The sequence below is a fragment of the Lathyrus oleraceus genome, chromosome 3 (assembly GCF_024323335.1).
Source record: "Lathyrus oleraceus cultivar Zhongwan6 chromosome 3, CAAS_Psat_ZW6_1.0, whole genome shotgun sequence".
Lineage (NCBI taxonomy): Eukaryota > Viridiplantae > Streptophyta > Magnoliopsida > Fabales > Fabaceae > Lathyrus > Lathyrus oleraceus.
The window spans coordinates 7,594,772-7,666,860 of NC_066581.1; the positions used below are offsets into that span (position 1 = coordinate 7,594,772).

General features: G+C 36.0%; 1 protein-coding gene across 3 annotated transcripts; it reads right to left on the reverse strand.

The window, feature by feature from the left end:
- Nucleotides 1–24,205: 24,205 nt before the first annotated feature.
- LOC127132075 (probable protein S-acyltransferase 12) lies at nucleotides 24,206–33,928 on the reverse strand. 3 transcript variants are annotated; one of them, XM_051060944.1, is made up of 8 exons: nucleotides 33,474–33,927; nucleotides 33,121–33,370; nucleotides 32,704–32,795; nucleotides 32,220–32,355; nucleotides 32,035–32,120; nucleotides 31,518–31,583; nucleotides 24,971–25,101; nucleotides 24,206–24,559 (listed from the first exon to the last, which is right to left on the reverse strand). In XM_051060944.1, the coding sequence occupies exons 1-7, from the start codon at nucleotides 33,657–33,659 to the stop codon at nucleotides 24,985–24,987; spliced, it is 933 nt and encodes a 310-aa protein (XP_050916901.1). In that variant the 5' UTR covers nucleotides 33,660–33,927; the 3' UTR covers nucleotides 24,206–24,559; nucleotides 24,971–24,984. The 3 variants fall into 3 exon arrangements, with proteins under 3 accessions (XP_050916901.1, XP_050916902.1, XP_050916900.1); XM_051060945.1 differs by lacking the exon at nucleotides 24,206–24,559 and having other exon boundaries at nucleotides 24,697–25,101; nucleotides 33,121–33,240; nucleotides 33,322–33,370; nucleotides 33,474–33,928; XM_051060943.1 differs by lacking the exon at nucleotides 24,206–24,559 and having other exon boundaries at nucleotides 24,697–25,101; nucleotides 33,474–33,926.
- Nucleotides 33,929–72,089: the final 38,161 nt, after the last annotated feature.

A 72,089-nucleotide genomic window follows, 5' to 3' on the forward strand; every position in this document is an offset into this window, starting at 1 on the left:
GAAAAGACGAACTGTCTTTGATCCAACTTGGAAGTCACTTGCGCATAGAAGAATCTCTAAGAGCGCAGGAGGATGACAAAGGAAAAGGCAAAGAAATTGTTGGACCCTCGGTTAATATGGTCGAAGAGGGTGGTAAGAACGGTAACAACAAAAACAAAGGAAAAAAGCGTGCTTTCAAGAACAATAAGGGCAGTTTCGGTGCTAACAAGAAACCGAAACTAGAATGCTGGAAGTGTGGCAAAACAGGCCACTTCAAGAAGGATTGTCGTTCCGGCAAAAAGCATGATAACGCGAATGCAAGTGGTTCAGGAAAGGGGTCTAAGGACCAATCCGAAAACCAAGGTCAGAAATCAATTCGTGATTTGAATAGTTTGATTAAACATTCGGTTTCACTAAATTCTGAAGCATTCTATGTGCAGGATGATGCTATCGCGTGGTGGATTGATTCTGGCGCTACAACACATGTTTGCAAGGATCGTTTCTGGTTCAAGACTCTTGTTCCAGTGGAAGATGGTTCTGTCCTCTACATGGGAGATGATCACTTCGCTCCCGTTGAAGGCAAAGGAAACGTGGTGCTAGAATTCAGTTCTGGAAAGACTATTACTTTGTTTAATGTTTTGTATGTTCCTAAACTACGTAAGAATTTAATTTCTGGTCCTGTATTAAATAAGCTTGGATACAAGCAAGTGTGTGAATCCGATAAATATGTTTTATCGAAGTCTGGTGTGTTTGTAGGATTTGGATATTATAATAATGGTATGTTTATGATGAATTTGAATGGAGTTCCTAATGATTTTGGCTCTGTATTTATGTCCTCTCCGAATGTTATCAATTCATCGTTATGGCATGCTCGTCTAGGACACGTACATTATAAAAGAACGCATGAAATGTCTAAAGATGATTTAATTCCTGTTTTTGATAAAAATGTAGAAAATTGTAAAACTTGCATGTTAATAAAGATCACTAGGCAACCTTTTAAAAGTATAACAAGGAAATCTGTCATTCTTGAGTTGATACATAGTGATTTATGTGATTTGCATGCTAATCCATCATTAGGACATAAAAAATATTGTCACTTTCATAGATGATGCATCTAGATTCTGCTATGTTTATTTGCTGCACGCTAAGGACGAATCCTTAGATAAATTCAAAATTTATAAAACTGAAGTTGAAGTGCAACAAAATGTGTTGATTAAAACATTACGTACAGATAGAGGTGGTGAATATTATGATCCTGTATTTTTCCAATCCGTAGGAATCATTCATGAGACTACGACACCATATACACCTCAACAAAATGGTGTGGCTGAAAGGAAAAATAGAGTGCTTAAGGAAATGGTGAATGCCATGTTATCTTACTCTGGTTTGAGTGAAGGGTTTTGGGGAGAAGCTATGTTAACGGCTTGCTATTTGTTAAATAGGGTTCCTAATAAAAGGAACAAGACTACCCCATATGAACTTTGGTATAAGAAACGACCCAACTTAACATTTCTACGTGTTTGGGGTTGTAGGGCCGTGGTTAGACTCCCGGACCCAAAAAGGAAAACTTTGGGTGAAAAGGGTGTAGCTTGCATCTTTGTTGGATATGCTGAGCACTCCAAGGCCTATAGGTTTTATGTTATAGAACCTAATGACTCGACTTCTATTAACACGATTATAGAATTGAGAGATGCCATATTTGATGAGAATTGTTTCTCTTCTATACCTAGACCAAAGGACTCTATACCTAATTCAGATGAATCTCTAAAGGATGATCATTCAAATGATGTGCCAAGTGAGACACTTGAACCCCGTAGGAGCAAAAGAGCTAGAAAATCTAGATCTTATGGATCTGATTTTCAACTATATTTAGTTGAGGGATCAAAGGATCAGATTGACACTCAATACTATTATTGCTATAATATAGAGGAGGATCCAAGAACGTATGATGAAGCTGTGAAATCTCGAGATTCTGCTTTTTGGAAAGAAGCAATTGACGAAGAGATTGGTTCTATCATGGAAAATAATACTTGGGTATTATCTGATTTACCACCAGGTTGCAAACCATTGGGTTGCAAATGGATCTTCAAAAGGAAGATGAAAGTCGATGGTACAATTGACAAGTTTAAAGCTAGATTAGTTATCCAAGGCTTCAGACAAAAGGAAGGGATTGATTATTTCGATACCTATGCTCCTGTTGCCCGTATCACTAATATTAGATTGTTGATTGCCTTGGCGGCTATTCATAATCTAGTGATTCATCAAATGGATGTCAAAACAGCATTTCTGAATGGTGATTTGGAGGAAGAAGTGTATATGAAGCAACCTGAAGGATTTGTAATGCCTGGTAATGAGCATAAAGTGTGTAAGCTAATTAAGTCATTGTATGGGCTGAAACAAGCTCCGAAGCAGTGGCATCAAAAGTTTGATGAGGTTGTCTTGTCTAATGGTTTCATTCTAAACCAAGCTGACAAATGTGTATATAGCAAATTTGATACTTCCGGTAAAGGAGTTTTCATTTGTTTATATGTTGATGACATGTTGATCTTTGGCACCGACCAAAATCAAGTTGATAAAACGAAGAATTTCTTGTCATCAAGGTTCTCCATGAAGGATATGGGAGAAGCGGACGTTATTCTTGGTATTAAGATTAAACGGGAGAATAAGGGGATTGTAATTACGCAATCTCATTACATTGAGAAAATACTCAAGAAGTTCAATTATGAAAGTTGTTCTCCAGTAAGTACTCCCATGGATCCGGGAAAAAAGCTTATGCCAAATACAGGTAAACCTGTGGATCAACTCGAGTATTCAAAAGCTATAGGCTCTTTGATGTATGCTATGATTAGCACTAGACCGGATATTGCTTATGCGGTTGGAAAGTTGAGCAGATTTACTAGTAATCCTAGTAGACATCATTGGCATGCGATAACTAGGGTATTCAAGTACTTGAAGGGTACAATAAATTATGGATTGTCATATATGGGATTTCCTTCGGTGTTAGAGGGTTATTCGGATGCTAGTTGGATAAATAATGCTGAAGATTCATCCTCTACAAGTGGATGGGTGTTCTTGCTTGGGGGAGGTGCCATCTCATGGGCTTCCAAGAAGCAAACATGTATAACTGGTTCCACAATGGAATCTGAGTTTGTAGCATTAGCTGCTGCTGGTAAAGAAGCGGAATGGCTAAGGAATTTGGTATATGAGATTCCGATATGGCCTAAACCGATATCACCAATTTCTATCCGTTGTGATAGTACTGCCACATTGGCTAAAGCTTATAGTCAAATACACAATGGAAAGTCTAGACATTTGGGTGTTAGACATAGTATGATTAGGGAATTAATCATGAATGGGGTGATATCTATTGAGTTTGTTCGGTCGCAACAAAACTTAGCTGACCACTTGACGAAGGGGTTAGCTAGAGACTTAGTGAAGAAGTCGGTAATTGGGATGGGATTAAAGTCCATTTAAATCTGTTAGCTATGGTATACCCAATTCCCTTCTAATACAATATTAGAAGCAGAATTCAATGTGGAAAGATCATAGTTAGAGATTGGAGCAATTGTGTTTATCTTCCCAAGGTATGTGCTCAGACCTGCAAGTGATGGTTAGGTTGAATTATATCTTCTTAATGGTTCTTTTGGAAAATTGCAAATGCAGGTGCAAGATTAAAAGAATCACCTATGTGAGCATGAAGTTTTGCCGCTTCAAGAAGCTTGGACTTGGCTTCCTATATGCTTATTAATGGATAAGGACACATGGCTTGTAAAGTGTCAAGTATGAATAGTAGAGTATTGTAAGAAACATATGTGTACTATATCTTCAGACACTCAAATGGATTGACGGGTTCAATCGCTATGACACCCCGATTTTCGAGTATTTGGAATGTGTATTTGTACTAAGATGAAAATTCAATCGCAAGACATTTTCATTTATGCATTTGTTTGATCGTTATACCTGTGTGTTATACCCTTGTATATATAATTGTATATACTGAGTAAATCAAGGATTACACTAAAATGGGGGGGATTTGTTGGTGATTTTAGTATCATCAATGTATTTTAGTAGTAATGTGATTTACTATAGGCCGATGCAATTATGCGTTAAAGCTTGGAAACGAGTTAGGGGTAGTGCGGAGTGCACGCTCGTCGAGTCAACGTATAATTGAATGCGAATAATTGAAACGGGGTTCCAACGTTCGAAATTTTCTTTTGAATTTCGAATCCTTTCTCAACCGACGTAACCGTTTCTGAACAGTTGCGTCTTTTCGGTTTCTGTTATTCATCTCCTATATAAGGAGTCATTTGGCCTCAGTTTGAAAAGTGATAACGAAATCAAACTTTCTCTCTACATTCCTGAACATCTCTCTTTGCCAGAAATAAATTGTTCTTCAAGAATTATCCCCACAAAGATTTCGTGAACCCAGGCAAGAATAGGGTCGAAATACTTTGTTCGGAAAGTGCACGAACACGATTCTTCGAAGTTATCCAGGATTATCATACCCAATTTCTAACATGATTATGGTACCAACAAATCAAAAAATTAACTTGCATAACTATTTTTTCATGTATGTAACTAATTATTCTGCATATAAGGAATAATGAAACAATAATATACCAACAAATAATTATTCTTCCATTTATAAATATGACAAAAAGGAATAATGAAAAAATAAATAAAAATAATAATGAATAGAAAAATATTGAATAATATTCCATTTATAAATAGAACAACAATGAATGATTGAGATAAATAGAAGACATATCATATCAGATTTGAATGGAAAAGTCAATAAAAAATTATGGATAAATTTTATAATAAAGTCATACTTAGCAGCATTTTCTTCTTAAATCAGTTGGCACCATATTTTCTAAAAACATATCATCTTCCATGTATATCATCTTATGGAATTTTAACTTTAGGATATTTTCTTTTTTGTCGTGTTTTTTAACTTAATGTTGCGATTTAATAAACAAAAATAAAAATAAAAATATATAATACTAATGTAACTAAATAATAAAAATTTCGAAAAGGTTAGTGATGATGAATCAGCGAAAGAAACATGAGAAATTCTTGAAAAATCGTTTGGACGCGAAGAGAATGTGAAAGATGTGAGGTTACAAACTCACAAAATAACGTATGAATTACTTCAGATGGAAGACAATGAAAGCATAATTGATTATTTCACTAGGGTTACAAAACTGGTGAATCAAATCAAGGTATGTAGAGAAGTATTGACATCAAGATAAGTTATTTCAAAGATCTTGAGGTCATTGGCTCCAAAGTTAGGCCACGTGGTAGTAGCCATAGAAAAGTCAAAAGATTTGTCAACATTGACAAAGGAAGAGCTTCAAAAAACGTTTGAATATCATGAACAAAGAATGGCTAAAAGAGTTGCAGGAAATTCGAAGAGTGGTGTGGTTTTTCAGGCGCAATCAGCAAGTGAAAAAAAAGGAAAAGGAAAGTGGCTCGACAACAAAGGTAAATGAGGCTACAACAATTCGACTGTTAGAAATCAGAAATAAGGAGGTTGGTTGAATCAAAGAAGACCCTTATACCAAAGTAACCAAAGAGGCAGTGTGTAGGTAGAGGAAGGGGTGGTGGTCGAAAACCTAACAAAAGTTACATTAAATGTTTCAATTGTCAGAAGTATGATCACTACTAAAGTGATTGTCCTAAAAAATAGAAGAATTATGAAACTGATGCAAAGCATGAAGAAGACGAGATGTTGTTGATGGTCACAACAAGAGATGAAGAAAAATTCCAGGACCAATGGTACTTGGACTCACGATGCTCATCACACATGATTGGTGGGAAATATTGGTTTGTTAACATGAAACCCTCAATGAAGAACATGGTAAAATTTGCAAATAAAATACTCTAGCATCTGAAGGTATTGGTGATGTTTTTTTATGAGAAAAGATGGAAAAACGTCAGTAATTTCCAATATATTGTACATACCAGGCATAAAAAGTAATTTATCTAGCATAGGGCAATTGGTCAAAAAGAACTACAAAGTGTCGATCAAAGACAAGATGATGAGATTTCTCGACTCAAGTGAAAGGTTAATCTTGAAGGTACCTATGTCTCATAATAGAACCTTCAGGATTGAACTTAATATGATGGAGCACAAGTGCCTTACAACTGCAGCTAGCAGGGATGAATGGATATGGCACTATAGACTTGGTCATCTCAATTTCAAAGACATCAGAGATCTGAAAAGAAGAAATATGATTTCAGGGTTACCAGAAATCGACATTTCAAATGAAGTGTGTGGAGAATGTGTGCAAGCGAAGCATCACAATAACAGCTTCAGCAAGGATGTAGGAAGTAAGTCGAAGCCAATTCTTGAAGTCATACTCTAATGTGTGTGGTCCTACCCAGGTGGATTCGATTGGAGGTAATAGATACTTTGTCACATTCATAGATGATTTCAGTCGAAAATTATGGACTTGCCTGATCAAGAAGAAAAGTGAAGTGATCGAGGTATTTGCCAAGTTTAAATATATGGTCGAAAGGCAAAGTGGTTGAAAGCTCAAGATTCTGAGGACTAATGATGGTGAAGAGTATTTGTCGAAAGACTTCGACAAGTTATGTGAGAAATAAGAGATTGTGCATGAGATGGTGCCACCCTACACTCCACAGCATAATAGAACGGCAACTAAGGTGTGATTGATTTCTGGAACTTTTCATATGTTGTTGTATTTTTTACAGGTTTTATGGTGAATAAGTGTATGTTATGAGATCATGTGAATCTTGAGGATTTTGCACAAACAAAAATCCAAGTTTTCTAGTGTGTGTACAGAAGTTGAGAAAAAATTGTTCTTTGAGATCGTGTTTTTTTGTTCTTCTGATTCAATTCAATTAACTTTTGTTCTTTGAGATCGTGTTTTTTTGTTCTTCTGATTCAATTCAATTAACTTTAGGATTTTTTTCTGCGGTGTTTCTTAACTTAATGTTGCGATTTAATAAACAAATATATATATATATATATATATATATATATATATATATATATATATATATATATATATATATATATATATATATATATATATATATATATATATATATATATATATATATATAAAATACTAATGTAACTGACTAACAAAAATAATTAGATAAACAAAATAATACTAATAATATATCACTAATAATGATAAAAAGTTAATAGTAATATTAATAAATATCCCTAATAGTGATCCAAAAGTTAATAAATGAAAATAGTAATAATAATGCTGGAAAAAAAGTTAGAATATAGAGAAAATAAATCATAAGAAAATACAATCAAAAGAAAAAGGTGGGATCGAAGTTATAATAGTTGTGGAATTAACGATACATAATGAGTAAATTTGAAAATATAATGAAAAATAAAGAAAATATAATTTAAAAAAATTAATGAACATATTTTGAAAAGAAAACCATCAGATGATCATCATTTGATTTAAGAAAACAAATTAAAATAAAAGAACAAATCTAAAAAAACTAATTTAAAAAAATTGGGACCCCTTGAAAAAAAGTTTGAAATTTTGTAACATTATGGGTTTGAGACTCCATAAAAAATTTCTTAGTAAGAGTATATGTGCAATTGATTTATGTAAATTATTAGTTCCTCTTATTCGCTCTTCTTTTTAAAAAGATCGATAATGATGAGAATGAAGGTTTTTAAGATTTTAGTGTTATTTATAGATAAAATTAGGTCAAAAAATTGAATGAGATTTGTCTACTTTTGGAATGATTTTATTTTATTGATTTTATCTATTTCTTAAAGGTTAAGCCAATGAATTTGGATGATTTATGACTTTGAGAAATGTAACAATAATTAAATAATTTATTTCAATAATTTGATAAATACATGAAAAATCAATATTTAAATAATTATTAAAAGTTAATTAATATACAAAAATAAAAAATAAAAAGGTGTAATTTTAAATTATAAAATAATATAAAAGAAGGTAAAAACATAAAAAGGAGAAGAAAAAAAACTCTAAAAATGAGAAAAATGAGATTCAACTCAAGACCTTCCCCTTTAACTATTTACACATGTTCTTCTATCAATTGTGTTATCTCATTCATCCAAAATAAAATGTCACTATAAAACATATGAATAATAGGTGAAATTTGGGGTACGACACCCTCCAACACTATACACTCTCCTATTTTAACTCTTCTCGCGAGCAGCATCTTACCAAGTCCAAATAATCAGACAAAGATCAGTAGTATTATTTTGAAAATAATAAATAAAAATAGTATATAATAATATTTTTATTATATTTTTTATATTGTTTTCAAAATATACTTTATACTATTAATTACGAAATATAATTTATTTTCAAAATAGAAACAATATTATTTCAAAATATATTTTCAAAATAAAATAAAAAATATATTATTTTCAAAATATAATTTATTTTTAAAAAAATAACACTATTATTTCAAAATATAATTTATACTATTATTTTATAAATAAAATAATGTTTTTATTATGTTTTTTATACTGTCTTTAAAATAAATTATATTATCTATTTTTAATCCAAATTTGTTTATACAGTAATATATTTCTTTCTTTTTTTGAAAACCTATTTCTCTCTATTTAAACGAAAAACAATTAAACACATACAAATTAAATATTAAACAGCATCCAATATCAACAAATATCGGTATAAAAGTTTAAAAAAATAGAGAAATGTATTTTGGAAGAACAAAATTTACAGCAAACTTTAGCTTCCAATCTCCTTGCCAAATTTGATATCTTTAGATGATGAAATTAGTATATAAAAACTATCAATAAATATTTAATACAAAATAAAAAATAAGTATAAATCAGTAAAATATTTACCTTTAAATATTTGAAGTTTTGAAGAGGATGGGAAGAAGAATGTTAGAGGAGGAAGAAAAATGAAAAAAATATCATATGGGAACAAAATGGGGAACTGGGAGAGAAATGTCTGAAGCAGTGATTTAATGGGAAAATCAGCGAGGGGACTCTTCGCGCTGCTTAACAGCCACATTTAGCTTGTGGCAGCTCCTCGCAAAATGCACCTAACCACAATTAAAGCTTCTAACCTTACTGGCATGCGAAAACGACTATGGAACATTGGCGAGGGGGCTCCCAACGCTACAGCAACAGTTACTTTTTGCTAGGGGAAGCCCCTCACAAAATGCAACTAATAATAGTTAAAGCTTCTGACTCTATTGGCGCAAACAAAGTTGATGGGACACTGCCTTTGACACTTGTGAGGGGGCTCCCTACGTTGTAACAATGGCTACTTTTTGCTAGGAGCAACTCCTTGTAAATTGCAATGGTCAATGGCATTTTTTTTAACGGTCAACATTCTTCTAGGGGTTGCCCCTCGCAATCCTAAATTTCAAAATTTCAAAATCCCTTCTTTTTTTATGCAAGGAGTATCCCCACACAGGTTTTTTTTTAATTTTGTTTTTTGTTTCGTCATTTGCGTGGGGTGTATCCTCACGAAACATGTGTATTTAGTGAGGGGTGATTCCCTTAGCAAATTCCCCTAGCTAAACAACTTTTTTCTTGTAGTGATGATATTTTTAAGTTTTATAACTTAATATTTTTTTAATTTAGACTTTAGGTTTAGCATGGTCCACTAATCAACTTCTTACATGAGTTAATCACATCAATTTGAAGCAGACGAAATGCACAATACTCAAACAACACAAGCCAAAAATTTAACATCCTCAAATCAAATCTAAATAAGTAAGAGAAAGTATAGAAGAGGAGATATCATCATACCTAAAGAAAACAATAATTAACCTACTCAACAAGCCACTAACTAGTGATACGTGTTAAATTGTAATTCCTTGTACCGAAGCAGGTGGCTCGACAAAAGTAAGGAAGTGTTGAATCACCTAGGTGTCGAAATGCCAAAGAGTATCTCGATAGTGATGTTAGAGTTAGCTTTATTTATTTGTTTAGCTAAGTTAGTTAGGTTAGTTTTGGGCCTTGCTTGAGAAGCAAGCAAGCCCAAAATCCATAAATAGGGAGTAACCCCTATTATTGCACACTTGAATTTTGTAGTTGCAAAAGGAATAAAGAATCACAGTTTGTGAGCAGAGAGAAACTCTGCAAAATCAATTCATCGTTTTCCCTCTCTCAATAAACCATAACCTTATTATTTCCCCAATTCAATTTTATTTTCTTATTTTCATTATCATTGTCCAGCGATACAATCTTACAATCAAGGTTGGTTGATTCACTTGAGTGAAGAGTGAAGAACAAGAGAGAGTTTGATTGGTTTATTGAATCGTGTTCATCAAGATTGACTCGAAATTACTCAAAGTTTTTGGTTTAATTCCAACATATGGTATCTAGAGCACTAGTTGAGCGATTCGTGGGAAGCAAAACACTATGGTGATGAATCATCTGAACAAGTATTTTTCAGCGAGTCTCCCAATTCTGAAGACTCGAAATTATAAAAATTGGTGCAAGCAGATAAAGGTTGTCTTTTGCTATCAAGATCTTTGGGATCTTGTGAAGGAGGGAATGACACCTCTTGCAGCAAATGCGACGGATAAAGAAAAGGCTTTACACAAAGAACTGAAGAAGAAAGATTATAAAACTCTCTTTATAATTCATCAATGTGTCGATTCTGAAATTTTCGAAAAGGTTAGTGATGTTGAATCACCGAAAGAAGCATGGGAAATTCTTCAAAAATTGTTTGGACGTGAAGAGAAGGTGAAAGAGGTGAGGTTACAAACTCACAAAATAACGTATGAATTACCTCAGATGGAAGACAACGAAAGCATAACTAATTTTTCACTAGGGTTACAAAACTGGTGACTCAAACCAAGGTATGTAGAGAAGTGTTGATATCAAGATAAGTTGTTTTAAAGATCTTGAGGTCATTGGCTCCAAAGTTCGACCACGTGGTAGTAGCCATAGAAAAGTCGAAAGATTTGTCAACATTGAAAAAGGAATAGCTTTAAAGGGCGCTTGAATCTCATGAACAAAGAATGGCTAAAAGAGTTACAGACAAGTCTAAGAGTGATGTGATTTTGTAGGTGCAATCAGCAAGAGAAAGGAAAGGAAAAGGAAAGTGGCTCGACAACAAAGAAAAATGAGGCTACAACAATTCGAATGTTCGAAATAAGCAAGAATGAGGTTGGTCGAATCAGAGAAGACCCTTATACCAAAGTAGCCAAAGAGGCGGTGATGTAGGTAGAGGAAGAGGTGGTGGTCGAAAACCTGACAAAAGTTACATTCAATGTTTCAATCGTCAGAAGTATGATCACTACTCAAGTGATGGTCACAATAAGAGATGAAGAAAAATTACAGGACCAATGGTACTTGGACTCAGGATGCTCATCACACATGACTGGTAGGAAATATTGGTTTGTTAACATGAAACCCTCAATGAAGAACATGGTAAAGTATGCAAATAAAATACTCTAGCAGCTGAAGGTATTGGTGATGTTTTGTTATGAGAAGAGATGGCAAAACGTCAATAATTTCCAATATATTGTACATACCAGGCATGAAAAGTAATTTATCCAGCATATGGTAGTTGGTCAAAAAGAACTATAAAGTGTTGATCGAAGACAAGATGATGAGAGTTCTCAACTCAGGTGGAAGGTTAATCTTGAAGGCACCTATGTCTCAAAATAGAACCTTCAGGATTGATCTTAATGTGATGGAGCACAAGTGCCTTGCAACTGCACCTAGCAGGGATGAATGGATATGGAACTATAGACTTGGTCATCTCAATTTCAAAGACATCAGAGATTTGAAAAGAAGAAACATGGTTTCAGGGTTACCAGAAATCGACATTCCAAATGAAGTGTGTGGAGAATGTGTGCAGGCGAAGTAACACAATAATAGCTTCAGTAAGGATGCATGAAGCAAGTTGAAGGCAATTCTTGAAGTCATACTCTGATGTGTGTGGTCCTATCCAGGTGGATTCAATTGGAGGTAATAGATACTTTGTCACATTCATAGATGATTTTAGTCGAAAACTATGGACTTACCTGATCATGAAGAAAAGTGAAGTGATCGAGGTATTTACCAAGTTTAAATATATGGTCGAAAGACAAAGTGGTCGAAGTCTCAAGATTCTGAGGACTGATGGTGGTGGAGAGTATTTTTCGAAAGACTTCGAAAGGTTGTGTGAGAAATAAGGGATTGTACATGAGGTGGTGCCACCTTACACTTCACAGCAGAATGGAGTGACAAAAAGGAATAATAGAACCATCATGAATATGGTAAGAAGTATGTTGAAAGGCAAGCATCTACCCAAAGAATTATGGAAAGAAGTTATGTCGACTGGAACATAAATATTGAACAGATGTTCGACGAAGAAGCTAGAAGGAGTTATGCTAGAAGAATGTTGGTCTGCTGTCAAACCTAGTTTGAGTCATCTGAAGGTATTTGGATCTATAGCATATAGACATGTTTCTGATTAGTTGAGAAGAAAACTTGATGACAAGTCGAGCCAGATGATCCTAATAGGGTATCATTCGACTAGACGTTACAAGTTGTTAGACCCATTGAATAAGCAGGTAGTGATCAACAGGGACGTGATCATAGATGAGCTTAAGGAATTGGATTGGACTGCAAATGTCAACAAGGATTCAGCGAGAATCTTATGTGAAGAACCAGTAATTGAAGTCGAAAGAGTAGTTTGACAAGAAGAAGTCAGAGGTCAAGCAAGCACAAGTATACCTCAAAGAACAAGACACATGCCCGCGAGGTTTCAAGAATGTGTGATTACATCATATGATGTGGTCGATGATGAAGGTGAGCGGGTACACTATGTTTTTTATGCAGATTTCGAACCAGCCAATGCAGCTGAGGCATTGGAGGATTTGAATTGGGTGAAAGTAATGAATGAGGAACTGAAGTCCATCGAAGACAACAACACATGTTCATTTATCGAATTGCCTCAAGACAAGAAGGCAATCGATGTGAAGTGGGTATACAAGGTGAAGTTGAATCCCAAAGGATAAGTAAGTCGACACAAGACAAGACTTGTCGCAAAAGGATTTCTTCAGAAGGAAGGAATCGACTTTGATGAAGTTTTTGCACCTGTCACTAGGATTGAAACAATCAGGTTGGTTTATGATGGTGAAAATTAAACCCAAAGTTTTTAGTTCAGATGTGGCGCATCAATGATAATGGCCAAAAGCTTTAAAAAAACAAGAGTCGTCATAACAAAAACTATAACAATCAAAACATCTAGATCGATTAATGATGGTGAAAATTGTGATATTAACTTAAATAACGGGAGGAATTGGTGAAGGAAAAGTTCTAAAATAATGAAGAACTAGAATTAAGGGACTCTAGGTGCAAATGTTAACAAAAACACCTTACAGACAAAGAATCATGATGCATGTTGGGTGCAAATCTGACTTGTTAAAGTTACATGTTGTCTATGAATTGGTTGAATGTTGGATTTATGAGATGGTTCATTTACCTAGCACCTTAAGCTTTTTGGTTCAGATGTGGCGCCTACCTCTCCTGTAGTCCTAGAGCATTGGTCATATTGGTGCTCACGACTCTTCCGGACTCCCCAACAATACAAGCAATCAGAATCAAAAAACGAAGAACATGCATGATGCTAAAAACAACAAAGAGAAGAAGAATTAAAAATATACTTACATCAAAGGGTCAGAAACTTGCAAATTGAAGGAAAACAAAGATCTCCAACAAAACCCTAACATGCATGAATCCGTCAAGGAGAATAAAACCTAGAAAAAATCTCATTATCATCAATACGGATGCAAAGTTATCCATAGAAGGGGAGTTGAACATTACCTTAAATAATGGGAGGAATAAGAATTAAAATAAAAAATAAAGCACATGTTAGATGGAAAAAACAACAAGGAGAAGACGAGTGAAAGTTATACTTATATTAAATGGACTGAAGCTGGTAAATAGAAGGAAAACAATGACATTTAATAAAACCCTAGCATGCATGAAGTTGAATCATAAGGGGATGGTAGAGCATGGAGCTTGAAGAAGATGAGGAAGAGGGCAACATGAATAACACTTTAAGGAAGTTGTGAATGCAAAATCTCAATTTCCTTCTCCTTTTTTTAATCATTGTTGTAATATCACTATTTGTAAAGACTCGCAATTAGTAAAAACAACTTGTATTTCAATTTTTTTTGTATTTTATGTTTATTATAAAATGTGATTAAATGTAAAAACTAAACTTTAATCTAATTTTATTTTTTATGTTTTGTAAAATGGTTTTAATTTTTTTGGTATTAAAATGATATCTAAAAAGCATATCAAAAAATATTTTGAATGTACTTAATTTCTTGATGAACAAAAGATGTCCTCTTGTTTAAATTTATTTGATAAGATAACAAATGCATTAAAACAACAAAAACTAACTTCAAACTTAACTAAAAGGAAAGGATAAAGGCAAAAATGGAAATGCCACCTAGATAAACCAAAGCCAAAAGTCAACTATGACTTTTGCTTTTCTTCAAAATGCAAATTAAAGAATGATGCAGGAAGCAGATGAAAATTATCAAAACAATGAGAAAATGATGAAAATATTAATACAGATATCAAGGTCAAACCTTTTAATTTTAACTTCATTGGATCATATGCAAATGAATTATGTTGACTAATGAAAAAGAAGGCATGCCTAAATGCAATGGTCATGTTGATGCAAATGAAAATGCAATGTAATTTTAAGGTAGGACAAATTTGGGGTATGACACTCCTAATATAGTTGTATATTTCTTTTACCACCTTCCTAAGAGATGCATTGTCATCATCAAAAAGGGGGAGAATGTGGAACCATGTTTGGCAGGTTAAGGAAGCTTTCATGGTGAATATGATTTTGATGATTACAACTAAATTCAAGCATAACATGCAGTTAAAGATGCAAGCAGACTAAGTAGGGTTTCATTGATGATCACTGCAAACATCCTCTGATGATGACACTTAACTAGAATATAAATCAAGCCTTATCTCAAAGTAGAATTCAAGCAAATCTCTATAAGATTGGATTATCTGACAAATCTTGAAGCTTCAAAGTGTGAAAGAGAGGAAGTATGAAAGCTCGTCCTGGCGCGTCTGAGTGAACAGTATTTTATAAAAGCAAAAGTTCATTTTTGTAAAGTTATACGGCTAAATCACAGACACACACTAAATAGAAATTCCTTTCTTCATATTTTCACGCCCAAAATCATGAGCACTCTATCTCACGCCTCACTCATTCTCTCTAAAAATATTTTTCAACTTTCTCTCACTTATATTTAGTTGTAGCACTTCTGAGAAAGTCCTTCTATTTAGTGAGGAATTCTTTGTAATTCTGGAATGGTGATCTTGTTCAAAACCCTGGTTCGGTTTTTAAGTTCAACCTGGTTTAAAAGCTCACCTTGGTTCAAGATAAGCCCGTGTAAAATCTATGTTTAGCTTGAAGACTTGCCGCTTCAAGTTGTTGTTTGGAAAGAAGAATGGTCGCTCCAATTTGTCGTTTGGAAGGAAGACTAATCGCTTCTCTCTATTGATCGTTGTTCGGTTAGAAGTTAACCAGAAATTTCATTTTTCTTGTATAAGGGGGTTCGAGACTCCAGCCTACTAAAATCTCTTAATTTTACTGGATACTTTCAAGAAAAAATCTTGGGGCGAGGATTAGGTCTTTTCTTTTTTACTGAACCTTTATAATTTATGGTGTTATCTTTATATCTCTTAACTATTTAATTTCCACATATTTACTTGCTGCTGCAAATTTCTCAAACATTTTTAAAATGTTTTTAAACTTTGAAAATGATCCTAAACATTTTTAAATCTACCGTTTTTTTGAAACACACAATTCACCCCCTCATTGTGTGTGGAGTCATATGTCCAACAAATTCGAAGATCGCATGAGTGAGTTGATAGGTTGCTTGTAAACTCAACGAGTCGGGTGGTCTTGGGTTCTTTCAAAAAATTATTTTAAATTACTTCACAAAGTGGGTCAAGGTAAAGACATTGGAAAAATATTACATGCCACAACATTTTGTAAATATTCTTTGTGTTTAGCGATCCCTTAAAAATTGTTGATTCCATGTCTTTATTTTTAATGATTGTTTTGCTTGTTTAACATACCATATGGATAATGATAAGAGATTTAGATCCTACAAGAATAGAAAAGCCTAGATTTTTCCAAGGCCAATTCCATGGAAGTTGATTTCAGTCAGACCAACCCTTTCGTCAGGGACGGTGGTCCCTCAACATGTCTTAATGTGGTGGCTTAAGAGGGAGTCACAGACCCAATTAAATTTTTCATTGATGTTAATACTTTTATGATTGTACCTTCTCTTAATACAATGTCCCCATCACTAACATGGAGTATCTCTCTTAAAAGAAAAAACCATTCATCAATATCTGGTTGAAGTCACCAAGAAAACGGGAAGTTGTTGCTTACTTATCTCAACCATTTCCCCCATCCTCAAGAAGCTTTTTGGCTAGATTGTAGATGGTGATATGTGTTATTTAGCCGTAATGGGTTTGTTATATCATCAGAAGGTCGTTGTTAAATGTATGCCTTACATTACATGACTAAAATGATGACTTTGGCCAACTCAATATTTATAGTGGATCAGAAGTTCATGATTAAAGAAAGGTGAGACATAGGTTGCTCCATAAATAAGATGGGTAGTTTATCCATTTGATATATATCCAATCAAATTATGACACATGTATTCTATTAATAAGATACATTAAAATTATTATCATTTTATTAATTCAAAAGTAAATTTTTATTTTTCCATCTATATTTATCTGCTTATAAGTGGTTCCACATCATAATGGATAACTTACCCATATTTTTGTGAATGTAACCTAGAAAAACCTTAAATAAAAGAAACTACAGGCAAGGGTTGACCTTTTGAGCGGGATTTAAAGGTTACTCAAAATTTAGAGGAGACTCTCCATCTTGCTTCTAACCAGCTTGCAAAAGAGTGGAACACGAAGTTTCCATTCTATCACTCACTCTGAAAGATTACATCATGATATGCTTACTAAAAGTCTCATCAACATATGTTAAAATTATCGCGGCGTAAAAAATACCACGGGTGTTTGCACGCTCAGAATAATAACAGAGTCGCCACCGAAGTTTATTTATTCCAAAAGGAAAAGAAAATATCGATAAAACTCTTAAAGAAAAATAAAATGGGCGTCGCATCCAAATTCAGGTTCGGAAGTCGGTTATGCGGGGGAAAGGTATTAACACCCCTCACATCTGTTGTACTCAACAGGAACCATTTGGTTAGATTTGCGAATATGAGTGTTAGCTTTCGTTATTTGTTTTCTTCTAGCTATTAAAAGTTGGAAAGGAAAAAGAAAAGGACTAAAAAGAGTTTTTTATTAGGGTGTTTGACGAGACATTGAATCTCGCTCCTACATATCCCCAAGTGCGACGGGGAAGTCAAGGATACGTAGTTCTAGGGAAAAAAGTATAATTTTATATTTTTTATTATAGTGTTTGATGAGACGTTGAATTTCGCTTCTACGTATCCTATGGTGCGATGAGGAATTCAAAGCTACGTAGTTCTTGGTAGAAAATGTTAGTTTGTTGGTCAATTTTAGCGAAGGGTACTTAGTTGCATTCGAGCGAAAAACTTGTTTTCTACCCAAACATGGAGAAGTGAACATTGGCGTCGCGTCAGAAGTGAACATCGCATTCGAGTGGAAAGTGTTCTTACTTCTTGTGCATGGTAGGAATGAAGTGTTTGTTTGCATCGTCTCGAAATGGATGAATCATCTTTTGGTTGTTAAAATGTTTTGACATCGCGCTAAGGCGGGAAGAGATAATTTTATTGGTTTAGATTATTTTTGGGTGGATGATGAGTATTCGAATGATCAAGCTATATGGCTTGTATTGAAATACTAGGGGAAGAAAGAGGCATACACCCAATTAACCATTTTTCATCCAGTTTTATTGTAAAAATTGTGAGACAAATAAAGCCATGATCCCTTAATGGAAGACAAGCCTCCAAATGGTCAAGCTATACGGTTTATATCCGAGTACTTGGGAAGAAAAAGGCATACACCCAATTAGTCATTTTCATCCATCAAAGAGTGAACTAAATTCGGTTAATTATTGTATTTTGAATAGAAGACAAGTATTCGAATGGTCAAGCTATACGGCTTGTATCCAAATACTCTGGGAAGAAAAGGCATACGCCTAATTAATCCTTTTTCATCTGATTTATTTGTGAAATAAGATTTTTGAATTTTTTGATTGTGAAAGAGGTTTGGTATGAATCGGGTCAAGATCCTTTAAAGATGATGAGCACTCAAATGGTCAAGCTATACGACTTGTATCTGAATACTCGAGGAAAAAAGGCATATGCCTAATTAGTCATTTTTCATCTGATTTGTTTGAGAAAAGATTATTGGTTTAAGTTTATTAAGTTTTGAACAGATGACGAACATTTGAATGGTTAAGTTATACGACTTGTATCCAAATGTTCAGGGAAAAGAGAGGCATATGTCAAACTAGTCATTTTTCATCTGATTTAATTGCAAAAGAAATATTTGATCGAATTATGAAAATAGGCTTGATGAAAGTCACGCAAAATAATCAAAAAAAAATTGAACTGAATACTCCCTTCATTTTCAATCGAGAGTGAACGATACTCGGGCTTCAAAAAAAATCGATTGTCTGAGTATTGTAGGAGATTCTCGAATATGAATTTCAGATCTATGAGAGGGGTGTACTCATTGAACTTAAATTCAATTAAGGTTTTCACACTATTGAAGTAGACATATGTTACATGTCAAATGATGTTAATTGTATAATGTGATTTGGAAAAAATATGAGATGAGAGATCCATATTTATACAAGTTCTAGGCAAATATGGACCTTAGTAATTCAATCATGTACCAGGAAAATTCCAGAGATGTACTTCTAGAGATGAGATACCCATATTTATACAAGTTCTAGGTCAATATGGAGAGAAGTTATGTTGTTCCCACTTCTTTTGCATCTCATTGTCACAAATGCAAGTCTTATATCTGAATCATTTTCGAACCTTCCGATTACAACACCAAACTTCAATTTGGATGCCTCCGTGTGAATCCATTAGAGCATATGATCATGAAACTTAAACTCGAGTCCATTTGTAAATTGGTTTCCAACATCTACCTCTTTGACATCATTATGTTTGGCATCCACAGACACAATAGGTTTAGGAAAACAACAGTGTGCATCATATTTAATGCAAATTATTGAAATACAAGACTAATATACATTTGAATAAACCGTGTGTTTTGAAAAGCACTATGGAGACACTATTATAGAGAGAGATTACAATTAATTACATGATATAGTCGATGTGGGATTATTCTATATACAAATATTCTTAACAATATATTTACAAATATCAATACTCCCCCCCCCCCCCCCCACACAATCTTGAGCATATAACTCAAATGCACCAAGCTTGTTACATATATAATTAGTTTTGGGGGCTTCGCATGAATTTTATAAACACGCCTGTCAATTGATCATTAGAGTTGACAACGCTTGTGACGATGTCACCTGACTCGATCTTCTCTCTGACAAAGTGACAGTCTATCTCAATATGTTTGGTCCTCTCATGGAAGACTGGATTTGAAGCAATGTGCCATGCAGCTTGATTATCACAAATAAGTGTCATTGGTATTGCTTCTTCAATTTGAAGTTTCTTGAGCAATTGTTTTAACAAAATAAGTTCACATGTTACCATTATCATGTCCCTATACTCTGCCTCGACGCTTGATCTTGCAACTACGTTTTGTTTCTTACTTTTCCAGGATATAAGGTTTCCTCCAACAAGTACACAATACCCAAAGGTGGACTGTCTATCAATGGGTGACCCTGCCTAATCAGCAATGGAGTATCCAACTATTTGAGTATGTCTTTTATCTTCATACACTAGACCTTTTTCCTGGAGCATATTTGATGCATCTTAGAATCCGGATAACATCATCCATGTGTTCCTGACAAGGGGAATTTAAGAACTAACTTACCACACTGACTGCAAAAGAAATGTCCGGACGAGTGACTATGAGATAATTCAACTTTCTAACCAATCTCGTATACCTTCCCGAGTCAGATAGAGGCTCCCCCCAATTGGGTAGTAGTTTGACACTTGGATCCATAGGAGTATAAGTTGGTTTAGTATTCAACAAACTTGTTTCTTCCAAAATATGCATAGCATATTTCTGCTGAGAAATTACCAAACCATCATTAGACAAGGCTACCTCAATACCCAAGAAATAGCGGAGTTTACCAAGATCTTTTGTCTAAAATTGATTCGAGAGATGTTGTTTTAACTAGAGTATTCTTTGTTGATCATTACTAATTATGGCAATATCATCTACATACACAATAAGATAAATACACCATTGGATTGAGCGACGATAAAAAAACAGAATGATCAGCTTCACTACGGACCATACCAAATTGCTGTACTATAGTGCTGAATTTGCCGAACCAAGCTCTCAGAGATTGCTTAAGACCATAAAGAGAGTGTCACCTACACACCATATTCGATGACTCCCCCCAGGCAACCTGAGTGGTTGCTCCATATATACTTCCTCTTTAAGATCACCATGTAAAAAAGCATTTTTTATGTCAAGTTGATGGAGAGGCCAATGTTGAATGGCTGCAATGGCTAGAAGAAGTCTAACAGATGCCATCTTGGCTACAGGCGATAAGGTATCACTATAATCCAACCCAAAAATTTGAGTGTATCCTTTGGCTACCAAGCGAGCTTTAAATCGATCAATTTTATCATCTGGACCAACCTTCAATGTATAAATCCAACAACAACCTACTAAAGATTTCCCAAGGGATATAGGAACCAGTTCTCAGGTACCATTATTTTGAAGAGCAAATATTTCATCAATCATTTCTTGCCTCTACTCAGGGTGAGATAATGTTTCACCTGGAGTTTTAGGAATAGAAACAGAAGACAAATAAGACAAGCAAGTATACTGCAAAGGGGAAATATGATGATAACATAAATCAATATAATGTGGAGAAGGATTTTGTGTTTGACGTATACCTTTTCGAATGGTAATCGGAAGATCGGAATCAGGTTGCAGGATCGGATTTGGTGTTGGCGAGAGCGTCGAAGGAGAGTCTGCATTGACCTTAGGGATAGGTACGACCTCAGGGTCAGGTACGACCTCAAGGATAGGTACGACAAACGTTGGTTGAAGACGCTGATATATTTGAAGTGGTCGAAAAGTGGAGGGGTCAGGATCCATATACTGATGGGGGATAATGGTAGACAAGACATTAATAAATGCTAGAAAAGATGTGAGAGTACTTTCCTAAAGGGATTCTGGAGTTACGTGGTTGGACTCGAAATATCAAACAGACTCGAAAAAGGTAACATCGACCGATATGAGGTATCGTTGTAGAGTATGTGAATAACAACGATAACCTTTTTGGGATTGATGATAACCAAGAAAGATACATTTTAATGATCGAGCAGATAATTTATCAAGACTAGGAGAGATATTGTGTACAAAACATGTGGACCCAAATACTCATGAGGAATTTGGTGAAGTGGGGAATGGGGAAAAAGGATTGAATGAGGATTTTATTGTTAAGGACAAATGAAGGAATGCGACTTATAAGGTAACATGTCGTTAGCACAACATCCCTCCAAAATCGAAGTGGAACATTACCATGGAGAAGTAGGGTCTGAGTGGTTTCTACGAGATCCCAACCGACACGACTCACAATGTAAATTAGATACCTTCGATAAATTTGGCATCAACTTATATAGTTTGGAAAGACTAGGATGACCTAACTGAGCATGCATAGTGAGTGGAGAATTTTTGGCTGAAAATATCTGAGATGACACTAAGAGGTAATAAAGGCCTTGAGACTCACATCCGACGCTAATCATTTGTCCCATACTCTGATCCTGCAGGGTAACATTATTGTGAGTGAAGGTGACACCACAATCAAGAAAACGAGTTAAATGACTTATTGAAAATAAATAAATGGAAAACTAGGTACATACAAGACAAAAGTAATAGAGAGAGAATGTAAAATTTAAACAGTACCAATCCCTTCGGATCGGGTTTGAGAACCATTGGCAGAAGTTATAGTAGGTAAGAAACTAGAGGTAGAGAGGGAACATAAAAGATTTTTATTACCGATAACATGATCAGACGCACCAGAATCAAGGTCCAAGAGAAGATGATTGAGAGGGGCAAACAGATGAATTACCATTGTTTGCTACCCAAGCAATAGAATTTGAGTTCTGATAATTTTGATACCACCTGAGAAAATCATTGTAGTTTGACGTAAAATTATGAGGAGTAGCCAAGAGTATTTGAAGAGGGAAAATATCACGTGAACCGGGTGAAAAAGACTGTTTGAATTGGATCACAATTTTTAACAAGTGGAAAATAAAACCAGATACCGGATCTGAAACAACTGCAAGATGGCGAGTGGTATGGTGAAAAAATTGTCGGGATCGACGGTAGAACGTGTTGTCACGTGCGGTTTAAGTGGTGGCGTGTGAGGCCCACGCGAGGAGACAAAGGTGGCGTGTGTGACCGCGTGTAGATTATGTCGATGAAAAAGTGGGGAATGGCCAAAACGGAGGAGGTCGTTGGGAACAGTAGCGACGGCGAAGGATGGCAGCAACAGTGCGGTGGTGACCGGAGAATTTTTTAAAACTGATGTCGGGATGAGTTACGACAGTGTATGGAAGGTAAATCGGAGTTATGGCACGGTTTACCAAAAAAAAATCAAAGGAATACAGTGGATCAACCGGGTAAAATACGGTGAAGGATTGTCTCTCAGTAGGCTCTAAATATCATGTTAAAATACAAGAAACTAAGAGACATTTGAATAAACGGTATGTTTTGAAAAGCACTACAAAGACATTATTATATATAGAAAGATTACAACTAATTATATGATATACTCGATGTGGGACTATTCTATATACAAATATTCTTAACATATTTACAAATATTAACACAAACAATAACAGAAAAAATTCAAAAACCAGAATGAAATGAACACTAAACTATTCCGAAAATGCATTTCCGTAGGAATTCATCTAAAATCCAGATATGCATTTTCGGACTAAACATACATTTTTCAGCTCAAAAACAAGATTAATGTAACCAATGAAAAATGAAATAAATGTTTGTTACCTTAAATTTCAGTTTCTTTTATTCCTTTTGATGTGATGAAACATAAGAATAAGAATGAAAACTTTTAATGCAAAATTTGATTGAGAATGAAAGAATTTTTGTAAGAGTTTTAAGAAAAATTAATGTTTGATCTTGAGGAAGAAGAACATGCAAGTTTTGTTTTATTAAAAAACACATTTGCCGAATTCAAAAATGCACATCCGAAATTATAGTAGCTGACATGCAAAGGTGACATATTTTCATATTCTCGCTTCACAAACTCTAAAATACACTTTCGGATTTGTCAAAGGTGTTAAAATAGAAATACATTAATAGGATGAATCCAGATATACGTCTCGAAACTAAATTTAAGAAAAAAATTGGGATAAGACTCAATTGGAGTGTGTTTTGATGAGACTTGAAATGCATCCGAAAATATATTTTCGAAATCAAAAAGATATTTTCAGATTTCCATATGGTATTTTTTCACCACTTAGGATAAGATGAGCAATTCCCTGATTTCAATACTAAGACATTTTTACTAGATAAAATTTTAGAAAGAAATAAAAAAGGACCCAGTTGAAACAAAGTTAAATTTGTAACCCAATTATATTTTTAAAAAATGGAATGATCCAAAAGTTGCATATAGATGATACTTATTATTGAACCTTCTTACTTAGTTCCGGCTATAAGATGAAATTAATCATATTTTTGAGTTCCATATCAGTAAAAAAGAAGGCATTTACAAATTAGATTGAATTTTTGTTGTCGTTGCCTTAGCACTTCAATTTAATGGGAAGGAGGTCTCCCAAACAATTTAATCTGTTTTTTTTTTCACCATTAAAATTTCTTATATGTATTAAAAGTTTTTTAAATTTTGAATATTTTATAAATCAGTATATAGCTAATACTGATGGAGACCAAAACTCTGTAAATCTAGACTAATATATAAATATCGGAGACACTTAACGAATTATTTATTCACTTAAATGTACTTCTCATCCCTTTTATGAATACATAAAAATGTTTGTAAAAAAGATTTTTACTGCAAAAAAAAAATGCCAGTAACAGTAGTTTGATAGATTTATTCATGTATATACGTTTAGCTTGAATAGGATCTTTCTAAAAAATGAAATCCAAGAAAACAAGTTTTCACCCAGCAACCAGCACAAATCAGATGCCAGTTTCAGAAATTTTTTTACACTGAATCAAATCTTAATAGCATGGCTTCTGCTATAGTAACCTGACTTGTAATCTAGCATCATGTATCTCGAACAAAAAACAAGACTCTCCGTTCATTAAAAATAAACGAATTACCAGGGAGAATCCAACCTCCTTTCCATTTTGTGCATCTTGTTGCTTGAATGAGAGGTAGTTGAGTGATAAGATCTGACCATCAATAAGAATGGAACACCAAAATTAACTTCTTGATTACTTGATGCCGGTTTACCCCACCTGTTATCATTAACAAATTCATCTAATATTTGGATAAATTCTAAAATTTAAGTTCCTAATCATTTCACTCAGTACGACATAGAAATCAAATGAATAATGCATTGACTGATAAAAGTGAAAATTCCAGTCGGATGAAATAACTCCAAATGCAAAAGCAGATATTATACATTGTATCCCCTTCTGATGGAAGAATCTTAAAAGTGACGTACAAGAATAATCAATACAAATTGAATATAAGATTACATACATACATAAATCTGCCATACCATTCTCAGTGCAAACACATAATATATGACCAACTACTACAATACAATATTTCCATGCCCTATGTTGAACCAGTGTGAACTAAGAAGAAAATGGTATATCTTTTCTCATAAAAAAATCTTTTAAGTTCAAACCCAAAACACTCACAAGCTCCCTGTTCTTCAAACATCAACATCTGAACGTGTTGGAAACTCGATGCCCCTTAGTGCAGGTATGTTGACTAAATCCTCTTCTGAAAACAATGGAAGCAACCATAGGGCCTTCTTTGTGCCAAAAACCTATAAAAGAGGTCAAATAGATTTCAAACAACCACATATGTGACCGCATTCACAAGCTATTAGTTTATTTGGAGATGATGTAGTTACAATTACTTTATTTTCTATAAACACTTCCAGCATTATTTCCATGTAGAAGACTTTATTTAGTGTTAAATTACATCAAACTTGATAGGTCCGTGATAGAGAATATGGGCCCTGGTGGCAAGCCCAAAGTGTGGATGGTCTATGTGAGAAAAAACAAGGGGAAAGGTGTGATTGAGGAGCTGGCAAAGAGAGTGCGTGGAAAGGGGGTGGCATGAGTGAATTTCTGTTAGTGAGTGAGAGCATCTTGTGGTGATCATCATTGTAGTCAGCGAAAGTGTATTTTCGCTTTAGGACCTCGGTTCTTGGAGCAGTTAGAATCATACTCTGCTGCTAGTTCCCATTTTCAATAACAATACACCTTTCCACCTTTCTTGCATATTTTGCTTTATCATCCTTTTATTTGTCTCCCCACACTCAGGTATGCATCAAACTGGTCCGACCTACCGGATTGCATTACGAAGAAAGACGACTCAATTGGAATCAGTGCACTAAGTAATAGCGAATGCCCCTGAAGAAGATGGACTCTAAAATTGCAATGTTGGAGAATGAAGTGTCATCGCTCAAGCTCGCATGTGTTGAACAAATTTGCTGAGATACATGCTCATATCAAAGAGGATCGGGACCATCTAGTGTTGCTTATCACCCAGAGTAGAGACGCGAAGGAGGGGGGAAATTCGGGGCAGTGATGAATCCTTAGGTGTTGAGGTCAAGAAATTACTCTAAAGGTCCAAGGGTGACATGATGGATGAATTTCATCAATCAGTCAAGTAGATCGAGTTGCCAATGTTTAAAGGCGATGATCCTGCGGGATGGATTGAACATGTAGATAATAGAGTTGTGGATTTTATTGTAAAGAAAGTAGATTAGATGGAGAATAAATCAATCCATGTAGGCGACCCTCACTTAGTGGGATAAGCCTTGATTGTTGTTGTTCATGCAGGGTGGATTATGCGTGCATAGATTTGCTTCTACGTCCATGATAAGAGCCCTGAAGTGAAGCTAAGGTTGGCTCAATTGAGCACGAAGGGTCCTACGATTCACTTTTTCAGAGCCTTAGCTAATGATGATGCCAAACTGACGTGGGGAAAGTTGAAGGATGCTCTACTGGAACGTTATGGGGAATTGCATAAGGGAACCTCTCAGAGCAACTTTCCGTTCTGCAGCAACAGGATTTCATGGAGGAGTATATTCGTGAATTTGAGAAGTTGGTGGCACAGTGGATAGACTTCCATATGCTCAATTCACTAGCTATTTCATTTGTGGCTTGAAGGAGGGAACTAGGGGTCAAGTGCGCAGCTTGAAGGCGCTGCATCCAATTTCACGCACCAAAGTGATGAATCTGGACAGAGCAAAGGAGACCAAAGTGAAAGAGAAGAAGAGTGGATGGATCGGGTCACATGGAAGCAGGTTGAACACCACCTTCAGGTCCAATCCTTCATCTGGCTCCAGGTCGAGTAACCCATGTCAAGCCCAAGGGAATGATTGGTAAAAGGGAGCAAAGAGAATCCAAGCATATTGGAAATGGGCCTCCAACAAGAAGTGAACACAAAACAGATAGGAAGGGAAACACTGCATGGGATAGAGTTGTGAAGCATCTCTCCTATCACGAGAACAACATTAAACGAAAACAGAAGGGGCTTTGTTTCAAATGTGGTGGTCTGTTCCACCCACGTCACCAATGTCTGGGAGAAAAAATTGTGAGTCATGATGCTGAAGATGACGACACTGCTGACGGTGAGGCGCTGGTGTTGGCCGTCAAGACTGAGGGAAACGATTCCAAAGAAGGAGAGATGAGTGTAATGACTATTGTTAAGAAGTGTGGTTTGGCCTAACTCAACCCTACAAAATCGGTTGGTAGAGTGAGGACTGCCCCCACTTATAAATACATGTTCAGGCCATATATTGTCTAATGTGGGACTCTTAACACACACCCTCACGCCCAGAACTGGACATTTGGAGCGTGAAAATAAATGGTGGGTGGTCCGATAGCGGAAACCATAATAGGTGGCCCACCGGATCTTAAACGAGACTCTTTATACCTTGCTAAGAAGTGTGGTTGGGCCTAACTCAACCCTACAAAACCGGTTGGTAGAGTGAGGACTGCCCCCACTTATAAACACATGTTCAGGCGATATATTGTCTGATGTGGGACTCTTAACAACTATGATGGGTATCTACAACTCGTTAGAGGAGGAGATGAACAAACCTCGCACCATGAAGTTGAGAGGCAAGGTGTGCGGGGTTCCTGTGCTGCTTTTGGTGGACAGGAGGGCGACACACAATTTCATTTCTAGGAGGTGGAAGCAAGGTAGTCAGACTCGAGATCCTACGCAAGATCGGGTTAGGGTAATTAGACCGTGAATCGGGGGATCGTAACACGGATCGTAAGATCCTACCAAATTTAAAAATTCATACATATTTTGCATATAGATTAATAATATGCATATGACACACAACATAATATAAAAATAAAATTCAAATAACACCAAAATTACTTTAAAAAGCTGAAAATTCATATGATAATATTCATTGAAACCAATTCAAGACAATTCAAAACAACACAACATTCAAAACAGTAACAAATAACAATTGAAAACTTTTAAGAAAAACTTAATGAAAATTCACTCATTTTTCAAACAATTCATGTTGGAGTTGGTCATAATCACTCAATGAAATATTGAGTGAGATAGTGACTATTTAACGGGAGAGGTGAAAGAGTTTAAGGTGAATGAATTGGAATGAATAAATGTATTTTGGGAAGTTACACTAATCATGATGTATTTTGGGAAGTTGAATAAATCTTTAATTATTGGGTGGTTGAGTATTGATTACCCCTAGTTATTATCATTTATCCTAGTTATTAGGCAGAAAAGAATCGTTTCAGATTTAAAAAAAATAATTTTTTTAAAGAATTTTTCAACAGAAACGGCGATTCTACCGATATCACGGCGATTCTGACCGTGCCTACCAAAAACCGATTCTGATCATTCACTTGTACGGTGGGGAGTTACAAGATCGTAAAATCGTACGATCCTACGAGTAGGATCGCGATTTTGACTACCATGGGTGGAAGCTATACCGACTCTAAGGCTTTGTTTGGAAGGTTGAAAGGAAAGGAAAGGAAGGACTTTGGGGGAGAGAATTCATAGAAAAAATTGTGTTTTTGTATAGAATGATAAATGAATGGTGAATGTTTATCATTACTACATTTTTACTTTTCAGAATATTATAACACAATATATTTGAAGAATTTATGTAAGCCCTCCAAAACCAATGTTTATCATTACTACATTTTTACTTTTCAGAATATTATAACACAATATATTTGTAGAATTTATGTAAGCCCTCCAAAACCCTCCTCCAATATAAATTTTGAGTTCCTCCAAACTAGAGGGATTTTGTATTATAAATAAAAACAAACTCTCCAAAATCCTCCCAATCAAAATTCTTCAATTTTTTCCACTCTATCCTTCCTTTTTTTCAAAACGCTCTCCTCCCTTCCCCTCCAAACTCCCAAACGAAACCTATGAGTTAAGGACTAGGAGGTGGAAGCTCAAGGCATGTGTAAGAAGCTAATGTTAGAGATTGGTGGGCTGAATTTAGAACTTAATGCTAACTATTTGTATTGGACGGTGTGAATGGAATTCTAAGTATGTTGTGGTTGGAATCAATTGGGGGCACGTGGATAGATTGGGTGAAGAAGAGGATGAATTTCAAAGTAGAGGACAGGTGGATTGAATGGAGGGGGGAAAGGCATGCAAAGGCGAACTGCAAGGCCCTCCAAAGTCTGTTTAACAATTTGAAACAGAGGGCGGTTGTTTCTTAATCACTGAAGGAGATTTGAAACTAGAGGTAAGTGGGAATCAAGGCAAAAATCCCAAGACTAAAAGACAACAACATCAGATTCAGAATTTGGCTGGGAGGTACTTTCAGGTTTTCACTTAACCAAAGGGATTTACCTCCTAGGATGAACAGGGAGCATACCATACACTTGCTGGCAGGACAAGGACCAGTCAATGTCAAACCGTACTGCTATCCCCACCACCAGAAAAATTAGAGAAACAGGTGGAAAAAATGTTGTAAACAGAAGTGATCAGACCCAACCAAAGTGCTTTTTCCAGTCCAGTTATTTTGGTGAAAAAGAAAGGATGGGACGTAGCGGAATGGAAGTGTGTCGATTACCATGCACTAAATAAGGTGAGTGTCCCTAATAAATTCCCTATCCATGCAATTGATGAGCTGATTGGCGAGTTGAGTGGAGCGCAATATTTCTCTAAACATGACCTTAAATCTGGAAACCACCAAGTGCGAGTGCAACAGAAAGATGTGCACGAAACAGTATTCTGCACTCACTGAGGAACATTATGAATTTTTAGTCATTCCATTCGGCTTGATGAATGCTCCGTCCATATTTCAAGCATTGCTGAATGAGATTTTTAAACCACGGCTGCGGAAGTGCGGCCACCAGAAGTATGTGGCCACGGCTCCGGGAGGGTTTTGCAGCACCTTCCCATCTTCAGTCAGACCTGGAAGGATCTCTCGATGGACTTCATCACAGGGCTTCCTAAATCCCAGGGGTTGAGGCAATATTTGTGGTGGTGGATCGGTTGACAAAGTACAGCCATTTTGTTCTCTTGAAACATCTGACATCTGTATACCGCTCGCAGCCTGGCTAAAACTTTTGCTAAGGAAACCATTCGCTTACATACATGGAGTGCCCACGTCCATTGTGAGTGATAGGGATCCCATCTTTGTGGGTAATTTTTTAAAGGAGCTCTTCAAATTGTAAGGTACGCAGCTACAGGTGAGCATAGCTTCCCATCCTCAAACTAACAACCAAACCGAGGTGGTAAACCAATGTTTAGAGACATTCCTGCATTGCTTTATCGAAGATCAGCCTAAGACATGGGCTCTCTAGTTACCATGGGCCGAGTATTGGTACAACATCACTTTTCACGCTTCAATTGGCTCGACTCCTTTTGAAGCGGTGTACGGAAGACCACCCCCCACTATCATTCGTTTTCTGCCTGTAGAGACTAAAATGGAAGCTGTTCAGTGTGATTTGACGGACAAGGATGAGGCACTGCGGCAGCTAACGTACCACATACAACGTGCTCAGGGTCGTATGAAGGATCAGACTGATCATAAAAGAAAGGAAATTAATTTTTAGGTAGGAGATTGGGTGTTTTTGAAGTTGAGGCCACATGTACAGCAGTCTGTTGCGGTACGGATCCTAAATTGGCTCCTCACTATTATGGACCCTTTTAAGTGCTTGAGAAGGTTGGGGCTTTCGCTTACAAACTCCCTGCTTCTGGAATCCGCAAGGATTCACCCCACCTTTCATGTCTCTTTGCTGAAGAAAGCTGTGGGAAATTATAGGGTGGAGAAGGAGCGTCCTAAAGGGCTGGCCAGCAATGTGGCTAATTCTTGGAAACCTGTGAAGGTGTTGGCTACTCAAACCATTAGTAAAGGAGGGGAATCTATGAGCCATCTGCTGATCCAATGGAAAGGAAGATCATTGAGGATGCTACTTGGGAAGACGGGCTCACAATTCGCAGTCAATTCCCTAATCTCAGACTTGAGGACAAGTTTCTTTCTCTAGGAGGGGGCAATGATAGGTCCATGATAGAGAATATGGGCCCTGGTGGCAAGCCGAAAGCGTGGAGGACCTATGTAAGGAAAAACAAGGGGAAATGCGTGACTGACGAGCTGGCAGAGAGAGAGTGGAGTGAATTTCTGTTATAAGGAAGTTACTAGTTAGAGTTAGTGAATGAGGACTATCTACTTGGTGTCTTTCTCTCTCCAAATGGAGCTCTCCATTTCTTTTGAGAAATGGACAGGATTCTAACCCATATGGAATAGCATTTTTATACTTTACATTATGTCATTCATTCTCGACCTCCCTCTCACTTTTTCTTTTCTCATGGCCTTAGAATCCTCTGAAATGCAAGTTAATCATGTAACTTATAAGCACGGAAAATCTGAAAAAATAGGAATTGAACATTATATTATTACTGATGTTCCCTATAACTTCATTCATGGAAAGAAACCAAAGTAGCTCTTGAAACAATGTTACATTACTCCTCACTTAACTAATTTTTGCTTAGTGTTCATACACTTTCTCTTTACGAGTAGTGTTCATACACTTAAACCAGAGATATTTAAAGAACATATTTTCTATTTTACTTTATTAAGTATTAACTCACATATATAATAAATAGTTAAATATTGTGAAACAATTTTACTTTGTTGTTTCACCGTCATTTTGTATATAGTCTTTGGCTACTTGTCATTTTGTATATAGTCTTTGGCTACTTGATATTCGATATTACCTGCTCAAAATTTGTCTTCCTTCCCAAGTCGTACCTCCACATGATTCCTTTTTTCTTTTCATGAACCTAAAACATCATTTTTCCAAATGATCTTTTTAGATAAAAGAAAGCACTGAGCTGCAGGAAGAATAATCAAGATCGTACAAGGCTGATATCTTATTTTTTTGAAAATAATGCCAAATTGTTTTAAAATTACCTGGTAGTTAGTGTACCAGGCTTTTGTAAAGGTCAATATCAATGAGACAACAATGAACGGATAGTTGAACAAATAACTAAGTGAAACAAAAAATAGCCCCCAAATACTTAACCCGGCCATGTCGTCATCAAAGATGACAAAACAGTTTTGATGATTCTATTGTAAAAGCTTAAAATAAGCATTGCATGATTTCTATGTCAATAGAACAAGAATATGTTGGGTCTCAGGCATAGTTTGACGATATTGGTACATAAACAATAGCATGAGCCCTAACCAATTTCAAAGAGGTAAATAAAAAAAAACAAAAACGGTATTGATTACCTCTACTGAAGTTGTGTTGCTTAACAGAAGAGATAAATGCATAACTACGAAACAGAGAAGACTCAGCGCAAAGGCTAAATTGAGAACTGCATCAAGGCAATCAATCTGTAAGGAGCAATAATAGTCACGACAATGCAATAAAAAGCTAGTCTGAGTAACTTGGTTTATACAAGAATTATACTTACTAGAAGTCAAGAAAATTGCAGAAAAGGCCCCGGGAGACAATTTACGAGTCTTGGTTAAGTTGGTTCCCCCAAAGAATCTAATAAAATCAGGTATCAGAGCTAAGCAAACCAGTGTTGTCTCGAGGAATGTATACAGCTACAAATGGTGGGGACAAAAAAAGTTAGGAATAGCATTACTAGAAGTAGCAAGTCAAGTCATTCAACTTCTTCTAACAAAATTGCTTATACTTTCTGATCGTGTTATCATTGTATACTGATATAGCAGTTATATTAATGTGAAAATCCACAAATCTCTTGATAAAGTTTCAGTGTTACATGCCAAGAACTTTCCGATAAACAAATGTTTACCTAGTCATTTCAATGAATAGATTCACAAAAGCAAGGCTTTAAGGAATTGAAAATTGAATTTTTACTTGAACAAAAGAAACAAATGCCTACTATAATCACATTAGCAATTAATGGATAGAAAGTAAGAAAGATTTACCAAAAAGAGAAGAAAATACTTGTAATTCCGTGCCCCGACACAATTAACCACCCAAATACAATGATGATCCATCTTAAGAACACACCTTTGACCTAAGAAAATTAGCAACACAGTTCATATGACATGATCATAATAGTAAACTAAGAGAAAAGAGGATATACACCGTCATTGTAAAATAATTTTATAATGACAATGTATTACGTCAAATCATGTTTATATTTTAAAATTATTTTGGTCACATAACATATTGTTGGTTTTTATTGGACGTTTTACACTATCATGGCATCTTCATTTAACTGATAAACTAATTAATGCTATATTAGTAACAAACTAAGGTGAAGCAAGATTGATTGAAAAAAAAGAAGAGCAAAACCTAATTGATTTAAGCAACAAAGGAAATGAAAAAAAAAAAGTTACAAATGGAGCAGTGATGACAACGTGGTGGCCTGGCGCTTTGGCACCGAGTACAGTAACCGGCGGAGGATGTTGCTGTTGTTATCACCGCCGCCTCATCGAACTCGCGGGAAGGTGGTGGACCTGCAACATGTAAATTGCGGTGATCATCTAGCTCCACCTGTAAAAACTGTTGATGCGGTCTCCAATTTTGAGGAACAGAACCTGGATCCTTGAGAACCGCCATAGAATAGGACCAAGTTAATAGCACAAGCTGCAAGAAAATAATCAAATAATCAAATTAATCACTTAATTAATCGAATTGGAGAAATTAATTAGAATTGATTATTGATGTGAGGGTGAGTGAGTGAGTTTACGAGAGTGTGAAAGATGAGGAGAACGAAGAAGGCTAAGAAGGAGAAAGATGGAAACAAGAGCGGGCCCCACGTGACGAAAACGACGGCGTAGTAGGTGAGAGAAACGATAGCGGCGAACAAGAGGATCATGAGGTAGCCAAGGACTCTGAGAAAGGAGCAAAACTTGAAGAGGTTAATGTTAAGCATTGTTGGGAATGGTGGGAGAATTCGTCTACTGGTTCTTCGTGTTGGGAAGAGGCGTTTCCATGTATCTGAAGAAGCCAGGATGGATTGATAGATTGGTATGCCTCTTTGGTTCTGCCACTTTGGGTTTGGGGTTTCACTTCCACTTTCCTTTCTCCCAACTCGAGAAACTTTGCTTTTAGAAGACGGTTTACATGTGGGTCACTCGGATCCAAAGCACATGTTCCTCCAAAACACAACTACACAAGGCAATTTGAGGTGTATTGCCTTATGTTTTAAAAACTTTAACTTATAATTTCAATAGTTTTAATGGAATTTTTTTTAGTTAAATATATTAGCGGAATTTTTTTTTTAGTTAAATATATTAGCAGTCCTCATAAACATCACATCATTTCATTTTAATTCTTCTAAAAATATCTTTTAAAGAATTATACTTTTAATATTTTATATCTATATTTTTTTTGTCTCTCCTGCTACCGGTTATTAACAGAGTTGATATGCTACATGAAACTTTTTATTATGATTGGACATAAACGTGGCCAAAAAAAATTGATGCGGATCTCACGTGACAATTTCTTCCATTTTTTATTTTTTATTAATAAAAATTATAGCGACGGAATGTCAGTCGCTAAGATGAACATCATAAATAAATCCAGAATTTATAATTAATCTGTAGCTAATTCCTAACTAATTTCTAGCTAATTTAAACACAATATTCTTATAATCTAAAATTTGTTATTTTTCATGATGTCATGGTTGTTGTTCAACCTTGCAAATCTCAAATATGTTGTTGGTTCATCTTTAACCCTCCTCCGTATACCATCCTCAACTTTGCAAATCTCAAATATGTCGATGGTTCATCCTTAACCCTCCTCTGTATACCATCCTCAACTTTTCTTTTATATATATATATATATATATATATATATATATATATATATATATATATATATATATATATATATATATATATATATATATATATATATATATATATATATAATGTTGCTTTTGTTAGTGTTTATGATTCTAATTTGTTGATAGGGTTTTTCATGGTTTTCTCAAGTTTTGTGTAGAAATATTGATTGAGGTTTTCACTCATCAATTGTCGATTGTCTGATTAAACTTTATATACATACATTGTATTAGAAGTAGTAACAATTAACAATTGACCATACTTGCTTTTGTAGGTTTATTAACTTTGTTCAACATGTGTGGTGTAAATATTATGTTTCGCGTCTGTGTCATTAGGTCATAGGCAAGTACAATAATATTATGTTGTTTTTTCATAAAATTAAATGACTTTGTTGCATGAATAGTAAGATTAATAAACAAAGAAAATTAAATTTTTGGCCTGAAATACAATGAGTTGGAATAAATAACACATTCTTATTATTGATAATGTTTATTCTACTACTCTATTAGAGTAGTGTAGTAATGTTGGTCACAAAAGATAATGACATTTATTTATTTTACCGTGTTATGTCAGTTTTCATAATTTATTGGACTATGGAGGAATACATGATTACATAATGAACTTGGAAAATGTTCCATCAAAGATCCCTCCACAGCTTGAACTTCTCAAAACTCGTGTTATTTGCAATATGGATGCTCCTTAGCATGTATTTATCTTTTCCTATTATTATTATTATTCCACTCTCTTTTCTTCCTTTCATAATTTTGGACATTTAGTTTGCAAAACTTCTAACTTCTTAAGTACTTTGAAACCATAAAAATAGGATTTGAAATTTCACTTTTAGAAGATTTAGTATTTGTAAAATTTTACTATTAAAATTTATATTAGTTATACAAATGTTGATATATTGACATTGAGTTTGACATGATTCGTATTGATCCAGCAATTGCTAATGCTTTTCGAAGAATTCTCATAGCAGAGGTGATATATTTCTCCTTCCCCCATTATTTTCAGTAATGTGTTGTCATATTTGGTTTTGAATATACAGTGGAATCTGAGTTTAAATGCTTTAACATAATATTAAACACTAGTTTGTTTCTATATTTTGTTGATTTTTATTTTGTATTGAATATTTGATTCCATAGTAGATGGAAGAACATTTGACTCTTAGGTAATGGCTTCCAATGACATTACAAAGAACACATGCACAACAACCATGACATTACATAGAGTATATGCACAACAACCATGACATCATGAAAAAAAAAGTTTAAGTCATAATGGTGTGTTTAAATTAGCAAGGGATTAGCAAGGAATTGGCTACATATTAGCTACCATTTTTGAGTTTATGCATGATGTTCATATTAGCGATGGATTAAGCGACGGTCTTTCTGTCACTATAATTTTTATTAATATAAAAAATTTAAAAATGGAAGAAATTGCCACATGGCATCCATGTCAGCATTTTTTGCCACCATGGCTTTGCCACGTGTATGACCACTCATCAAAAAAGTTTTATGCGGTATGCCACGTCAGTTTCTATTAACCACCATTAGCAGGAGGGACGAAAAATGTGGATGAAAAATATTATGAGGACCATTCTTTGAAGGAAATTTTTAGAAGGACTAAAAGTAAAAATAGTCATATTTAGAGGGATTAAAAACATATTTAACCTTTTTTTTAATGAGAGAGGACTTTATTCATATCAATAAAATGTTAGAACATGGGTTGGTATATCAATAAAATTGTGAAAACTAACAAAAAGATAGGGTCATTCATGTCAAGATATGATGAATCACATTAATTTGTCTCCTAACGAATTTAACATGTAATTTCATAGGGTGCTAACAAATGTATGTATTTAATGATAATATCACTGAAAACTATGGAATTCAGTTGTTGACAGTTCACATTATTTGATACTTATTTGAAATCGAGCTCAAAGTTCACTTCAATTAAGGTCAATGTCATGTATCCATTTGACGACTGATTAATGGCATAAGGCCTCCCTCGGATCAACATTGGTGATAGGAGAAAATCACTCGTTTCGAGCTAATACAAATTTTTCATTCTTTATCTTGGATACATGTCCAATCCTACCTTATTACGAGTCATTGGGAAAGATGTGTTGGTGTTACATTTGAAACATCCTACAAAAGGTTTTGTCCAAGTGATAAGTGTAGGGGCTTGAGCTTTGATTGTAAGAATTAGTTGGAAGTGTTATGCATTTCTGCATCACAACAAAAGGTAATATGCATGATCATAAATAGTTTATGTTAATTTTTTATGTGATACCATATGTAGTTGTTCATACGCTTTCAAGCACTTCATTATATGGATGTGTTTACCGTTATTTTTGGTAAATCAAATCACAAGTTTTTTTTTTCCTTATAGAATTAAACTCGAAAAAAATCTTATGACATCTTGTGCAAAATGTTTGCAAAAATGTGTTTGTGCTTTGAATATTAATGTTTGAATATCGAGAATTTGAATATAAACTCTAACTGAAATGATGCATAATTGCTTTGAAAATAAGGAATATACAAAGAACATAAAAAATCATTCAAGTAAATGCCTCGAATTTAAAGAATTTAAAGAAAGGACGCAGGTCATGCATCTTCTCACAAACTTCATTCTCTCAGCGACTTGGATACTTAAGTTTTATAGATAATACTTAATGAATTATGTGATCCTTGTATACATGACTTAACATGTCTTATATACTATTACAATGTTAATCGTCGATAAGGGTTATCTTCACAAAATTCGACATGTACGCCCTTATGTGGCCTTCAGCCTTCTAGTCTGCTTCCACGTGTATCCGATATTTGAACTGTTTTGAACAACTCTTGTTGATTCAAATTGTCTTTTAAATCTTCTAACTGCTTATGTTGAAAGTTTCTTATGTCGAACGTTTGAGCATAGGTCGAAATGCTTAGCTAATTGTACTTAGCATGTGAATTTACCTCACTTCTACTTTTATCAAATATGTTAAAGCATCATAACCATTTTTGAGATTCTGAACATGTTTTTGAAGAGAGAGTGGTCATAATCTTGTGGATCTACTTCTAGGACTCTTCCAAACCAGGCTTGGCATGCTTCTAGGTTATCTAAACCTTAGACTAAAAAAAGACTAAGTCCTAAAACATCTGATAAGTGAGTCGAACTTTCCCCTTTAGTCGAAGTTATAAGCACATCGAATCGATAACTAGGTTATTTTATACTTAGTAATCTCATATAAATACTAAACCAAAATTCTCAGGCTAACAGATCCCCCCCCCCAAAATGCCACTTTCGATTATATGCACAAGATGGAAGAAAGGTGACATTTTTAGTAACCGTTTGACACTCTTCAAGGTGGTTTGCGTATGTCATAGTCATCATGACCACTTTACTAAAATGTCATGTCACTAAACGTGCATGCACCCAGTCATCATTACTCTAGTTTCCTAGGACAGTGTGGGCACTAGATTAAATCACAATAAAGAAATCATTTAATTGATTTTTAAATTATAAAAATCAAGCGTCATTTGTCCAGATTCGGGAGAGACACTAAAACATTTTCTTCCACTATATATACACCTCAATTCTCTCACTTTTCCTTTTCCACGACTTCTTCTTCAGAACCCTAAAAGTTTTAACTTCTTCAAACTTTCATTTTTGTCCCTTCGTCAACCTTCAAAAACCATGGCTTATTCTTCTGCTTCAACTCAACAACTTCCAATCTCGCTTTCCTCTGAAGTTTCTACTCCTATTTTTCTTGGTAATTGGACATGTATCCCTGAACCATTAATGGAGGAAGAAAATCCATGATCTGGGATTCTGACGTATTTATCCCTTTCTCTACTTAAGGTATTATTTGTGCATTCTTAGGTCCATTTCCAGAATCTTCTGAAAAACCTGAACAACTAAAGAAGTTTTTTTCTTGCCATCGTCGTTGCAAACCCTGAGCTTTTAAAGAAAAAACTTATGAGTTAGGGTTCATGAGTTCACCCCAATGTATTTTTTGTTCCCCCACCACTACTAAAAATGAAGATTACATCCATTTGTTAAATAAAGTAGAAAATAAAAAGGAACAATTCTAGAAAGATCAAGGAATCTATTATCTGATTCAATTGTCTAGAGTTTGCCTCAAATACAACACCAACGTGCTTATTTCAGCCCTTTTCTTTTGGGAAGGCTCGACTAACACTTTTTACCTTCGTGATAAAATGGTGACTCATACCCTCTTAGACGTAGTTGTCATTATTGGTCTTTGACCCACTAGGGAAACCTTCGATCCTACCCTCGTGACTAGAACCAAAACAAATTCTCTTTTACTCATCCAAGCTATAGTAACTTCATCGAAGATCACTATGAGGATAATCATGGGGAAGTTGCTTACCATGAGCATATTGCTTTCCTCACTTTTTGGCTATCCCGTTTTGTCTTTTTTTCTAGATTTATGTTGGTGGCCAAGAAGTTCATACCTTTAGCAACCCAAATCCTTGAAGGGTTGAATATTTGTTTTAGCATGTTGATTTTAGGCTCCCTGTATAAAGCTCAATGCAAACTCTCATGAAACATCTACCAACATGTGTAAATGATCCAATAAGTTTCATATGGTTTATATAAGGCAATGATCATTCAAATTTCAATTCACCTTTTCTATTCAAATTTTCAATATAATTCAAATTTGTTTTAACATTTTGATCTGCATAAACCTTCAAGCTTTTTTTGCATAATTGCCATACCTTTTGCAAAAAGCTTCTGAGCATTTAAGTGTGTTTTATTTGAATTGTACATCAGAAGAGAAGATTAATTTATGTATTGGAATTGATTCAAATATATCAATAATTTCAAATATGTTTCAGGTTTTATTTTGATCACCAAGTGTGTGGTGACAATTGATTGTAATAGAAAGTTGTGTGCTTTCTAAGGTGTTGTGAAAAAAAATGGTGTACTTTCTTGCTTGTGTTAGAAGACTGTAAGAGTGATTTTAGTTGAGACTTGTACAAAGGTCTAATATAGTGAAAAAAATTCAAGGTGTGAAGGGCCTAGATGTACCATTGATTATAAGGGGAACTAGGATATATCCTTGCGTCATTTACATTCTTGCTTTTTATTCTTTCTTTGTACTTTACATTCAAAGTTCAATAACTTAATTCCAGAAAAATAAAAAGAGAAGAACATTTGCATAATATCAAGAAAAATATATAAAACCTAATTCCCCCTATTAGGTTACACTTTATAGTTACAAATGGAATAATAGCAAGTTAAGGTAACTTGCTCCTCGATATGGGTAGAAATGGATTTCGCAAAACCATTCTTAACAAATGGTGGCAAAACCAATAAATCTCCATATTTCGATGGTGAGTATTATGACTTCTAAAATGTCTATATGCAAATGTACTTAGAAGCACAAGGAGATGAAATATGGGATGTTATCAATAATTGACCCTTCATTCCTACAACTATCATAAATAAAGTAGAACAATTGAAGGTAAAAGGTTATTGAAACAATGATGACAGGAAAAAAATGGTGTTTGTTAGGAAGGCAAAAAAACATTCTTGTATCTGCCTTGGGAATTGATGAATTTTATTTTAATATCAAATAGAAAAATAGCCAAGGATATTTGGGATACATTGGAAATAACACATGAAGGTGCATAGGAAGTGAAAATATCCAAACTAAACACTCTATCTTAAGAATATGAGATGTTTATAATGCAACCTATAGAAAAGATCCTTAATTTGTAAAAGAGATTTACACATTTGATAAACCATTTGATGGCACTCGAAAAAACATTCACAAATGATGAATTAAATCTCAAAGTTCTTAGATCATTAACAAGAACATGGCAACCAAAGGTAACGACTATATCGGATACGAAGAGTCTTTTAAAAAATCTGATGGCATTGTTCAGAAAGCTTTAAGAGCATGATTTAGTACTTGAAAGGCTAGAAAAGAACAAAAATCAAGAAAAGAAACACAAAAACATCGTTTAAAGAGTGGAGTTAGAGGAAACAATGCAAGATGGTGATTCTAATAAAGAGAAAAATACCTTACTTGTAAAAAAGTTTGGAAATTTCCTTCAAAAAGATAAGACTATGAGATTTGGAAAAGGAAAAAATGTTTCTAAGAATGGGACGCCTCAACATCAAACTTGAATTTGACTTGTTTTGAATGTGGGAAGTAAGGTCGCATGAAAGCGGATTTCCCATTTTTTGCAAATAAAAGTAGTTTCAAAGGAAAGAAATATTTCAAATCAAAGAAGGCCTACATTTATTGGGATGACAACAAAGTAAGTTCACTTTTCGAGCAAACTTTGCATTGATGGCCTCACATTAATCAGATGATGAACATGGGGTTAGTGATTTTGAAATAAATGATAAACATTCATATGATGAATTATAAAATACCTTCCGTTAATTACATGAGGACTGTTTGACACTTTATAGAACATGTTCAAAACAAAATAAAATAATGTTGTCTTTAGAAAGTAAGGCTAATGACACTAAAGTGGAATTAGACAAAGTCAAAAATCCAGCACACAATAAATGTCAATCACGTGAATCTAAATTTTTTGAATTAAAACAAGTCATAGAGAAATATGAGAAAGGTCAACTTGGTTTGAAAAATGCTCGAAGTAGACAAAGATGCTCAAATGATAAATATGGGATTGGAATCTGTAAATTGATAAACCAAGTACATGCAAAACTATATGTGTTAAAGCTAGCAATAAATTCAACAATGTGGAACCAAAGAAAGTGCACATTGTAATTCAAACTAAAAAAGTTTATGTTAGAAATAATCAACACGTCTATAAAAATAATCGTGTCTTCAAACCTGCATGTTTTTATTGCAATACAAAAGGACATAACCCTAATGCTTACTGTTAGGTCTGTGTTTTTATGATTGAAAACAATTTTGTTAAAACATGTATCACAGTAAGATGTTGAGCAAAATGTCTTGACATGTTGATCAGACATCTTTGCAGGTTTTGTTTTTACTTCTTGGAAGACTTATTTTATTATGAGATCTCTGAAGATTTTCTGAATATTCGGCTCTCATATCTGACTATCAAAGAAGGATTATTTTAGGAACTCTTGTTTCATTTCTAGCAGTGCACTTGTTTGATAAAAAAGGATGTTGAGACATCTTAGGAAACAAGTGATCTTGTTCCTGATTTTATGCAGAAAATTCTGCAGACTTTGTGCAACAGTCCAGATTGGATCTGGTACGGTTCTAAGCCTAAGCCCACGCTTACCAAAGGTTATTTAAAGAGAACATTGCTAAGCTAATTTAGAAAAAGAGAGAGCTACACTTGTGCAATGTAAAATTATGGTTTTTAGTGGTCTTTGTTATTTCTTGTGAGCCACGCTTATATCACTTTGATATTAAAGTTGGATTGTGTTTTAGTTGTAATTGTTAAATCACTCATAAGCTTTTAAGCAAAAGTGTATTATATGTTTTGGAAGAGTGTCTTCTATTATTTGATTAAAGTCATTATCATTGTGTGTGACTGAAGGGAAGTGAGAGGGGTCTCATATCTCTAAGAGTCTTAAATAGAACTTCCAAGGGTAGTGATTAAGTAAGAAGTTTGTAAAACCAGAGGTTATTTAAAACTTAAAAATAGTACTATTATAATGGATTTCCTTCTTGGCTTGGATGCCCCTAGATATATGTGATGTTTCACCGAATTGGGTTAACAATTGACATGTGTTATTTACTTCCTGCTTTTTACACTGTAATTGTTTCTGGTGTGACATGTCCTAATCCTGGTGTCGTGACATCGTATACGACATCAGTTATCTGAATATCAGAATTTCAATTGGTATCAGAGCAGGCATCCTGCTCTGTTTCTGGATGAGATCCGAGGAATATACTTTCTGGTACCATCGACAAGGAAGGAGGATTTATTAACAAAACATCCATATTATGTGGCACTAACTATGACTATTGGAAGACACATATGGTGGCATTCTTAAAATCTATGGATAGCAAGACTTGGTAAGTTGTAATCAAGGGTTGGGAACATCATGTTGTGAAGGACAAAGATGGGAAGGCTACTACTGACTTGAACCCTGAAGAGGATTGGTCTAAGGAAGAAGATGAATTGGCTATTGAAAACTCCAAAGCTTTAAATGCTCTATTCAATGGAGCTGGCAAAAACATATTCAAGTTAGTAAACACATGTACTGTGACCAAAGATGCATGGGAAATTCTAATAATCACTCATGAAGGCACATCTAAAGTGAATATGTCTAGACTTCAGCTTCTCACTACCATATTTGAGAATCTAAAGATGAAAGATGATGAGAGTATTCATGATTTTCACATGAATGTTCTTGAAATATCAAATTCATCTAGTGACTTGGGATAGAAGATGTCAGAAGAAAAGCTGGTTAAAAAAATTCTCAGGTCGCTACCTAAGAAATTTGACATGAAGGTCACAACCATTGAAGAAGCCCAATACATCAGAAACATGAGAGTAGATGAACTTGTTGGGCCATTCCAAACTTTTGAATTGTTATTATGATAGATCTGAAAAGAAGAACAAAAGCATATCTTTTGTATCCAACACTGAAAATGAAGAGGACCAATGTGACTTAGATACTTATGAGGGAATGTTTAATGCTATTGTACTGCTTGGGAGACAATTCAACAAGGTGCTTAAGAGAATGGACGGGAAGTCAAGACCAATGATTTTCAAAGAAGAACAAGAACAAAAGAGAAATCCAATCAAGGTAAAGGCATTCAGTGTCATGGGCGTGAATGATTTGGACACATTAGAGCAGAATGCCCTACATATCTCAAGGAACAAAAAAAGGTTGTTTGTCTCTTGGTCTAATGATGATAACTCTGAAAGTGAACCCGAGAATGAATCTGCTAAATATGTAACTACTTTAACTGGAAGTTATGATTCTGATGAATATTCATATGATGAAGAAGTATCTTATGATGAACTGGCTGCCTCTTACAAAGAAATATGCATCAAAAGTGAAGAAGTTTGTTAGCTGGGAGAAAAACAGAAGAAAATTATATCTCAATTGCAGGATGAAAAAGAAAAATATTTGTCTACTATCTTTGGTCTTCAAGATGAGGTGACCCTGTTGACTTCTAAACTCAAGAACATGACAAAGTCTATAAGAATGTTGAATAATGGTTCTGATGTGCTAGATGAAGTTCTTCAAGTTAGGAAAGTGGCTGGAGACTTGAGAGGGATAGTCTTTAATTATCAATCTTTAAACAAACCAGAAGAAACCCCTGTGACAAACTTTGTTCCTCCAAAAAGGAAGCCTGAGCCAATGATGTCTAATCATATGTCTTAACACCATGCCAAACATCATAATACTCAAACTGGAGGCAAGATATTGCGTTGGACATGTCATTATTATGGAAATTTTGGTCATATAAAGCTCTTCTGCTTCAAACTATATGGCTATCCAAGAGTCCAAACACAACCTAGGGCTAATCAAGTGGTGATTAAAATTATAAAGGAGTGGATACCCAAGCTTTCCACCACTAGTCTTATAGCTCACACCTTGATCCGCTGTCGCGCGCGGGTCAAAACGAGTGTTTTTCAAAAACGTAGTACGACGACAATTTTAACTCGGATATCGTTCTCACAAGGATTCTTGATTATTATTATCCAAAGGTAAATCGAATTAAGGGGGGTTGTTTGGTTTGGTGTTCGATTAAAAAAAAGTGATTATTAAAAGCAATTCTTGAAATAAGCTGTTATGAAATAAGTGATTATGAAATAATTCAATCTACCGATTCAGTTCCTACTATCATTGATTAATATAATTTTAATACCCTAAGCGAATTGTCTATTCCTATTTGGATACAAACTCAATGACAAGCGCGGTGGAGTTTGTGAGATGTATGATCCTATTGTCTGAATTAAGCAAACGGGATAAGTTTTCATGGATTAAGCAAACATGATTGATCAGACACAAAAACGAATTAAGCAAACGTGACATGCCTATGTTAGGATCATACAATCAACCAAATTGAATCAATATATTTCATGCAATCGAATTAAGCATACAAGAACATAAAATATCATTGAAAGGAATTAAACTAAAATTAACATTATAATAATCTCAAGTTTTGGAACCTGAATTATGGCAGATCAAATCAGAGGGATTAGTTCTTCATGGAATTCGCACAAGCTCTCAATTTTTCATGAATAGTGATGTCGTGTACTGTTTTCGGCTGCCTAGGTTATAGGAAAAGTAGAATAAACCTAATTTGGTCAAAACATAACCCAGGCCCAAACTAAATAACCCAACACAAAATATAAATCTAGTGTTGAAGGCTTCAACGGATTTTTCAACCATGCTACAGTCCTAATTAGCTTCTTACTTCTTCATGAAAGTCGTAGCTCTTTCTCTTAGCTTTCCAACGACTGGTAGCATGCCTTGATCCGATACTCTTAGCTCCAAATATGAATTTATTCGTGCAGACTGCTAATGCTGAAAATAAACTGCGAAAAACAAATAAGTGTAAAAATAAGATAAATTATAAAAACACATTAAAAGGGAAAAATAACCAAACTAAAACATGGAAATGCATAAGTATAAATATAGAAGAATGTGCATCAAAATGCACTGATCAAATTCCCCCACATTTGAACTTTTGCACTCCGAGGAAAATTTAAAATAAAACAAAGAAAACTCAAACACATCATTAGTTACTCATCCTAGGCTACAAGTCTTCTTCGGTTAAGTTTGCATCGGTAGGTACTAATTGGCGCATCCGCGAAAAACAACCGGCGGGCTAAAACAAAACAACACAGAGCCGCCACTGTGCGTTATTTATCCCAAAAGAGGGAAAGGAAACGCTCGAAGTAAACCTGGGAAAAGCATGGTCTCGCGACCAAAGAGAAAGGGTAAGGGAGTCGGTTACGCAAGGGGAAGGTATTAGCACCCCTCACGTCCGTCGTACTCGACAGGATCCACGCTTAAAAGAAAGAAAAGGTTGCTAAAACAAACATCACACACACAAGAAACACAGGTGGGAAAAGGGGGAAGAGGGCTCGCTAGGACATCGCGTCCTATGCCTACGTATCTCGTCTGGAACGAGAATCAGAGCGACCGTAGTTCGGCTCACGCACGCCAAACAAACAAACACAAACACAGGCAAACTGGGAGCCTGAATGCCAATCACTGGACTTACATCAGCATCCGAACCAAAACACATACAAAAAGGCAAACGTGGAGCCCGAAAGCCAATCACTGGACTTACATCGGCATCCGAACCAAACACACGCTCACTGGAACCCGAATGCCACTCGATGGACTTACATCAGCTTCCAAGCACACAACAACCAAACAAGTTAATAGGGAGTCGGGAACTCGAGCCTATAACTGTCAAGCACACACAAAAAGAAAGAAAAGTGCCCGGAGAGACCTCGCACGGTCTCCTGCCTACGTACCTCATCTGGTATGAGGATCAGGGCGACGTAGTTCCCCTGAAAGGGAAAGAAATTCTAGCCAGAAACCAAGGGGAGACATACTACTAGGGAGCTGTACTCGAGCCTAGTGTTATCATGCATCATTGCCCTATGTTATGGTTTCTATCTACTTGCACCACAGCAAGTTAATCCTAACCAGGAAAAACAAGCATGCAATCATCAATCAAAATAAAACAAACATTTCACATAGCACACACTATATCCAGTCAAGTGAGGCTCAAACAAGGGTGGACTGCCGAGGCAAGTCAACTGTACAAGGTAGTGTTCGCTCTTAACCTTGCCATTGAGAGGCTAAGGTGAAGTAGATGAAAGGTGAGTGAAGATTAGACTTCACAGCTCTTATCCCTGTCCAGGGAGAGCTTCAGACAAAGGAGCGTGGGTCCAGAATGGAGGGACCCTTCTACGCTCAAGACTCTGACACACCTGTACAAAGTACAAGATCTTGGGTTTGTGTCCCAATGCATCAACACAGTGGTGTGAGCAGAGGGACGACTCAACAGAATAGCGGGGGATAGATTGCATATCCTTTGGGTTCCGCCAATTGCCTCATAGAGGTCTTTACCTGCTTGGCACAAAAGTAAACAATCACAAACATCGCCTCTTAAGGAGGACTTCAGACAGGTGCCTGGCCAAGTAACAGGCCAGGTCTTTCAGACTACATGAAGTAGAGAGAGTCTACCTCAACTGGTTTAAAAACCAAGCAACAGCAAGCAAGTTCTCAAGGAACTGTAAGCAACTAAATGTACCTGAAATCAATCAAGTATCATCAGTACTCAGACAAACCAACAGTAAACAGCAAATGTTAATCTGTATAGTCAAACACAAATTAATGCACACAAGTGCAAGCTATGAGCTCAAACTCAAGCATCAAACCCTACAAAACAAAGCCAATGTTAGTTTACAACATCAAACAAAACTCAATTTAATCAGCTTGCAATTTTCTCCTTAAGCCTTTTGCATTTCAACCTGAAAATCCAAACCAAACATGAGAAACTAGACCACTAGGCCAAGCCTAGAGTCCAAAGGGGATGAAAAATCCCAAACAGCAAGTGAAAATTATCCAGAATCACAATCAAACAATTTAGAAGCAAATGCAATTGGTCCCATGCTCATATCAATCACCATTATCATTTTATGCACAAAATAGCATCCAACATGCAATTTGCAACTTCAAAAGACCAAACAGAACTATCTCAATCAAAAGCATACCAAAACAATTCAATTAATTCCACAAAAATTCCAACCTAAAAAGGACACATTCAATGAATAGCATATCAATTTTCAGCTCATTTGGATCAATGAAAGTATGGAAATTAAATTCATAAAGTTCAGACAAATTCAAGCAAGCCAACACAAGGCATCAAAACAAACATCAACTTCCAAAAATCATAAAACAGTGTCACAACAAGATAAATGAATGGGATCAAAACCACAATGACCTATAATGTGTCTACAATCCACATGTCAAATTTCACACTCATACAATCAATGACCAGAATTTCACAAAGCAAATGGTAACATGTGTCACATGGAATCAACAAAATGAGCCAACAGAATAGAAAATCACAATCAATTAGGAAATGCAAGCAAAAATTCCAGAAAAAATCTTATGTGATCTCAACATACATATGTTCATTCATGCAAAATTTCAGCTCAATTCAACATCCCTAAGCATTTTAAATAAAATCATGAAGTTCATCAAGCTTGGTGTGACACAAATTGTCACACCTCAATTCAAAAATTCATATCTCCTCAACCAAGTATCCAAAAATTACAAACTCTACATGAAAATCACCATCAAAGTGTCCAGAACAAGCACAAAAAATTTCATGAATTTCTTTGAAAGCATCATCATTTTATGAAAGATATGGCAAGACATGTACACATGTGACACTACCAAACAAACCCTAGACATTTTAATTTTCTACACATGCAAAAAATTTACAAAAATCATGATTAAATTCTACACATCACAAGGAATATCATGCAAAAAATCTCACAAATTTTGGATAAAAAATGAGCTCTCTATGAATCTTTGAAGTTATGGCATCAAAATGTAAAATAAAAATGAAAAAGAAATAGAAATAATACAAATAATATGATCCAATGGCATTTTTGTAATACTTATGAACTTGGCCAAAACGGCGCCGTTCCAAACAGAAGCCATGGCGCGCTCTGATTGGCCAGAGCTGGCGCCAAACACGAATTTGAATCCAGGCCAGGAAATAATGGATCTAACACGTGTTTCTCATCATCTTCTTCAAACACAAATTCCAGAAATTCAAGAACAACAATTCTCAACCAAAATCATCGTACCATACATCAAAATGACCGGTGAATCATGTACATCACGAATATGTATTCCATTTAACCTAACTCTAAGCATGGCAACAGGATCGATCCAAAAAAGAAATGAACACAAAACTTCAATTCACGATTACACATTCAATACTCAATCAATCCACAAACCAAAAGCATCATGATGTTCTATGATCAAAGATCTTTCTAAACCCTAGCTTAATTCGAGCAATGGTGAAATTCGAAAACTGACCTAGTGATGAAGGCAGCAATTGATTTGGACGTTTCAAGGTGTAAAAGCTCCAAACAGATTGAGATTATGGATGAGGAAGTTGAATGCAATGCCTAGCTCGATCCAAAACAGCTCCAATTGGAAGAATCTTCACTTTGCCATTGTTGAGCAAGCTTTGTACAGTCACGATTCTTGGAGTTTTTGGCACCAATTTGTCAAAACAGTTCCTCCTCAAGAGTTGTGGAGAGTGAATCCAAGAAGAATCGTGCCAATTGATGAAAAAAAAGTGATGAAGCTTTGAGAGAATTGTGAAGTTTTGGAGGGAAAAACAGTTATGGATCTTGAGAAGTGTGATGTAATTAACATTTTCTGTTATGCTTAACAATATATACCAATGCTAATCCACTTTGCTAATCTCAATTACCAAAAATCAAGTGATTAGCATAATTGCATTTTATGTGAAAGTCCAAAAATGACCTTGCCAAATTATGCACCATGACAGCTCATGACAGTTCACACAACTTCTAAATGGTATTTGGAGTGTGTTAGAAGTGGTCTCATGTTCAAATTCCAAGTATTTCTCAAAATCACATGTTCACACCAAAAATGCACTTAAATCCACTTGAAATTTGACTTTTTGCTATGAGTATTTTTGATGAATTTGGACCATACACCATGAAAGTACATGTGAAATGGGGTTTGCTCACAAAAAGATCACTCAAATTGGACATTCCATGTGAAAGTTATGCCACTTTGATCATAGGCATTTTTTGGAAAATGAATGGACCATAACTTGTCAACCATACATGGGAATTTCAAGTTCTTGGACTTTTTGGAAAGGTGAAATCAAGATCTACAACTTTCATGTTGGACAAATTTTCATTTGAAGCTTTTTTGGACATGTAATTTTGTGGTGAAAAACTTTCCATTTTTGGAAACCTCCATTACAAGTCACTTTCTATTTTTGGCAATTTTTTGTCTGACTTTATTTTTTTCCTTCTTGATGTTTTAAATGTCAAATGAAGCTTGTTTCAACATGAATGAAATGTATCCAACTCTCTCCCACCTCCAAATCCATAAAATCAAGCACAGTTGACCACAGTAGACTTTTTCAACTGATAGATGAATTTGGCAATGCACTGATCCACTTGAGCCCCAATTCTCTGATGAAATGGCTCAAGGATGAAACCCTAGCCTCCATAAGCTCAATATAATCATGAAATGATCCCCATATCCATTATAGACCCCATCTCCTTGTCATGCCCTGATTGGCCCAATGCAACTGATTAGGGTTGACCAGTGGTCAAAACCCTAATCTCAAGGTAGTTGATCAAACTCTTGAACTTCTGGTGATATCCAGACCATGATAATGATGATGCATCATTGCAACCAAGATCAAGACCAATCTCCTTGAGAAATCATGAAACCCTAATTCATAGCCCAATCCTCAGATGGCCAATGATCACTCAATAAAACCCTAGGCTTGCATCTCCACCTCCTATCTTCTGACCAAGACTTAGGAGGATGATTGGCACAATGTAACCACATGATATGCAATTATGCAATGCCTAATGACCTAAAAATGATATGCAATATGTTAAGCTAGTCTCAAGAAAGGAGGGCAAATTTTGAGGTGTTACACTAATCTTGCACACTAAGGATATCGTAGGAACACTAATCCATAATTGTGCAGTCATAAACCTCCTGAGTACACAAATCAACTCGAATCATGTTATTATGTTAAAGCCTAACTTACTCATCCTTCTTTTTGCTCTTTTTCATTCAGGCGCAATCACATTAAGCCCGTTATCTCCACACACCCATAGCAAGATTACCTGTTAGTGACTCTGATCCTTTTTGCACAGGATTCTAGTACTTACGTGGCATAACCCTTTGCTTACTCAGTTGTAGTTGCGGGGGATCGGACCGTAATCCGCCCTACCAAGTTTAGCACCAGAAACCGCTGAACCAACTGACAACGAGTCTTATTTTCAAATTTTTTTTGAAGGTTCTACATCCGTTGGGTTAAGTGACCGGGTGAGGGTCACCAAACTTAGAAGGTGCATTCCCTTTTCTTTCTCTTTTTTTTTCTTTTTCGAAATACTCACTTATATTCATCGGCTTCCCTGCGTAGAGTGTGTGAGGTGGTCCTGACTGCTGAAATAAACTACTCAAGAGCTGTCAGAGAATGAGAATTTAAGGCTAAAACATAATAAGAATTCGAATAAATTTCCATATGCAGGAGACTTACAGTGTTAAGACGATACCGATCTTGTGAATTTTTCCCAAGTCTCCGTAAACTAATCTCAAATTAGTCAGTCTATAGCCTAAAACTTTCAAGAGGATGCATTTTTTTATTTTTTTATGACTGAAAATAAACAAAACACTAACAAAAACAAGGAAAACAAACGATTTCCCTCCCCCACACTTAAAATAAGCATTGCCCTTAATGAAAATACATTACTAATAAAGTAGAGAGAAGGAAAGAAAGACTCCCTGATCAAGTTGCAGGGTAGTTAGGTGCTTCCAAAGAAAGCTCCTCTATGCTGACATCTTCAGTCATTGAACTTTCATGGAATAGCTTCAAGCGCTGCCCATTGACTTGGAAAGTCTTGTTTGTACCTGCACTTTTTATTTCTACTGCACCATAAGGGAAAACATTAGTAATAACAAAAGGGCCAATCCATTTGGATCTAAGTTTCCCAGCCATAAGCTTAAGGTGGGAGTTAAACAGTAAAACCTGTTGGCCCACAGAAAATTCCTTCCTAGAAATCATTTTATCATGGAAGTGCTTAGTTTTCTCTTTATAAATCCTAGAGCTTTCATAAGCCTCTAGTCTAAGCTCTTCCAGCTGTTGTAATTGGAGTTTTCTTTCAATACCTACTTGTTGCATCTCCAAATTACAACTTTTCACCGCCAATAAGCATAGTGTTCTATCTCAACAGGAAGATGACATGCCTTACCAAAAACAAGTCGATAAGGAGACATCCCAATGGGTGTCTTAAAAGCTATTCTTTGGGCCCAAAGTGCGTCTTCTAGACGACGACTCCAGTCCTTCCTATTTGGCTGCACCATTTTCTCTAAAACCTGTTTGATCTCCTTGTTTGAGATCTCAACTTGCCCATTAGTTTGTGGGTGATATGCAGTAGAGACTCTGTGCAGAACTCCATACTTCCGGAGCAAAGCTTCCATGGTGCGGTTACAGAAATGAGTGCCTTGGTCACTTATGATAGCTCGTGGTATTCCAAACCTGCAAAAGATATTAGACCTGACAAAATCTACAACAACTCTATAATCATTAGTCCTAGTGGGGATAGCTTCCACCCACTTTGAAACATAATCAACAACAAGCAAAATGTAAAGGAAACCAAATGATACAGGAAAGGGACCCATAAAGTCGATTCCCCATACATCAAATACCTCACAGAAAAGCATAGGCTGCTGAGGCATTTCACTCTTGCGAGTGATGTTTGTACCTGCTATCCGACACTCTTTACAAGTGCGGTAAGTCTCATAAGCATCCTTAAAAACAGTTGGCCAATAGAAACCTAAATCAAGGACTTTTCTTGTAGTCCTTTGTGGACCAAAGTGTCCGCCGACTTGAGATGCATGAGAAATTTTCAAAATGGATTCAATCTCATAGTCGGGGACACATCTCCTAATTACCTGATCACTACCAAACTTCCAAAGATATGGATCATCCCAAACATAATATTTGGCATCACTCTTGAGTTTGTGAATCTGTGATCTAGATGCACTTGAAGGAAAAACACCAGCAACAAGAAAATTAACAATGTCAGCAAACCAAGGTGTAATCCCATGCAAAAGAAAAAGCTGCTCATCAGGAAAGTCATCCTGAATAGGAAAAGGATATGCATCTCTCTATATCTTGCTCAAGTGGTCAGCCACTAAGTTCTCAGCTCCACTTTTGTCTTTAATCTCTACATTAAATTCTTGGAGCAACAACATCCACCGAATCAATCTCGGTTTTACATCCGGCTTCTTCAACAAGTACTTTAATGCTGCATGGTCAGTAAAAATACCAACCTTAGAACCTAGCAAATATGATCTGAATTTATCAAGAGCAAAAACAATAGCTAGCAGTTCTTTTTCAGTGGTTGTGTAATTTGACTGTGCAGAATCTAAAGTTCTAGAAGCATAGTAAACAACATGGGCAGCCCTGTCAACCCTTTGTGCAAGGACAACCCCAACAGCATAATTAGACGCATCATACATAATCTCAAAAGGGAGGGTCCAGTCGGGTGGCTGGATTATGGGAGCGGAGGTCAATGCTTTCTTCAAGAAGTCAAACGCTTGTTTGCATTTGTCATCAAAGTTGAAAGTGACATCATTCTTCAACAAGTTTGACAGCGGAAGAGCTATCTTGCTGAAATCCTTGATGAAACGCCTGTAAAAACTTACATGACCAAGAAAAGAACGAATCTCGCGAACGCAAGAAGGGTAAAGCATTGTAGAAATCACATCTATTTTAGCAGGGTCAACAAAATTTCCTTTTTCTGAAATTATGTGACCCAATACAATTCCCTGATTAACGATAAAGTGGCATTTTTCATAATTGAAATTCTGGTATCAGATATGAGATGTCGAAGGTAATGTCACGACACTAATATCTGAACAATACAAACAGGATAAAAGATAAAGAACAATAATGCAAGAGACACAAGCAATTGTTAACCCAATTCGGTGCAAGCTCACCTACGTCTGGGGGCTACCAAGCCAGGAAGGAAATCTACTAAACAGAATCAGTTCAAAGACTCTTAGTAAACAACTTCAAGTTACAGTCTTTGCACCTAATCTCTACCCGTGTGACTTCTACCTAAGAACTCTTATATATGAGATCCTACTCACCCCCCCCCCCCCCCCCCCCCCCGCGCAATCACAGTAGTGATATAAAACAAGAATTACAATGAAAAGAAGACACTCTTCAAAGACATATACTTGATCTTGCTTAAAAGCTTCAATCAAGTAAACACACACTCATGCTTCAAAGCTTAAAGTGGACGAATTACAACTCAAAAATCAGTCAAATTCAATCATCTATGGATGAATGAATGGCTTACAATTCACACGACACACAAGACTAAAACCCTGATTCTCTCTCAATATTTCTTTCGTTATTTCTTGTGTATAAAACCAGGTTTTCCATGTCCTTTATATAGAAGTGTTTGGCTGGGCTTGGACATCATAAAACCCTAAAACTATTTTCCATTCATATCTTCTCATGACAACTGATAATATCTCGTTGGAAAATAAGTCAATGTGGTTGTAATTACTGATTGAGGGCGCGTTCAATCATTACATCAATCACACATAGATTAGCATTAAAAATGCAATCACATAATACATAACATTCAGACTGAATGTTCTGTATACAGATGTCATGACATCAGGTCTGACATCTCAGTAAAATCCTGCATATTCACATTTTAAACATCCTGCAGGTACATGTTATCTTATGTCAAGACAACACTTGTGACAACTTGTGAACACTCTAGGTTTTACCAAGATTGCTGCCAACACATAGAACCAACAAACTCCCCCCTTTGGCAAATTTTGGCTAAAACATACATCAATCCATTTGTTCACAAGAAAAAACATATCAGCAGTTAAGCAGCAACAGAAGTAATAAACCACACATTTACTAGCTATAATAGCAACTAGTAAACACACATTAAACATATATATGTGCTTCTTCTCCCCCTAAGTCTGTTCAACACAGACATCTCCTTCAACAACACTTGTAACATAGATCTCCCCATCTGACATCTCCTTTAACATCACCTGTACTCCACAAAACATCAGCTGTCATCTGTTTAGCATAGCTACTTCATAGCACATAATAACTGCAGCTCTCCTCTGCAGCTCTCCTTTAACTACTACTTCTCCCCCTTTTTAGTCAAAATAGACCAAAGAGACCAATGAGACAAAATAAATGTCTATTAGTCCAACAAAGAATGTCACATAGAATGTTAAAACATATTGTCAGGTGTTACAGAACCACAAATATACACAGCTATATAAGCTGATAAAAAATAAATCTAGAGAAATCACAAAGAGAACCCAAAAATTACATCAAGGCATCAAAACAAGACTGCCAAAAAAAACATCAAACATCAAGGCTTCCAGAACAACACATCATCATAACAGGGGAACTGTAGCGGGGTATTCGTTACCTTTAGATTTATTGACTAAATCAAAAGTAAATCACACAAGTCGAGTCGCCACCGCACTTCTATTTATCTAAAGGAAAGGTTAGAAAGCGAATAAAAACCGAGAAGTTTTATCAAATCAAAAACTAATAAAAATGTCAGAGATCTGGGTAAGGGGGTTGGTTATGCAATGGGAAGGTTTTAAGCACCCAAAACATCCTTAGTACTCTAAGGGAGCCTTTTTTACAAATGTTGTAAGGTAGGTTGGTATTTGTGAAAATATTTGTGCAAACATGATTGGGGAGATGAGAAAAGAATATACAAGTTATTTACAATTTTTGTGTTTGAATGGATAAACCCATTGCCTACGTACCATCTTAAAAGAAGAATAGGATCAAAACCTCGTAGTTCGGGGTAAAAATCTCAAAAAATAAGTTGGTGAATTGATTGGTCAAAAGCCTTAAGGTCTTTTGTTATCAAAGGGAGAAAACTCAACCTAAAACCACAAATCCACCATGTGAGGAGAGCTTCAACAGGCTAGTGAGGGGTTAACCCTATAATAAGCATGGAAGACTTATAGTTCATCACTAAGGATACAGGTGAGTATTATATCAACCTCTAGGATAACTCAAACCTAATAGCTAATGTTTATGAAAAGCTTTAACACAAATGGTCATTGGAACCATAAAAACAATTGAGTGAGTTATATTTACAAATGAAAAGTATTCACAAAATAGGGTCAAAGTTGACTTAAGATTCAATTCAAAATAAGTATTATGAAAAGAGTTTGAAAAAAAAAATTAAAGGCATAGTGCCTAGGTTTCTAATTTTGAAAACAATGTTAATGTTTGCACAAAAGTTTGGCTTGGGTTAGAGTGGAGAGAAGAAGAGAATGGATATATCCTAAACATGCAAAGATGAGGGAAGAGAAATAAAACCACTTGGAGTTCCCTTCATGAGATCATAAAGATGATCCAAGTTGCTCCTTTCATTTGGATTTAACAAACAATAAGCAAATGACTCAAGCAATCAAGCAAATATCAATCAAGCTCCTAGGAATCTTCCAATTGGCTTTTGTATCTCTTATCTTGGATGTCCATGACAATGGTTCTTCTAATTGGCTCAAGTTTAGGATCCCTATCACACAAGAACACACAAATCAAAAAGTTCCACAATGCAAATAAAAGAATGGACAAGAGTGAGTTTAGAATTAGGGGTCCTTTCAATGTCATCTTTCAAGATTAAGCATTCTAAAGGCATGAGGCCTAGTTGCTCTTCAACATATATAGCATTCTAAAGGCATGAGGCCTAGTTTCTATTGAAACTCCATTAGCATAGGTAAGATCCTAAATCTAAGTCCTTTCTCCATTTGCATTGGGTTTACACAAACAAAAAAACAAAACAAGCACAAGGCAATAATATATACACAATAATGTGCTCAAGTGAGCAAAAGGCAAATTGCATTAACATAAACATGAGCTCAAGTGAGCAAAGGGGAAAAACAAATGAATTAATGAGCAAGAAATTAAATTGCATTAAAGTAAATTGCAAGAATTAAATGCTTGAATTAAAAGTTAGTGATTAGTAGTTAGTGTTAGTGTGCCATAAGGCAATTTAGCGCTATGTTAAGTAATCGTAAGTGGACTAATGTAGTAGTCACACCTATCTGAGGCCGGTCAATAAAACTATAGGCAACAAACACAAGTTAGAGACCATGACTAGTAAGCCAAGCTCCTACAACTTGCCATGCCAAAAGAAAAGAATAATGATCTTGTATGGATTTAGGTTTTTTGCTTGACCAAGAAGCAACCTATCTCTAATGCAAAGCAATTCACTTGATCTTTGATCAAAATGAATTTGATTTGAATCAAAGAAGGTTAAGCCCCTCATATGTCAAGGCTAACCACCAATCATTAACTCATTGATCAAAAAAGAAAAAAAAAGAAGAAGGAGAAGAAGAAATGGAATGTACGTAATTGAAATTCAAATGACATAAGCAAAATACATTGACCAAAAATGAATGGAATCAACATTAATCAATGGTAAACAGAAGTGAGATGAAGTTTAGAAGTCAAGAAACAATAAAAATATTTTTGGTATTTTTTTGGAATTAAAATAATACTTGAATTAAAATAAACAAATAAAGGTCAAACTTCAAATCCAATTCAAATCAACTTGGAAAAGTCCAATTGGATCATCATAAGTTCAACATGGTTAAACAAGGTTTGACAAAAAATTTCATCATTTTTTGAAAGCAGAAACTAATTTTAAACAATTAAAAATGAAGAAAAATAACATAATTGAACAAAAATCTCAAATCAATTAAGAAATTGATGAGAATATTTTCCATAGATTCATCATCATTCAAAGATGTTAAGAAAATATTTTTGGCATTTTTGAATATTGGAAAGTATTTTAAATGAATTAAAAATAACCAGAAATGAAATAATTCACAAAAAATATTAAATGGAATCACAAAAATAATTAAAAATCATTTTTAGAAACTAGAATTTAAGAGAAATTTTTTGCAATTGGTCCCATATTTTTGTGATTCCAAATAAAGAAGTTATGAATTTTTAAAATAAAATGGAATTAAAGAAATAAAAATGGAAAATCAGAAATTAGAAAAATCATGGAGCGTCTGATCTTGATTCATTAATTGACGTGGCGCATCAAGTGGCTGATAAGCGCGCGCTCATGATATGGATCCAGTTAAAGCGAAACACAAAGCATTTAATAAAGTCATAATAACTAAGGGCCAAGATTAGATCTGGGAACAAGGATCCAATGGCCATGAACTCATCCACGTGGGGACGGTGGTGGAAACCACCGTCTTCTCCGGCGAGACTCACTATTCCGGCCAAAAATTGCAGGTTTTCAAACCTTCATCATTTTGCACGATCCATACATCATTAGAAAGCTGGGGTGATGTACATCACCCCTGTACCCTTGGTTTCCACTCAAGATCTATATATAGAGAGAAATCTGAGATGGAAAATTGTGGTGTTCAAACTGAACTTACTCAATTCACAAAATTAAATGCACAAATCAATTGCCTCTCACATGAGGACTTTAGAGGTACCAAGCAATGCAAGAAATGATCAATATCCAAGGAGTTTCGAATGAAAACAGTTTGAACAACAACCTTTGAAGTGCAACTTTATAAGGCTTGATCTACTCCAACTCTTTGATGCAGCTTGCTCTTGAGGTAACAAAGAAGCTAGGCTAAGGAATTGAAGTTCAAAGATCAACCGTTGAAGTTGAAAATTGAACTTGAAAAAAATGAGAGAAAAATCAAAATTCCTTTGAGTGAGGGTTTGGATTTCACTTCTGCAGAATTTCAGGCGCCTTGAGGTTGGATTTTGAAGTGAATGCAACCTTTTATTTATAGGCAAGGATGATTCAAGCCATGAAGAAACTCGTGTGCATGTGAAGTTGGGTCCTCCATGCATGGTGTAAGACCCTAAGATCCCTCATGGCATCATAGCATTGCATTTGCACTGCCTCAAGGATCATAGCATCTTGGTTCCTTACCTTTGGGTGAGATTCCTTGTGAGTTGGTTGGAGATCACCAAGCATGCTTGAATTGTATATTATTGCTTTTCTCATTTTTATTTACTAACCAAAAGCACAAAAATATGTCACTAACATCTCTTGTTTGTAGCTTGAGCAGTCACAAGGTCCAAAGCTTCTAGGAGATCCTATGTGCATTAATGTGGTCAAGGGAAGATGAAAGCAAGCATGGCAGTGGTTCCCAAAGCTCTCACCCATCAAATATGCCTCCCAAGTATCTCAATTCATCATCAAAGCAAATCAAGGGGTTTGAGGCATGTTTCCCAAGGAAACCTTAATTCATCTGTTCATCAACTGTGCCTTGCTCATGAAGCAACCTCAACCCATGGTCAATTGCAATCAAGGTAAGTTATTTAATTCATCATTTCATGCATATTTGAACTTATTTGAGTGTCCTCAATCATCAACTCATCAAGATATGAGATTTGGACTTGTGAAGTTGATCAGTCAATTCATCTAACTATCTTGAAATACACTGAGACCTAACTTTTTATGTGTTTGGAAAATGGAGATGACCCCAAGAACACAAATGTTCTTAAGGACCATATGAACAACTTTCATGTTCATCAAAAATTGATTTGAAGCTTGGAAGGTCATCATCTATTCCAAGACATTATAGGTCATTTTGACTGAAACCCTAATTTTGGGTCAACTTCCCAAGAACATAACTCATTCATTTTTCATGATTTTGAGGTGGGATCAAATGCATTAGAAAGCTTAAGATGTATAATTAAAATGTTATGTTGAGCAAAATTTCAAAATCCTAAAATAAGTACATGTGATAATGCAAAACATTATAGGTCACTTTGGACCAAAGGCATTGAAATGTGAAAAAGTCCAACTTCAAGTGCCCATAACTTCTTCATCAAAAATCTAAATGATGCAAAATGTAAGTCCAAATTGATTGCCTTGAAAATATATACAACTTTGATGTTTAAGATTTAGTCATTTGGAACTTGCATCATTGAAACAGAAGGACTTGAACTTTGGCCAATTTTGAAATTCTCACATGTGCATGTTTTGCACCCTACACTTCATGTCCATTTTTCATCAATTTACAAGGATCAAATGGAGTTTTGATCAACATAACAAATGTTCCTTATGCAAAAAGCTTTCCAACCATTACTCATGAGGTGGTGTTTCAAGTTTGGAAGAGTCATTTTCGAAGACTTGAACATAATGGTGCAATTTTGGAAAATCATTTAATTTGCATTGCATGAGCTATTACCACATAACCTGCACGTCCAGTTTGCATTTGCTGATGTTCAATTGCCAAATCCCAGTGGAATTGGGCCCTCCATGCGCCTGTACAGGCCCATGCATGGAGGCCCTTTCTATTCATGCAATGGAATGATCATGCATTTCAGCTTGCCTTGCCTATAAATACAATGTTATTCCTATTCATTTCACTAACCTGAAGGCGCCCCAAATGTTGTGCAATTGAAACCTCACCCTCACACCAAAGGAACTCTCTCATTTTTCTCTCTCAATTTTCAGATCTGAATTTTGATTTCCTCAATTGATTTTCAGATCTTAAAGTTCCTAAACCTCATCACCTTAATCCATAGAGTGAACTGCAAGCATCCATAGCAAGAAATTGTGACTCTAAGCTCTGCAAATCAGAGGTTTACCTCAGCTTTTAATTTCTTCGAATCTACTCATATATTGGTTATTTCTTGCTGTTGTGGTGTGATCTGAAGTCCTTTGCATAGAGGCAACATTCTTGAGCTTTTAATTTTCAAAATCCACTAAGTTCATTTGAACACCACAGATTTTCCATCTCTGATTTCTCTCAATGTAGAAATCTAGAGTGGATTTGGTTGGTACAGGGGTGATGTACATCACCCAACTTTCGATTGGTGCCTGGATCGTAGCATTTGGTTAGCTTTCATTTCTCTGCAATTTTGGACTTGGCCGGAGAAGACGGTGGCGCTGGTCACCGTCTGGTCTCCAGATTGGATCTGAGTCATCCATCTCATTTTTCAGATCAAATCGCATGCGTCCATTGTTATGACTTTGTTATTGGCTTGGTGCGCTTCAGTTGACTCATGCATATACGTGCGCTTCTTGGCCGCGTGATGATCCACGTCAATTAATGAGGTATCATCAAACAGTTCACGCTTTTCCATCTTTTATAATTTATGATTTTAATTTTTCTTATTTCTTTTAATTCCATTTCTTTTTAAAAATTCATATCTCCCTCATTATTGGTCCAAAAAATATGAGACCAATTGCATTTTTCTCCTTTTAATTTCTAGTTTCTTAAAATGATTTTTAATATTTTTTATTTTATCATTTGATATTTTTTAGGATTTTTCTCTTTTCTGCTTATTTTTAATTCATTTTAATTAGTTTTTGATATCCAAAAAATACAAAAATATTTTTCCAACCTCTTTGAATGATGATAGATCTATGAAAAATATTCTCATCAATTTATTAATTGATTTGAGATTTATTTGAGATTTTAATTCAATTAGGTTATTTTTATGCATTTTTAATTGATTTAAAATAGTTTCTGACTTCTAAAAATGCTGAAATTTTTTGTCAAACTTTGTTTGACCTTGTTGAACTTGGGATAATTCACTTGGACTTTTTAAAGTTGATTTGAAGTGAGTTTGAAGTTTGACCTTTCTTTATTATTTTAGTTCAAGTTTTATTTGAATATTGAAAAAATACCAAAAATATTTTATTTGTTTATTGACTTCTAATATTCATCTTACTTCTGTTTACCATTGTTTGACCTCGATCTTCTCTATCTTTGGTCAATACTTGTTGATTATTTCTTTCCATTTCCATTAATGCACTTTAATATTCTTCTTCTTCTTCTTCTTCTTCTTCTTCTTCTTCTTCTCCTTTTTTTTCTTTTTTGGTCAATGATGGTTAGCATTGATACATGGAGGTTTAACCTTCCTTGATTCAAATCTAATTCATCTTGATCATGGATCAAGTGAATGGCTTTGTATTAAGGATGTGTTGCTTCCTAATCATGCAAAGAACCTAAATCAATACAAGATCATTTCTCATCTTCTTTTTGGCATGGCAAATTGTTGGAGTTTGATTCACTAATCAAAATCTCTAACTTGTGTTGTTGCTCACATTATTATTGACCGGCCTCAGATAGTTGTGACTTCTACATAAGTCCAATTACGATTGCTTAACATAGCGCTAAATTGCCTTATGGCACACTAACTCTAACACTAACTATTAACCATTAACATTTAATTCGTGCTCTTTACATTTATGCAACTCACTATTCTTGTACATATTATTCATTTGCTTTTGCTCTTTGCTCACTTGAGCACATGTTTATGTTAATGCAATTTGCCTTTTGCTCACTTGAGCACATAATTGTGTATATGTTATTGTGTTTGTGTTTTATTGTGATTGTTGTGGACCAAAATGCAAAAATGGACAAATGGACTTAGATTCTAGGATAATCCCTATGCAAAATTGGAGTAAAAAGGCCTTAAATGTTGAAGATGGATTAGAAGGACCAAATCTCTAAACTCACTCTTGTCCATTCTTGATTTACTTCATGGAACTTTTTGATGTGTGTGCTTTTGTGCTAGGGAATCCTATTTGAGCCAAATTGAAGAACCATTGCCATGTTCATCCAAAATGAAAGATACAAGAGCCATTGGGGATCTTCTAAGAGCTTGTTTGATTGTGTTGAGTGCTTGAGCTTACACTTATTTTGTTTGCATATTCCAAAGGATGAGAGCTACTTGGATCATCAATATGATCTCAAGAGAGGAACTCTATTTGTGGTCTTGTTTCTTATCCTTCATCTCTTGTATGATTAGGACCTTAGCCATTCTTCTTCTTCTCTCCACTCTAACCCAAGCCAAAACTTTTGCGCAAACATTTAACATTTGTTTTCAAACATTAGAAACCCAAGCCTTATGCTTTTGATTTTCAAACTTTCTTTTCATAACACTTATTTTAAATTGAATCTTTAAATCAACTTTGACCATATTTTGTAAATACTTTTCATTGGTAAATATAACCCATTCAAATACTTTTGTGGTTTCAATGGCCACTTTCTTAATCAAAACTTTTCATAACCTTTAGCTATTAGGATTGAGTTATCCTTGAGGTAGATATAATACTCACCTATATCCTTAGTGATGGACAATGAGTCTTCCATGCTTATTATAGGGTTAACCCCTCATTAGCATGTTAAAGCTATCCTCACATGGTGGATTGTGGTTTTTAGATTGAGTTTTCTCCCTTGGATAACAAAAGACCTTAAGGCTTTTGGACCAATTAATTCACCAAATCATTTTGAGATTTTAACCCCGAACTACGAGGTTTTGATCCTAATCTTTTTTAAGATGGTACGTAGGCAATGAGTTTATCCATCCAAACACAAATTGTAAATAACTTGTATATTCTTTTCTCATCTCTTCAATCATGTTTGCACAAATAAATTTTCACAAAAATACCAACCTTACAACAAGTGTAAAACGGGCTCCCTAGGAGTACCTAGGATGTTTTGGGTGCTTAACACCTTCCCATTGCATAACCAATCCCCTTACCCCGATCTCTGATATTTTTACTAGTTTTTGATTCGATAAAACTTTTAGGTTTTTGTTCGCTTTCTAACCATTCCTTTGGATAAATAGAAGTGCGGTGGCGACTCGACTTGTATGGTTTACCTTGGATTTAGTCAATATGTCTAATGGTAACGAATACCCCGCTACACATGGGCATGTACAAGCGTATGGGAGGCCCAAATGCAATGCCAAATGCAAGCTGAGATGCAAGTGAGATGGTTTGGACGTGCAGATTTCATGATATTAGCTTGTGCACAAAGATTCAACACGGTTTCCGTAAATGATCATAAAACTTCTCCTCTTCGAAAATGCCATTTGCAAAATTAAAACATAGGAATGTGGGTAATGGTTGGAAAGGTATTGACATAAGGAACAAATGTTATGTTGAATAAAAATCCATTTGGAGTTGGTAAAATATTGAAAACTGGTCATGAAGTTCAAGGTACAAAACATGTATATGGAAATTTTGCCAAAATGGACCAACTTCAAGCCCTTCTGTTTCAATGATTAAAGCCTGAAATGAAAAAACCTTCAACATAAAAGTTGTATATCTTTCCAAGAAAATCAATTTGGACTTAAATTTTGCATCATTTGGAATTTTGATGAGAAAGTTATGGGCACTTGAAGTTGGACTTTTTCACATTTCAATGACTTTGGTCCAAAGTGACCTATAATGTTTTGTATTATCACATGTATTTATTTTAGGATTATGAAATTTTGTCTAACATAAAACTTTAAGTAGACACTCAAAATTTCCAATTCACTTGGTCCCACCTCAAAATCATGAAAAATGAGTGAGTTAGGTCCTTGAGAAGTTGACCTAAAATTAGGGTTTCAGTCAAAATGACCTATAATGTTTTGAAATGACTGATGACCTTCCAAGCTTCAAATCAATTTTTTGTGAACATGAAAGTTGTTCACATGGTTCTTAAGAGCATTGTTTCTCTTGGGGTAATATTAATTTGACAAACACATCAAAAGTTAGGTCTCATTGGATTTCAAAATAGTTAGATGAATTGACTGATCAACTTCTCAAGTCCAAACTTCAAATCTTGATGAATGAATGATTGAGGACACTCACATAGGAAAATATATGCATAAAATTATGAATGAAAGAACTTCCCTTGATTGTATTTGATCATGGGTTGAGGTTGCTTCATGAGCAAGGCACAGTCAATGCATAATTGAATTAGGGTTTCCTTGGGAAACAATCCTCAAGCCCTTTGGTTTATCTTGATCAAATTGACAAATTGAGATACTTGGGAGGCATATATGATGATTGAGAGCTTTGGTAACCATTGTCATGCTTGCTTTCACTTTCATCTGGCCACCTCAATGAGCATAGGGGCCTCCTAGGATCCTTGGATCACATGATTGCTCAAGCTTCAAAACAAACAAAGTTAGTGACATATTTTTGTGCTTTTGGTTAGTAAACAAAATAAGAAAAGAAATAATATACAACTCAAGCATGCTTGGTGGTCTCAGACCAACTCACACAAGTCCCAACCCTAGGGTAAAGGAGCTAAGATGCTATGATCCTTGAGGCAAATGCAAATGAGCAATGATATGATGCCATGAGGGATCTTAGGGTCAAATTTAGGGTCTTACAGATGCCCCTATTTAAGGTCATTCTAGCTGGAGATATGAAGGTTAAAATCTTCGTCTCGACGAGGTATAATGGGCTTAAATAATAACAAAGAGACGAATTTTAGTCCATAAGAGACCTCATGATGCAAATGTATGTATGCAAAAGTTAATACTCTATGGGGATATGTGTCCACAAAGGAAAAAGAGATTGGGAGAAACTGAGAATCCATACGATTAATATACTCATAAATGGGACAGAGACTCTAGGGGACTTTACTGGGGAATAAAGGGGATAAAATGCGTGAGCAGGTCACAACTTGCAATTTGCTGGGAGACACGAAGGGATTCCATGAAAATAAATCAATGGAAAGACTCGAGCTGACGCAAAGATGCATGTATTGGGGAATATGCTAATACAGCAAAACTATCCACAACGGATACTTCGGATAAAAATCCGGACTCGGATGGGAAAATCCGCTAAGGGACTCAGGCAGGGATATCCATAAAGGACTCAGCTGAGGAAGCAACAAATGAGGTATTACCGGTTACTGGGTAATAAGCTCAAAGAGACATGTGATCAAGACACCAGTATAAGGGTGAGAGAACAACACGCTCGGGGAAAATGAATATCTAAGACCAGTATAAGGGTGAGAGATATCAATCATCCAAAATCATCTGGGGAAAACCTAAAAAGGTATATTTTAACTCAGGAAAATCTGACTCCACAAGTGACAAAAAGTCATAATAGGGAGCAAAAGGGAAGGAACACCAGGGATACCGGTTACTGGACATATAATAGGTGACCAACCAGGCGTGAATTGAGGAATATTTCCAAGACACTCATCATCCAAAAGGAGGGCTGAAAAAGCAAACTCGGTTACAGGATGGACATTCGATTCCATAAGGAAATACGAATCTTACTCAACTGGGGAAGAAAAAGACTTCGACTGAAGAGCGCATGAGATATATTATCTATTACCGTCATAACATAGATAACATACTCGCATGAAAGATTATCCACAACCGGTTACTGGGTTGATAAAGGATAAATCGACCGAAAAGAAAGGACATCGGGATACTAGCTACTGGGTATATAATGATGACTAATCAAGGGGAGAAACAGTCATTACCAAACACGGGTAAATGAAAGATGACTCGCTGGGGATACATTGACAAGAGCAATGATCCAGGAGATATATCACCAGTTACTGGGTGCTATACTCCAAAGGTGAAGGAATATCAATACCGAATATTGGATAGAGATAACCAACAAAGAGGGGATTACATCTACCGGTTACTGGGTAGAAAACCAAAGAAGAGAGTAACCGTCATCGGGGAGGAAACTGAGACAATAATCATCCACGAGGACATAACTCAGTGGGGAATAATGAAGAAAAGATAGACACTTTCTGCATATGGGGCTGACTCTATATGGAGAGATCAGACACAAGCACCTTCTTGGGGAAATATGTATCACTAAATAACAGGAGACAACAAACAAAGATATATGGCAAAGAATGCAACATGAATATCTGAATGTTTTAATTATGCATGTATATGCGTGGTTCATGTATGATTAATGCTGACAAACAGACATATCTAACACAAACAGGTCCAAGAATCAATGGACAGACATCCGGTACTACATCTCAAAAGAGAAAGCCAGGCCCACAGGGGAAATCCAATCTGGTGGGGGGTAACCAATACCAGGAAACACCAATCTCTGCAGGGGATAAAGACCAATGCCGAGGATCAAACAGAGCCGCTGCCGGGAACAAAGACTACTGCTACGGGAACAAGCAAAGGATCACCGAGGGTCAGAGATCTCTGTTGGGAATAAGCAAAGGATCACAACCACTAAAGCTGGGGATCTTCCAACAGCACGCAGAGAAAAGGATAAGATCAGTCAGAGAAGAAATCTACTGGGAATCTTATCAGGGAGTGATGTGGAATTCTGTGGGGGGAACAACCACTAAACAGAAGCACATCAAACAACATTCACTTCTAACCACGGAAGGAAGCATCTCTGTTGTGGAGAAGGAGAAAACGGTCACTCCGCTGGGGAAGAACACAACACATCCTCCTCGAAGTTCCAAAGCCAAACTAGGATCAGACAGAGCCTTAGCTGCGGGGAACTACACGGATAAGATTCCATTGTAGAAGAAACTCTACTAGGGAACTTATCGGGACAAGATAGGAAACTCTGTGGGGAACAACCACCAGACACAAGTTTCAAAAACCATCACATTTCCTCATACTGCTGGAGAAACAATCTCTGCCAAGGAGAAGAGAAACAACGTTCCGCTGGGGATAGAAAAATAAAAAATTTCATCACCCACTCTGCTAGGAGAAAACTATCCGAGAAGGAGGAAGTAGTAACAATTAGGCTCCGATCAGACAACTCCACTGGGGAAAAATGCTGATGACTGAACCACGGATAACCTGTAGGCAATCAGCTGGAGATAACCTGCTAGTGACCAAACTGGGGGAGTCTAATGTGAACAACCCCGCTGAGGATGAACAGGAGGCAAACCTGCTAGAGATCAATGTAGGCGAATCCACCGGGGATAATCTACAAACCCACTTGTTGAAAATTCCTCTCATGCTGGGATTTCCTGCTCACTATACGGGGGATTTCCAATCTGAATGAGGGAAGACCAACTTCCTCGAAGAGATAGCATATCAATTTATCAATCTATAAGGGATTTTAGGTCAATCCACACAAGGGATGACAACTATATAATTGATAACACAGATGCTAGAACCAGACCCATTGGGGAGTTAGAAGACTGAGACCAAACTCCAAACTCTCTGGGGATTTGGTGGTGTATTACCTTTCTGCGCTCATAGAGGAGACAACCTGAAAGATGATGAAGAGGATACAAAAATGCTAGGAATATGAACAAATGTCTTACCCTTTTGGAAATCGTACTATCCTTGGGAGAGCACTGAAGATGTCCTAATTATCCTTTTCAGTCTTTTGTGAATGTTCACTTTATTTAAAAAATAGTTTATAAAATTTTATTTGTTTAAAACAATGATATTTATCAATTAAAACATGCAAATATTTGTTGAACAGAAATAAGTAAGAGTGCAAAGAATTGGATAAAGGTTCAAATTTATTTGATGGAATTGTAGTCTGCAAATGGCAAGACTCCATGGATCTGTACAAATTTGAAATTGGCGATATATATTGGAAAAGGGCTACATTGAACATAATGACCATTTCTCCACCAACTCAGAATCCAATGTATTTGAAGCTTCAGTTGACGACGACTGAGCGAGAATCTTTGACAGATGACAGCTGGTAGAACAAAGTCTTGTCAGGATGCAATTACTTGCCAAATCCCTAATTTTTGCCTAGATTGCCCCAGGGTGAGGCACTCAATCTAGCGGGATATATATTCATTTTTTTATGTCTCTAACTTTTGCCTGGATCGCCCTTTCGGGTTTTCAATCCACCGAGACACTCATTTTTCCCTAAGTCGCCCTTTCGGGTTTTCAACTTAGCGAGCTATTCTATTTTTATTTTAGGCGAAGTATTTCTTGACTGCATCTGAATTCACAGGACGAGTGAAATCCTCCCCATCCATAGCTGTAAGTATCAAAGCACTGCCTGAAAAGGCTCTCTTAACAACATATGGACCTTCATAGTTTGGAGTCCACTTGCCCCTGGAATCAGGCGCGAAAGACAAGACTTTCTTGAGCACGAGGTCACCTTCTCGGAACATACGAGGCTTGACCTTCTTGTCAAAGGCTTTCTTCATCCTTTGCTGATACAACTGACCATGACACATGGCAGTTAATCTTTTCTCTTCAATTAAATTCAGCTGGTCATAACGACTCTAAACCCATCCAGCCTCAGTCAACTTGGCTTCCATCAAGACTCGCATTGATGGGATCTCAACCTCTACGGGAAGCACAACCTCCATGCCATATACAAGGTAGAAAGGGGTTGCCCCTGTTGAAGAGTGGACAGATGTACGATAACCATGTAAAGCAAATGGCAACATCTCATGCCAACCTTTGTACGTAACAACCATCTTCTGAATAATCTTCTTGATGTTCTTGTTAGGAGCTTCAACAACCCCATTCATCTTGGGTCTATAAGGAGAAGAATTATGATGTGTAATCTTGAACTCGCTACACAGCTATTTCATCATCTTGTTGTTCAAGTTAGATCCATTGTCAGTAATGATCTTGTCTGGAACACCATAACGGCATATGAGTTGATTCTTGATGAACTTCACAACCACCTGCCTGGTCACATTCGCATACGAAGTCGCTTCAACCCATTTGGTGAAGTAATCAATTGCTATGAGAATAAATCTGTGAACGTTGGACGCTTTTGGCTCTATCATACCAACCATGTCAATTCCCCACATAGAGAAAGGCCACGGTGAGGAAATAACATTCAGAAGTGTCGGGGGAATATGAATTTTATCCGCATAAATCTGACACTTATGGCATTTCTTCACATATTTGCAGCAGTCAGACTCCATTGTCAGCCAATAGTAGCTTGCTTTCAACATCTTCTTTGCCATGGCATGTCCATTGGAATGAGTACCAAATGAACCCTCATCGACTTCAGTCATCAACAGGCCTGCTTCGTGTCTATCCACGCATCTGAGCAAAACCATGTCAAAATTCCTCTTATAAAGCACATCGCCGATGAGGTAGAAACTGCCAGATAGGCTTCTCAAAGTCTTCTTATCTTTAACAGATGCCCCAGGCGGGTAAATCTGACTCTGGAGAAAACACTTGATATCAAAATACCATGGCTTATCATCTTTCACTTCTTCAACTGCAAATACATGAGTTGGTCTATCCAAGCGCATCACAGTAATATTGGGGACTTCATTCCAGAATTTCACCACAATCATTGAAGCAAGTGTAGCAAGAGCATCTGCTATCCGATTCTCATCTCGAGGAATATGATGGAAGTCAACCTCAGTAAAGAACGTTGACATCCTCCTCGCATAATCTCTATATGGGATGAGGCCAGGTTGATTCGTCTCCCATTCACCCTTAATTTGATTAACAACAAGGGCCAAATCACCATACACATCAAGATGCTTGATTCTAAGATCAATACACTCTTTCAAACCCATAATACAAGCCTTATACTCCGCCATATTATTCGTGCATTTGAAAGTTAGCCTTGCTGTAAAAGAAAAGTGTGTGCCCAGAGGAGTAATAATCACTGCCCCAATACCATTTCCATATTGATTTACAACGACGTCAAATACCATGCTCCATCGGGAACCAGGCTCCGGCCCTTCATCGAGCGTAGGCTCATCGCAATCTTTTATTTTCAAATACAAAATCTCCTCATATGGGAAGTTGTATTGAACAGACTGATAATCCTCAATTGGTTGATATGCCAAGTGGTCAGCCAAGATACTACCTTTAATAGCCTTCTGAGCTCGATACTCAATATCATACTCAGATAACAGCATCTGCCAACGGGAAATCCTCCCAGTTAAAGCAGGCTTCTCAAAGATATACTTGATTGGATCCATTTTGGACATCAACCAAGTCGTATGATTCAATATATACTGGCGTAAGTGCTTAGCAGCCCAAGCCAAAGCATAATATGTTTTCTCAAGCATTGAGTATCGAGACTCACAATCAGTGAACTTCTTACTCAGATAGTTGTTAGATGCCCAAAAATGCTTATTTGAGCTATCATATGTGGGCATCTTTCACTCTTTTTCCTTGCTAAAATTGTCAAAACCACATTTGTTTTACATGGAATGCATTACATTGATAAACAAGCTTGGTGCCTTTGATTTGTGTGTTATTGTGCAGGAAAAAGGCATGAACTAATTGAAAATGAAGACACAAGAAATTGGCAAAGGAACCAAAGAATACAAGCATTTCATCAGCCTGCTCGCTAGGCGAGGCTGTGGCGAAGCACTGCTTCGCTAGGCGAGCTCCAGGCGAAAAGCTCCAGTAAATTGTCAAATTAATTCGCCAGGCGAGCTGAAGGCGAAGATGGTAGCGAGTTCGTTCTGTTTTGGTGAAAAACGCAGCCAGCACTGACTCGCTAGGCGAAGCTCTAGCGAGTCCCCAACGAGCATTCCAGTAGCAAAACCTCTCAACCTCGCTGGGGCGAAGGTTGAAGCGTGACCTTCGCTAGGCGAAGGTATGTTCGCTAGGCGAACATGACAGTTCAGCAGACCCTGTTTTCTCTGGGCGCAGGGGCCTTATGTGCCCATATTAGACCCTCGCTAGGCGAGTCATTCTGCTCGCCTAGCGAACATGACAGCCCAGCAGAGGTCTATAAGTAGCAGGTGCCACTTTTGAGCACCATACCTCATTTTTACCAACTTTTTCCACTTTTGTACTTTCTTCTAGATATTTTTTGCAGCATTGTTCTTGGGATTTTTTTATGCCCTAGTTTTCATTTCTCTTCATCTTAGAACCATCTTCCACAAAAAGAAGGTGGATTCCCATCCAACTTCGATTATCCGACTTGGATGTTGATCAACCTTCTTTCCTTACTTGCCGACCAAGCTACCATGAAAATGAGTAGCTAAGTCATCCATTTGTCAAGGTTAGATGTAGGTGATTACTAGCTTTGTGTGTAAATGTAAGGATCCTCATATGTAAACTCTTTAATGGTCAATATATGATGAAAACTTTGTTTCTATTTAAAACTCTTTGTGTTGGTTTATGATCGAGAGATGTTTACCGACTTTTGACCTAGGTTTTCATCCAAACTTGTTTGTTAGCTAGAGATAGTAATGAATGATTTTGTTCACCATAAGGTTGAACCAAAAAGTTGTCATTTTGATAGATTGTGTTCGAGAGAAACAATGGATCAAAATGGCAAAACTCACAATGTGTGTTCGAGAGAAACATGTTGAGAGGACTTTGTGAAATGATTTATCATCTAAAGGAGTTTATAAGATTGTTGACCGAGCAAATACATGCAAAGTGATCATTGAAACCTAACTTTGACAATATTTCTCATTTAATCAAACCATCACTTTTACCGCAATTTATTACTTTTTATGCAAGATAACTTGATTAAAACCAAAACCCTATTGTTACATTGAGCTAAGATTAATACAACCATCGAACGGCGGTGATATCTTACAATCCCTGTGGATACGATAACAAAAACCCGACACGAAATATACTTTCAACAAAATGGCGCCGTTGCCGGGGATTGTAAATTGATATTGCGAGCATCGCAATGGTTGTTTAAGTTTTAGCTTGTGAATTTTTGACTTGTGCTTGTAATTTGTTTGGTTTAGTGTGCAGCTTACGTTTTATGCGAGGGCAAATCCCTGTGGACGAACTTCTTTTTGATCCTGAGATCGAGAGAACCGCAAGGAGGCTCAATAGCAAAACGAGACGTAGGAGGCAACAGGCTAGACAACGCCAAGAGCAAGGAGAAAGTTCTTCAACCACAAATCCACACCCATTCATACCAAACATGGAGCCACAACCACCACCACCTATTTCTACTCCATGTATCAATAGTCCAAGGAACACCGCTCAGTTTGCCAACCACACAGGAAGGCAAGCTGAGATGAAAACGGGAACTCTGAATTTATTATATGGGAGTCCATTCACCGGAATGGACCATGAAGACCCATTTGCTTTTCTCACAAAATTTTATGAG

Coding starts and splice junctions, on each gene's coding strand:
- LOC127132075 (XM_051060944.1), bottom strand. CDS start 33,659: ATGCTTAACATTAACCTCTTCAAGTTTTGCTCCTTTCTCAGAGTCCTT. Junction 32,356..32,703: donor AGTATTTTCTTCTCTTTTTG/GTAAATCTTTCT, acceptor CACCATTTGTAG/CTGTATACATTCCTCGAGAC. Junction 32,121..32,219: donor TGCAATTTTCTTGACTTCTA/GTAAGTATAATT, acceptor GCCTTGATGCAG/TTCTCAATTTAGCCTTTGCG.